This window comes from Anopheles merus, chromosome 2L, assembly GCF_017562075.2.
Source record: "Anopheles merus strain MAF chromosome 2L, AmerM5.1, whole genome shotgun sequence".
Classification (NCBI taxonomy): Eukaryota; Metazoa; Arthropoda; class Insecta; order Diptera; family Culicidae; genus Anopheles; species Anopheles merus.
Window position 1 is genome coordinate 9,755,861 of NC_054083.1, and position 72,089 is coordinate 9,827,949.

The 72,089-nt window shown below is 43.2% G+C and overlaps 1 pseudogene; it reads right to left on the reverse strand.

The window, feature by feature from the left end:
- Window positions 1-7,071: 7,071 nt before the first annotated feature.
- Window positions 7,072-27,305, reverse strand: LOC121592222 (annotated as a pseudogene).
- Between the last annotated feature and the right edge of the window lie 44,784 nt (window positions 27,306-72,089).

The window sequence follows — 72,089 nt, forward strand, 5'->3', positions numbered from 1 at the left end:
ATTGGTGGCTCTGGAGGGCTGGCCTCCTCCTCCTCGACCTCCCCTGTGGGTTCTGCTGCATCGTTGGCCTCTACGCGTGCCAACACGGCTGGTAGCAACTCGACCTCATCGAGCCGTTTCTGCCAACGCTGCTGCCGCATTCGCCGGGCGCTGCGGTTGCGCACCTCTCGTCGCCTCAACAGTCTCCGCTCTGCCTCTACCTTGTCCTCGGGCGGGCTGGATGCAGGGTCTGGCTGAGCAGCTTCAGCGGTTGCCAAAGCTTGCTGCTCCTTTCGCCAGTCCTCCTGCAAAACGGATAGGATCCGCCGAGCCGCTTGTTGGATGCGGTCCCACCACTCCGCATTCTCCAGCAGACGGCTACCGAGGTTGCCCTCATCGACGCCTTGGAGATATTCCGCCCAAACCTCCGCGAAGCGGGGACTCTCGAAGAGTACGTGGGCCACCGACTCGACCGACCCTGCGCACCTGGGACAGTCCGAGGACGGAGCGAACCCGAACACGTGCAGGAATTCGTGGACGAAGGCGTGTCCACTGAGTACCTGCGAGAGGTAGAAATCTACCTCTCCGTGCTTCCGTCCCGTCCACAGGCGCACGTCTGGCACTTGTCGGTGGGCCCAACGTAAGTAGCGGCTGGTGTTATTCGCCGCCTCGTCGTCCCATTGTTGCTGCCACAGCTGCAGCGATGACTCCTTTTCCTCCTGGCGAATCGCCTCTCAACTGCTGTCCGGGCTTAACTGCAGTCGGTTGTAGCAGCGGGCGTCTTCCTTCACCAGGAGGTGGTAGGGCAGTTCTCCGGCTAAAACCACCGCTACCTCGCAGCTCGTGGAGTGGAAGGCGCTCGTAATGCCCTGGGCCAGGGGGCGCTGGACGGGATCCAATATTCGTCTGCATCACTGTAGGTCCGTGGCTTCCACCCAGACGGGTGCGTCGTAGCGGATAATGGACGCGGCCACTGCGGCGAGCAGCTTCCGCTTGCTCACTTGGGGGCCACTGTGGTTGCGCATGACGCCACGCAATGCTCGCACCACACGAAGGGCCTTGTCCGCGACCATCTCGACGTGTGGGCGCCACGACAGGTGGTCGTGAAGCATGACCCCCAAGTAGCGGATCGACCGCTTCGAGCGCACTTCCACTCCACAGATGTTCACCGGGATGTTTCTATATCCGCTACGCTAGCTCGACACCATCAGCAGCTCCGTCTTCTCCGGTGCCAGGGAGAGATGGTGCCGCACCATCCAGCTGTTGACTGCTGCCACTGCTTCCTCCGCAATCGCTGCTGCGTGCTCCGGTGTTGTCCCCGCTGCCAGGATCGCAAGATCATCGGCGAATCCCACGATGGAAGCGCCCTCAGGGAGCTCTACGGCTAGCACGCCGTCGTACATAATGTTCCACAATGTGGGGCCCAATATGGACCCCTGTGGAACACCTGCCGATAGTCGGCGGGTAACCGGCCCGTTCGCCGACAGGGAGCTCACGTACGACACGGCGAAGTAGTCCTGCAGTATGCGGCACAACTGCACGGGGACTCCCTTCGCCTGGAGCGCCTCGGCGATGCTCTGCCAGCTAGCCGTGTTGAACGCGTTACGGATGTCCAGGGCCACAACCATGAGGCAGCGCCGGTCACGGTTGTTCGTCCTGCCAAAGGACTTCGCCCTTCGTCCCGCGTCCACGACTTGCTGTATGGCCTGCAGAGTCGATCGCCCTCGCCGGAATCCGAACTGCTGCTCAGGCAGTTGCGGACTCTCTGGATCCTCGATAAATTCGTTGAGCCGGTTCAACAGCAGCCGCTCCAAAGCCTTGCCCGTATTATCGAGCAGGCAAATCGGGCGGAAGGACGTCGGCTCGCCCGGTGATTTGCCTGGCTTTGGCAAGAGCACCAGTCGCTGCTTCTTCCACGGCTGTGGAAAGCAGGACGTGTCCAGGCACTCCTGAAACACCCGGCGGAAGGGCTCCGGTTGCTGCCTGAGAGCTACCGTGAGGGCGGCGTTTGGCACTCCATCAAGCCCAGGAGCCTTCCGCGGGTGCATGCTGGCCGCTATCTGTTCCAGCTCGGTCAGGCCGATCGATCGGAGCGGCGCCATGTTGCTAACTTGGAGATCAGGCCACTCTACCGGCGGATGAACCGGGAACAAGGCGTCGACAATTCGCCGCAGTTCTGCTGGATCGCGTTCCGGGGCTGAGCGGGCCGCCTGGAACCAGTGGAAGACTTTCTGGAAAAAGTTTCCGGTTTCGTCCTCCCTGATCGACAGCAAGAACCGGTCGAACGCCTCGTTCTTACTCAAACGAATAGCCTTCCGAAGGCTCTCTCTGGCAGCTAAGAGTTCCGTTTGGAGCTGCTCTTCCGGCGGGATTGTCCTCATCGCCATCTGCTCCTTTCTGGAGAGGTTGTCTATCATTGCCTGGATCGCCGGAGTCCACCAGTAAGCTGGCCGACCTGTGTGGTCCTGCGCTGGGAAGACCCGCGACATCGTCTCGTCGCAGACGCTGGTCAGCGACTCGACCAAGCTTTCGACGCTGTTAGCTTGACGGGCGAACCCAGTCATGGCCAGCGCTTTCCCGAAAAGCTGGGAGTCAAACTGACTGGTCTTCCAGCGCGTACCGGCGTTGCTTACACGGGCCGGGCGCTGTCCACGCCGTGCTGCCCGATCCCTCGTTGTTGGTGGACTCACGCCAACCTCGTACCGGACGTATCGGTGATCACTCAGCGTTGCCACGTCAGGCACGCGCCAGCCTCGGGCGCTGTCATCGCGCGGGTCGAGGCGACTGATCACACTGCTGGCGAATGTTACGTCCGGTCGGCTGGGCGGGAACCGAGTTGAGTCCGCTCGGTTCCCCTTGAACGTAGGTAGACAGTCCGCCTTGTTCAGAAGCACCAGCCCGAAGTTGTCCGCCAACTGGTGAAGCTCCAAGCCCTTCGGGCAAGTCCTGCTGCTTCCCCAGTCGAGGTGCATGGCGTTGAAATCGCCAGCCAGGAGAACCCGGCTGCACCCGCGGATGATCAAGTCAATCTTCTCCATAATGCTCCGGAACTCCGGGACTCCTGTCTGCGGCGACACGTAGCTGCTCACTATTGTTGTTCCTCCCACGTCGGCAGCTACCACACCGAGGGTCTGACGGTGCCTGATGCGCTGTATCGGCAGCCGGTTGCCGTTGACGACGATGGCAACCGTCTTGTTCTCGTCCGTCACCCAATTGCCGTTGTTGCGCGGTACGCAATAGGGCTCGGACAAGAGCAGAACGTCTAGACCCTCGGTGGTCATCACGTGTAACGCCAAGTCCTGGGCGTTCTCACAGTGATTTGCGTTGAACTGGATGATGTTCAACATTGTGAAGGCGGTCCTTGGCACATGGGGGCGGCGATGCGATGTGGGCCGCCGGAGATAATACACTTCGGGTCCGAAGTGCATGACGTCGCGCGATGATCCGCGGCTCCGCAGCTCAGGCATAAGCTGGATCGATCCTCGCCAGCGCAGTCTGCTGTGGTGTGGCCTCGTTCGAGGCAGCGGAAACAGCGAACCGCGCTTCGCTGCTGTTTCGGGGCGCTGCGCACCAGGCACGCCGAATATCCAACCAAAATGCGTTTTTCGGTTAAGAAGTCCGCATCTCGCCGCGGTAGCCGCACTCGGGCTCGCTGCGTACCATCACGACGTTCCCATATTGATATGGTTGCCGCCACCGCTGAACATTCTAACGCACGCACCAGACCACGCTCCACATCTTCCTTCTTAGCCAGCATGTCTATACCCGTGATCAATACTTCGGCCATCTCTGTTACGATTCGGCCGGTGGTCAAGTCACCAACTTCCTCTTGGATGCGCTGCAGCAACGCAGCGGCGTCTGCATCCTTCTTCAGCTCAAGACGGAGGAAATCACGGGTCGTACGGTAGCCCTGGTGGACTCCCTTGTTTTCCTTCTGTAGGCGCGGGTTCAGGCGTATCTTCTCGAAAATCGCCTTGTAGGTTATTCCCTCGGCTGGCTCGAAGATGATTTGGTCCTGCCGAATGCGCGCTGGACGTCGTTGTTCGTGCCGCAGCTGTTCTCGGCGTTGTGCCTGTGTAGCATTTGACCGCTGCTGGTGTTGTTGCTGCTGGTGCTGTTGTTGCTGCCGACGCTGTTGCTGCTGCTGCGTGCCAGCGACCGCCTGTCGCTGCTGCTGCTGTTGTTGTTGCTGCGAGCCTGCGACCGAATGTCGCTGCTGCTGCTGCTGCTGCTGCTGCTGCTGCTGCTGCTGCTGCTGATGTTGTTGCTGCTGCTGCTGCTGCTGCTGGGGGGGCTGCCGGGGCTTCCCCTTGGCCATACCGCGGTATTTGCGGCGAATAACATCGGCGAAGCTAGGCTGCTCCAACTGCCGGTTGTTTTCCCCCGTCGACTCCTGGGGGGCCCGCAACGATACCGCCTCCATCATAGATGAGCCACGTTGCGATTGCTGCTGTTGCTGTTGACCGCGTTGCCAGGAGAGCTCCCGGCGCAGTTGCTGCCCCATGTCCCGGATCTCGGCCAGCATGGCATCTCGTTCCTTTTTGGCTTCCGCTTCAGCGGATAACCTGGCCTGCTGTGCCTCCGCCAACTGCTTTTGCAGGCCCTCTTCTGTGGCCTGGAGACTTGGCACCGTCTTTAGCAGTTCGGCCTTTTCGGCCTTCTCCGCCTGCAACATCAGGTGCAGACGAATCTCGCTTTCCTCGTTTGTCCGTGTAGCCAGAGACGTACGCCCAGTGTCGATCTTGGACGACGTTGCAGTCTTTTTCGGGACTGCCCCCAAGCTACAGTCCACAGACATCAGCCGTGGTCTTAAATTGCGATCCATGCTTCTTAATGTTTCGCAACCATTAATTTCGCTGAGCGAGCTTTTATTTTAAGGCCGGTCGCCCTGGCTTGGGCTTCCAGCTTGCATTATCCAATTGCAGATGGCAGCGATTTCTTCTTCTCCTAGCCGAAGATAGATGGCACCAAGCAACCCCGTCGATGGTTTTTGTCTTGGCTGATCTTATTGCCAACAGATCGCGTGACCCGTTATCTTTTTCGGCATAGGTGGCGACACGTTGGCTGGTTCGTGTCTTTGCTAAGCGAGTAACGAAACCTCTGTCCCACCGCTACAGCTTGAACGTGCCGCTGCAAAACTTCGCTGTTGTGTGCCGCTGTATTTCCTCTGATAACCGCCGTTTCAAATTTTTCTGAGCACGTGTGCCCGACACTTCAACACTTCAATAATACACCATAAACTAGCAGAAACGTGTGTCCATGCACTTTTGAATCCACACACTACATTCTAAATGGCCGTCTTCCGCTTCGCCGTGTAACTTTTCACTCACTTGGCCGTTAATTTTAAAACTGGCCCCGAAAAGTTCACCAACGTCCGGTTTTGAAATAAACGGTCGGAAATATTTCGAACACTTCACCACGATTTCACTCTCAACGCCTTTTTTGAAAAAATCTTGAAAACTTTCACGAAAATTTTCTTCTTCCACTGCACTTTCAACGGACCTTTTGAACTAGTTCTTGAAATGTTTCACAGTATCGAATGTTTCACAGTATCGATCGATCGACAGTATCGAAAATTCGGGAGGGTGCGTCTCACGCTTGGGGAATTATTCCGCACCAGTCCCGAATTTCCCCGGCGCGTTTATACGTCCAAACAGCTCGAACCCCGAATTCCACCCTTTTTGGACCTCTTTATGACTTGGCACTTCAAAATAATTTTTCACTGGGTGGGGGGGAGAGTGGGAGCGGGGAAAATAATTTTTCCGTGTTTGTTGTATCGCCCTCTACCACCCCACAGGTTCCGCGAATTTTTCGAGCAGATTCGAGCTCCCGCTGACGCTACACCACCTCCAGAATTTTACGTACACTTTTTAAAGATTCGAGCAGTTTTCGTGCAGAAACGGTCAATTCAAATTTTTGCTGCTTGGGAACTTCTCCCCGGACAAATTTGTCGCTTGGGTATCACTCAACTGTCACCAAGAAATGTCGAAAAAAAAACTCAAATCGGAGCGAAACTTACGAAGTTATTGACGATTTTCTATTTAATTCCGTTTTCCGAAGACACGTGCCCCTGCGGTAGCACCCCCGACACTTTTTATTTCCGCGTGTTTTCACCGATTTCGGGTCCGTTTTCTCGCACAACACTTAGAGCGTCACTACGCGCATCATTAAAAACACATCCGGACAAAATCCGTGCAGTTTTCACTAAGATATTCGCATTCAAAGTTCCCCATACAAAATGTATGGGGACAAAAACATACACTTTTTTGGCACTTTACACTGCTCAAATCGTCTCAAAAACACGTTTAATCGATTCAGCGCCCCCAATTTAACTATAATTGTGTGTTTCCGGCGCCGAATACGCAAATTTTTCCCCCAAATTTCCACACCCGGAATTCTAGCGCTACCGGGTGAGGGGGGGCGGGGGGCACGTACACACAACAACACGATGTTTCGAAAGCGCAAAAATCACCGAGTTTCGACTGGATAACACCATCTAAGGGTAAAACGGGTGCTCTGAATCCGTTTTTGACAGTTTCCGACCGATCCGAGGCCATGTTACACACTTTTTTTGCAAACTTTGTCGGAGCGTGTTTACATATGTCTTCACCCGACGACTACCCGGTGAACACTCCCGGGATAACTGGCTTTTTTTTATTAAAACTTTTGAAAATTCAAGAACCCTCCCTCACCCCTACAATCCTGCCCGCGAGGGCGTACCCTGAAGGGGGTTTCTAGGCTTCGTGCCTGGTCTTCTACCGTGCATAACGCACCTTCCATATTTTATTTGTTATTTGAATTCAAAGAAAAAATAATCCGCTTGTATCCCTCGAACAGGGCACTTTTTCACGCTTATAGCGTCGCTGTGTTGACGTGTGTGTGAAACGTCTAGCGGGAGGCAACTTCCGCCTCGACCGCTGCAGCTTCTTCCGCAGCATTCAGGCCGCCGTTCGTGACTGCGTCATCTCGATCATGTGCGCGGTTGCGCATACCAGACGGTCCGGCTGCGATATCCGCGCTTCCTCGGCCGTCTGAATCGCCGTCGCTTCTGCTCGATGACGATGATGCAGGACTGTGCTCCCCATACAGGCGTCACTCGTCCTGCAACGCTCGGCGCCTTCTCTCTCTGAACCGCGCCTGCCGCAGCCGAAGATCTGCACGGCGGGCCGCAGTGCTTGGCGATGGTGGTGGAGATGGGGGACGTCCTGCTCGCTGCACCTCCCGTTGTCGAGCTCTGGCTGCTCGGCGGCTTGCGTTTCGACGGTCGTTCCGTGCTCGACGGATTTCCGCACGCCTTGCCTCCAGATCGGCAACATCTTCCACATGCTGCTCGTTGCCCTGGGCTGCTAGGGCTGCTCGCTCGTCGTCCCAGGCTTGCTGAAGTTCAGCCGTAATCCGCTTAGCAGCTTCGCAGATCCGGCTCCAGCTCTCGGCATCGCGCAATAAGTGCTGCTGGAGGGTTTCCGGACGGACCGGGTCCATACTTCCCTTGCCGAGTAGCTGCTGACGGACTTCAGCAAACCTCGGACACTCGAACACCGCGTATTCTGCGGTCTCAGGAACGCCGCTACACCACTGACAGGCAGGGGACGATGTAAAACCATTGCGGCACAGGTAGTCCCGGAAAAAGCCATGTCCCGAGAGGACCTGGCACAAATGGAAAGACACATCTCCGTGCTTCCTTGACTACCAGTTGCTGATGTTGGTTAGCACACGGTGCGCCCAACGCGTGTGCCGGCTGGTGTCGGCTTCCGCATCCCACTGTTGCTGCATTTGCTCGATCGTGGCATGTCGCTCTTGCTTCCGGATGTTCGCCCTCGTGTCGGAGCGGTTTACGGCACTTAGTCGCTGGTAGACCGGGATAACAGGCTTGAGGCCGCCAAGCGTTCATAGCGACGTGGCTTTTTGATCCTTCGATGTCGGCTCTTCCTATCATTGTCAAGCAAAATTCACAAAGCGTAGGATTGTTCACCCTTTCAAGGGAACGTTAGCTGGACGTAGACCGTCGTGAGACAGGTTAGTTTTATCCTTTTGGTGTGTGCTTATAGTCGCTATCTTAACGGAATTCCTGGGCAGTACGAGAGGAACCACAGGTAGGAACCATTGGCTCAATACTAGTCCTACCGGACTTTGGTATGACGCTACGTCCGCTGGATTATGCCTGAACGCCTCTAACGTCGAAGCCAATCCGAGCTGATAGCGCTTCTGAAACTCATTCGGTGTTCGGAAGCTAGCGGGCTTAACCACCCTCTGAGATCCATTGGAGTCTGCCTTTGCAACCCGGCGTCTCATCCCGCTATACCTAGGCCGCAATGAGTGGAGTTCGCTGCACGTGTTAGTACCATACAACTGGAAACGCCGTTGGGCTTGGGATACTTGAGTTCTGCCCAACGTGGACACCTAGGACTTAGCACCTAGTTTCGACACCTATCAACCGCCCGCAAACGACGGGACTTCAGGCTGGGTTGCAAGTTGTAGTGTATCGATCCTCTCAGGCGACCCATGCTTGGTGCTACACCGTTTGAGCTCGTACTCTCTCATGTACGAGATCAATGTCTTCTTATTTGTTCCCTTGCTCCTCAAAAATGGCTTAGTTTTACCCCATAAATTTTTTATTGTCTGCGTGTGAATTTCCCTATTTTCTGGATTTACGAAGCTAACTGAGTGGTAAACCTTTTTATGCACGTAACCATAATCCTCGAAAGTGTCGTATGATCTCCAACAATCGGCCATTATTGTGGTGCCCCAATCAACACTCTCGAGGATTAGGTCGTGCAAATTTTCCCTAGTTCTCCTACCGACTATCTCTAAGAAAATTTCCTTATTTTCCCTACAAATACCCCCTACCAACTCTAACTCCCCAGTTCTTGGCAATCGGCCTCGGTTGTACTTACATTTTACGATGAGGGACTCGTCAATTTCCACCGTTAGTCCTGGGCCTCCTATCAGCCGCCTATTCTTCTCAACATACGCACTAAATTTTTACCTTAGCCGCAAAACGGTTAACGAATGGTTTAAGCTTCTAACACCTGACTCGGCCCTAGTACGCTTCACGTGCGAGTTTTGCGACCACTCGAAGGTAATGCGGAGAAGTTGTGCAAGCGACAATCTTGAGTTTTGGAACACACTACCCTTCCGGATAGAGCATTCCGAACCTTCACAATTGTCGTTTGAACAAATCCATTTGTACGAATTTCTTCTTTGCGTACCTCGCAAAACCATCGAGTGGTGGCACTTCTCACATTCCTGCTCTGTCATTAATAATCCTGCATCCTTCATCAGTCGCATTACCTGTTGCCTATCCTGCGTTAAAACCGCTAAATGCCCTATCGACTTAACTTGGATAAGCTCAATTATTTTCTTATCTAATTTTATTTCCTGTGCTCTACACTTTGATACATCAAATTTTCGATGATTGATAGCGGTGATTTTATAATTTGCTAAAAACGAAAAATATTTAAATATTATAATTTCTCTCGATGCTTTGGCAGAGATTTATTGCTAAAGCACAACCAATTGTTTACATTGTGGTTTAACTTTTAACTGTCAAAACATGCAAGTGACCCAATTGCCCCAACTTAAACCCTCGAGTAATTAACTGATAAAGCAATTACCACCCAGTCGAACAAATTATTTCATATTTGCGTTAAGTTAAATTTGAAGTTTCACGTTTAAAGAATAAAATGCATTGGAAAAAGAGTGTTTTATTTAAATTATCGTATAAAATAAAATAACGATCGATATGCTGCATAACTATTTAGTTAACTGCCCAGCTAGCGCTACATGTGCTACATGTACTATAGCAACGCAACACGAATGTGTAGCGCACTCGGCAACAGTAACCAGGGTGTGGCCACTCGTATCCGGTAGCCAGCTAGCTAGCCAGATAGGTAGTCAGTCAATCAGTCAGCCAGCCAACGAGTTAACCGGCGACTAGCATAGCTGCGAGCCAACAGTAAACATGAACAGGGAGTGTTTATATATTGGCTGCGCAACTGTGGCTAGTGCAACGATCGATTTACCCATTCTCGTGTGAGCATCATGTTCGACCAGACAACGGCAGCCAACAGACATCGTGTGAAACAGCCAACCCAGTCAGCCCTTTGATTTCGTACGGTCAGATATATGCAACAACAATGTAATTGGTTTTAGAATATGTACGAGAAGGAGCAAGATTAATGTCACGTGGTGATGCAGTGCAGCAGACCGATTGTGCGTGGCTGCAGTGACAGCAACATTGGCGGTTCGATGGTGTATCGACTAGTGAACCGTTCAATAGTTTCGCTTTGCGAACTACTTCGATCAGCTAACCGTTAATACGTATATTTCCGTATATAAATATATATTTTCGTATATAAATCTCCCAAATACATGCCGAACAATCAAACCGAATGCATGTGCAGAATATAATCAGCCACTTTTCCTAAGTGATAATTATCTGCACATGGACGAATCAACTAGATACGTGTGGATGCAATACCGTATAATCAGAAAGAATATAAGAAGTAGGGACATATAATTTAGTTCAGCTCAGCTTCAGGCTTCCATGTGATTGTTCTGAAATTAGTAATCAGAAAGAAAAGAAAGGACGCTGAGCCACGTAATCACCAAGGGCAACCAATACATCAGAAAACCGTTGTCATATTCTACGCCCTGTTTACGAACGGAGTAGATGCGAGTTGATAAAACGTTTTCGAATAATGTGTTACATGAAATGATTTAGAGGAAACAAAAGTGTAATTAAATAGAAGAAAGTAATAGCAGCATAGATGCGAATTATTTCTGCATATAGTTATCCTCGATGGAAAGAAGCGACGCATGTCTTTAGCGCTAACAAATCTAAGATGGTACTAAAGAACATACGTACGTGTAACTAACATCTTTTCGAACACATAATGGACCACTTTCTAACCCCATTTTGAAAACAGCATCAAGCAGTCCTCTGGGTTCCCCTCCCTGCACAAGGAAGGATTACGTTATGTGGAGAAAAGCATTCGTTTTAATTAGGTCTAACGCCGGTCAACGCTCGGTGATGTGATCTAAGTGATATAATTTGGATAACATATCAGTTGGGATGATGAGTCTTTTTCTTCTTCATTTTGGGACAATAACCGCTACCGGTCAAGGCCTGCTTGTACCCACTAGTGAAGTGAGCTTGGCTTTCATTGACTTATTGTTACCATAGCAGGATAGTCAGTCCTTCGTATGGGAGCACGGTCTATTCGGGGATTGAACCCATAACGGGCATGTTGTTAAGCCGTACGAGTTGGCGACGCCCACCACCAGACCATTTGACTAGATCGTGAAAAATCTTAAAGTCCAGGATTCACCAGCTGACCATCACCAGGCCATTTGACTAGATCTTGTAAAATCTTAAAGTCCAGGATTCTCAACTCGATTTTAAACAGTTTAAAAAATGGCAAAGTTTTAACGGGATATCGCTAAAATACAGTTTATCCTACTTGGCTTGATAAGCACGCATATAGTTACTTCTTCTTCTTCTATTTGGCTTAACGTTCTACTCGGACATGCCGGCCTATACAGGCTTTCGAGACTTAATTCATCACCACGTAGCCGGATAGTCGATCCTTGCTACGGGGGGACGGTCCATTCTGGGCTTGAACCCATGACGGGCATGTTATTGAGTCGTTCCCAAAGCATGGCAAATGACTCGAAACAGTGCTGTTTCTACGCACCTGCAACCGACAAACGATGTATAATAAATTGCAAAGGGGTAATAATTTGCACAGCATGGCAATACGCCTGTTGCAGATATTCCATGTACCTACCATGTTTGCACTGAGTTTCCTAGGGTAAGGTACGTTTTCTCTCGAATTAAGATTTTCGGACTTAGCCTATTTTTCAAGTTATCAACCGATTCAAACCATTGAAAGATTACATCCTTGGACATTTACTATGTCCCATATAAGTTTACGTGGGAAGTATTCGGGTTCAGAATTCTTGGACTTGGCGTATTTTAAGAATTTATCATCAAATTGAAACTATTAAAGGGTAACACACTAAGAGTAGCTTGGCAGCTTATGGCCTGATACGTGATAAGTATTTGGGTTCAGAATCCCGGACTTAGCGCTTTTTCCATCATGAAGGATCGAATCAAACATACCAACTAGGAAACGTGCACTACTTTCCTAGGACTTGTGTGAAATATGGTGATTAAGTGCCTGTGAGGATTGACGGTTGCTTAACGGTACTTAACACAGGGGAAGCCCTTAAGAGAGAAGTAGCTAGTGTCGATGGAACAAAGCGTATGTAATACAATCCGAACAAGTACAATAAAGAACTCTTCTTACTAGTATTTCTGTCCTAGAATGGTGTCCTTGACTGTCGGGAAAGCAGGTTGCTTATCGGGGTAAACAAATGAAATGGATCCCTTTTTTATTGTCGATGGGGAAATCTTACACAAGTGTTACGTCCGGGTTGGGGGTGATATACGACGGAGGCCGATTGAAACTCCGGACGCAATGATTGAACTTTTAACAAACATGTATTACAAAGATTACTTAAAGCTAACACACTAAAATATTGTCCGCGGCACTTCTATGCTTTCTCGCTGCTGAACCCCGAAGAAGGCACGATCGGATTTTCCCGCACGATCGCAGCTTCCCGATCGCTGACACCGAAACGTCTGACAGTTGTCGCACGGTCGCGACAACCTAGAGTACAAATGTCGTGCGGCGTCGTACAATTTCACTTCGTTCTCCTCGGTCGATGACATACCTTCGATGTTGCTGTCGAATCATTATCCTCCGAACTGCCTGCAGTATCATACTCAAATTAAATCTGTTAACAGACATAACTTCTATGATATTCACGGGGGTTCACTCTTCGTCAACTTGGTGTTGTAGTCTGATGAGTACTTCTTGATGACGATCACAATGCAAGATCGTATGCTCGGCGGTTTCTGGTTCTTCGCATGCATCGCATAGCGGTGATCCTGTAAGCTGCATCCGGTGTAGTTGGTGGGCGTAGAATCCATGGCTAGAAAGAAATTGAGAATGATAAAAGTCTACATATCCAAACCTTCTACTTATCCATCTTTTGACGTCGGATATGAGGCGGTATGTCTATCGACCGTGTACCCTCTCATTCGATTCTCGTTACCATCGTTCCATATTTGTGACACGTTCCATGTTACGTGCAACCGTTCCTGCGATGTTCTCTGCTCGTCTCCGATGAAAGGTCCTGGAGTCCTCGTCCAGAAGGAGATGAAGCGGGATCATTCCCGCAATCACGTTAAACTACTGATCGGTAAAACCTACGAAGCCACTGTCGGCGATTAGCAAATCGTAAAGTATGTGACCAAATAGGCGAGGCATACCGGACCTTCGCCGCTACTGTAAGAGCAATTGCTCACCGTACACTACTACCTGGACCTGCCTTATTCGGCATCATCCTTACCAAGGTGGTCCATGGTTTCGTCGCTCTCTCCCCCGCTTATCGAATGTGTGAAATGTAATTGAGGCGCTCATCTAAGACCAGCCCCAAATACTTCAAACTTTACACCGGTTCCCGTGGTGGTTGGTGGGCTTTGGTACTAACACCAACCTCTGCCTTTTTCTCGTCGGGAAACTTTCAATCCTCCAGACATTGCTGGCCCACGGTACGAAATGCATCGGTTGCTGTTTTCATACCCACTTTCAGCGCCTCGTTCGGGATCTCATCTGGACCCGGCGCTTTCTTGTAGGGTAGTCTTGTTGCAACCGCAATAACTTTATGATTGATAATATCCCTCAACTCTCGTGGTAGATCAGTTCGGTAATCAGGCCACACCGTGTTTGGGTGTGTAGAAAAAAGCTTGCTCACCACTTCTCGAAATTCATCCAACGTCATAGTTCGTGGTCCAATACTACACTCGGCCACTTTCTTTAAAGTATGATAAACAAGCGTGGTAGGTCCAAATTGAGGTGGCAAGATGGCTTGGAGGCGTCCGCCATTCAGGCCGGGATAACGGACTGGCAGACGAAGGCGCGAGACGGTGAGCGGTTTCGGACACTCCTGAGGCAGGCCAAGACCGCAAAACGGTTGTAGCGCCGGATAACACAACATGATAAACAATACCGAATGTAGCGTTGTTCGCTGAGACCTAGGAACTCGTCACACTGCCTGTTTCGGGTGTGCTTCATCACTCTTTTTAGTGCGTTCCTCGCCACCCTGAACTAGTCCCTAAAAATAGGAATACAAGTTAGTGTTATACGCCCTCTGGGCTAATGAATCGCACTCTTTGCGTAGTGCCTCGATTTCCAACGTCCACCAAAAAGCACTTTAGTTGGAAGTGTACTCCCTATGCTTCAACGTCGCATTGCACGCCGTGACAAGGATACTCATTAATTGCTCGCTTGTTTTGATCTCTGTCTCGTAAGCGGCTTACATCATCGCTTCAAATGTATCTGTTAAAGTACTTAGTACTCCATCTCTTGATTGGACGTGATAAATTCCGCACGCTTTGTGTCTCGAGATCTATTCGTATCGCACGATGATCCGAGTTCATATAACTATTATCTATTATTATCTCCCACTTGTAGGATCTTGCAACTGTTTTGCTTGCAAAAGTAAGATCCACTACAGATGAACATCCTGGTCCAACCTAAGTTGGTTCGTTACAATCGTTCAATATAATTGCGTCAATCTGCGCAAAGGTAGATAGCATCATATCTCCTCGTTGTTCTTGGACATCACCCCTGTTGACAAGCTGGTTGTTCCAACTTATTGACCATGTATTAAAGTCCCCACCTATTATAAACTTGTGGATACCGGTTACAGCTAAGACCGTGTTATCCAACATGTTCTGGAACTCTTCCAGACTGAATCTTGGTGCTGCGTAAACGCTGACCACACGCATATCACCTATGGCAACAACCATAAATCCCTTCAGAGCCTTATTGACTACCCTTACTGGTAAGTCCCCGTTCACTACTACTGCTGCCGTATTGTCGTCATTGCGCTATACATTGACATTGGTTGTCGCTAGATAAGGATCTGATATCAACACCACATCAGCAGAATCCTCCCGTATCGTTTGCTGTTGCCCTCGTTCCGCAATCCAAACACTTAACAGCGTTAGTACAGGCGCCTTTCTTGTGTCCACTCAAATCGCGTTTCAAACCGCATAAGGAAAGTACTCTACGTTCTAGGATTTCTGTTCAAGAATATTGTCCGCGACGGTCGGGGAAGAAGGTTGCAAAACAAAAGAAATAGACCTCTTCAGAGAACGCCAAAAATCCTGTCCCTGCCGATTTTTCACTGTAATCTACAGCATAGACATTATTAGACGCCTTAGTATTAACCGCCGGCAAAAGGCTTCCCGGCAGGCAATTGACGATTAATAATATGGCTTGGGGTGTTTAAACGCATGGAAGAGCAGGAAGAAACACGGACGAGCGCTGATGAACTGCAACTGTGTTCGTGTAACAGCACCAAACGGTATGTGACGACGTACAGTGTGTAGATGTGTGTGTGTAATTTTAGGCAGCGAAGATGGATCGAGGTTATGTTTACTAAGTGAAAGAGTTTCATGCAGAAGCGTCTTTGTAATAAACATGTATTTAAGTTGCATATTTTCAGTGTTAAAGTTTGTAAAGTGAACTTAGAAGTAATAACCAATGGTGCTATTCACTTGTGTGCTGTTGGCGAATATTGAAGCGTTGAAATATTAAAGCTTCCTATGTTAGTTTGTTGTGCTTAGTGTGAAGCAAAAATGTGTGCTAAAGTGTTATAAATTAGAAATATTTATACATATACGTCTAATGTTCGGTTGTACCCATCTTATTTTCCATATTTTTGGGTGTGCTTATCGTTTACCAGGAGAAAAAGATTGTACGTTATATACGTGCAGCTATTTCGCCTCCGCAGGAAGGTATGTTAATAAAAGTGATTGTATTTGTAATTTTTCATTACGCTGAAATTAAATAACTAATCGAATAAAATTTGCCGTCAAACATTATGAATAATCGATGTTATCAGTGTTCTTCAGGAGTGTTCCAAGCTTTCCGAAGACACACAAATCCGATTCACCTCGTATGCACCCAGCGGATTTCATGCGAAGAATATTGGAAAGCCATCAAAGAAGTGGGCATGATGGTAATGATACTTTGATTCTTTTTACTTTTAGATTTCTTATCCTTATTTTTGTTTACAACAACCTTGCATCGTTGGCGCAGGCCTTATGGGAACTGCGCGGTCAGAGCAACAACCGGATAAGCATTTCGTTCCAAGTGGAAATTATATCAAGTTTGGGAATTGAAGAGAGTTACGGCACACTGTGAACATGGTTGTAAACAATCGATGGTAACATTTATATATAACATTTATATATCGACGTATGTTGTTTGATGTTTTTTTAGGTAAATTGGTCCAACGGAACAGCTTATCCCGGCCTTTCTCGGGTTTAGTTGCTGTTGCTTGACCGCGACGATTGACACCAGAGTTTGCTATGGTCGTATTGTCGTCGTGTAATCGTGTTATTGCTGTTAACGCCCTTTGTTTATAGCTATTAAGATGCAACAGCATTATTTATTTTCCGGAATATCGTTAGCGTTGTTCGTCCTTGGTCAAACGGTTGACAGTGGGCAATTAAGTACAATAAATGATAGGAGCAAAAACGCGAGTGCTGTTAGTGATTTGCAAAATGAAACCAACAGCCATTTTACATTTTTTATCTTAAACAAGCATTGCCCCTGAAAGCTACCAAAGCAAATGTGTATTACGTACCACTAGCTGTGTGATAGGTACAATAAAAGGTATAATTTTTCATTTAATTTGTAAAATTAGAAAAGAATAGATAAAAGGTGATTGATAAATATAGTATCAATAGGACATTACGATTAATAAAAATGGAAAAGCAATGTGTTTATCAATAAATAATATGTAATATATGAACAGCAACTATTAATAGGTAGAGCAATTCAACAAAATAAATAAATGTTAATTTCTTTCTTCTATGGCAGCTTTTTTTAACATTTCCCTACATGTTTACTCTTGCTGGTGCATGTGTCAGTTTTCTTTTTAAATATTCTTTATCAAATTCTATATCTACGTCCATTCTAACGTGGTTTGTGTTGATATACTTAAATAAGCACTGTATTTATGTAGTTACTAAAAGCTATTTTTTTCCTGACGATCCTTCCCAGCTACACCGTGCAAGAAAAGTCCTATCAAACATCACGTCTAAAGCCTCATGCATCCTGTTGTTGACATCCTGGCTGCTGATATCTGCATCTATTATTTAAGTATAACAGCAAAATGCAAAATCATCTCCAGCTATTTTTGCTTCAAAAGCATCAAACTGTTGTTCATTTCCGATTTTTTCCATGGCTAAACTCTGCGCATTTCTTCTTATACCCTTCATAGGATTCAGTATTGTGGACTGCTCATTTAAAATCACCAATATCTGAGCGCTGCGTGCATCTATTTTCGTGCATCCGACAACGAAGGCAGCAGCTTCCAGAATGCTCTGTAGAAGTAATTGAAAGGACTGCTTGATTTGCTCCTGCTGCTGCCTGGTGTTCATCGTCGGTGATCATCATTATTGGCGACGAAGGCAGCACAGATTCGTACACCGGAAACGTGGCAGATCTCGTTGACGGTTTCTGATCACTTTTCCTGGTTATATTTTTAGGCAAATTTATCACAACACTACCAGTTGCTCGTTCAGTCGTTATGTACGATGTACCGGCGCTTGATGATGGCGCAGCAGTACTAGTTGACGGTTGCTGTCCATGTTGCTGGCCTAACGGACGGAATGGTGCAGGAACACCAGGTAATGTTGACCGATGATGATTACCATCACCGGCATTCGAGACCAGCACTGGCACTGCATCCGTTACCTTCAGCTGTTCAACAACACGGACTGGCATTCTTTGTTGACTGCGCTGACCGGCCACTGAAACCACCGATTGCGCTGCACTTGTTGTCGGAAGTTGTCCAACAACACGGACTGGTACATCTGACTGACGAAACGATTGCACACCCGCAATGGCCGAAGGCATTACTTGTAAAGGAAATGGCACGTGAGACTCTTCCACAACTTCCTTTTATACTGCATTTCGAGCTGCTTGTGCGCAGACTTATGAATGAATGGGAGAAGTCTAAGGACTTGTGAAGAAGGAATATGATATGGTGTGATGTCGAATATTGTGCCTGTTGCTTGTGCTACCGAATGTCGCCAAGCTACTCATCACATACCCGCGTTTTATGTCCCCATTCTTGGTATTTCCGGGTTATTCGCCATCGCGTTGTAGTCGAATCATACTCCATCTGTCTTGCTTCGATTATTGCCTCCGCAAAGACAAAATTAGAGCACGCGTTCCTATTCATCATCCTCCGGCACCGTCCGGAGAATGTGGGAGTCACTGCTCTATAAAAACCACCAAACTACCACAAACTGGAAACCGCGGAAAACCCCGTGGGTCACCGGCCACCAACATGCATATCGGCTGAAACTTGGACCCATGCTAAATTTAAGCAAAGTTGAAGTAAGTCTGACAGTATCTAAAGTAATAGAAAGACAGTTTGATAAACTGGTTAACAATGTTTATTATTTCATTTAAGCTCATGTGCCGTGCGAAAAAGCAAAATAAATATTTCATCTTGTTGGCAACCACCCTGTGCCTGTACCGCTGTACCAAGACAGCTCGCAATGACAGATGTACTGTGCTTGTAGAGGTGTGTGTGCGGTGCAGGACACGATCACGATGCAGGACAGATCGTTCTACGAAGAGAGATCGTTGTGTTTGTCTTAATTTGTATTTTAATGTGTTAATAAATAAGCAATAGTACTAAAGAACACAAAACATTTAATGTTTATTAAGCTAAACCGACATTATATTTTTATCTAAAACGGTTTTGATGTGTTTATTTCTCATCGCGTTTAGGCGTCGTGTATCAGATCGCAACTGCTAATAATTTCGTCGTGTGAGGCGGACTGTTATGGATGTACCAAATCTTCAGTGATGATGCATGCGTTCATGCATCTACGAGCCGCTAATTGGCGGTATCCAGATCATCGTCGTACTTTAGCTTACATCAGCTACCGAAACCAGCGACAGTGTAAATTGTAAGAGAAAGACAAATTAACGATTGAAGTAATATAATTAAAATTATTGGTTTACATGGATTGCGCTCCACTAACAATATTTTTGTCTTATATTAGTGCCGATTATGTGACTCAACTGCTTGAGAAAAAGTATCAAAAATGGTCATTTTCTATTATGATCCGTGTTAAAGAACTCGACTTGTCTCTGGTTTGATATATCGAACTGAACGAAGGTCATTTGCATTACCTGACTCAAACGGAGACCGTTTTTTGTCCAACAGCTTTCCGTTAGGTTAAAGCTACGGAAAGCGTTTTGTTATAGAATTTAAATACTAGGGTAAATGTAGCCGGTCTCGTAGTACAGTCGTCATCTCGTACGACTTAATAACATGCCCGTCATGGGTTCAAGCCCTAAATGGACCGTGCCGCCATACGTAGGACTGACTATCCTGCTATGGTAACAATAAGTCACTGAAAGCCAAGCTCACCTCAATAGTGGGTACAGGGTAGGCCTTGACCGATAACGGTTGTTGTGCTAATGAAGAAGAAGTTTTAATTTAATTACAGGTGAATGCTGCAAATCTCCGTTATAAACGTTTTCGTGCGCTGAATAAGGTTTGTATGAAAAATAGTGTATTTCTAGAATATTTAATTTTCAATAAAGTAACGGTCAATTTAAAAATAAGCTGTGTTGACATACAACCCGAATGAAAGAAATATACGGATAAGCGAATGTAAACAATACACAAAAGAACGGGAGGTCCGTTTCATCCGTACCCCCCCACGCCCAATCATATCCACCGTTGGGCGCCTGAGCCATGCACGGTTGGGCGGCCGTTTCTCCTCCTACGGCGCCATCAGTTTAGCTGGCAATTGCCTGCCGGGTTATGAAATATAAAACAAAATGAGAAGGAAAAATCAGAACTTTGTAGAATATACGACGAACACAAGAAAAAATTAATTAGAGAAAGCAAGGAGAAAGTAATATAAAACAAATGATAAAATTAGTAGTTTTGTGGTTTGATTTGGTTTGTGATTAAGATTGAAATTAATTTTAGTAACTTATTGGCTTTTCAAGGTCTTCCAACATGCAAAAAACAATATAAATTCATGTCGATTCAAAGCGAATCACTCGTATTGCACACTCAACAAGATATTCAGGGCATCAAATACATAAGTTTCAGACTATGATACACCTTATCAGTTGTTGCAAAAAGAAGAGCTAAATGTACGCATCTTGCAGGCAAATACCATGGGCATTGCTTACATTGACCCTGATCGCGAACGAAAGTCGACAAAATTTATCCGATCGGATAACATGCTTGATTCCATCGGTGGGATTTGTTTTCCACCGGTGGATAACTCTTACCGGTTCAAGTAGCCATTGGGTTTGCCTATCTGTCAAATATAATTTTGTTTACATTTACATTTTACAAACTCATTAGACAGTTAAACCCCGAAGGATAAAGTTTTGTTTGATTCAAGTGACGTTTTGGTGAAAAGGAAACTACAAGCAGATACCAAGTGCAAGAAAGTGGATAAAGAGTGAAAAAAAGGAAAAAAAGAATTTGTGACTGACGAAAAAAAAACAAAGGCGGAGGAAAGTTAGGAGGGATGGAGGTCCAGTACCCTGGAGGAGGAATTCCCCTCAATAACTACTTTGGCTTACTAGAAGACCAAAGCGAACCGAGAAGAAAAATAGGAAAAAATCCTAGAAGACTAGCGCTTAGTAATGACATAGAAGACGTAGAGGTCCTTATGTTAATGAAGACAACCATAAAAAACCAAGACATAAGTCGGATAAACCTGTTTATTGCGGCAAACGTGATTTACAATGCAATCGGTGCAAAAGCACTGTCCGTCAATAAACTAAAAGACGGCAATCTACTAATCAAAGTAGCTAACCAAAAACAAGCCAACAAATTGGCAACAATAAAGAAAATTTCAGATGGAAGAGGCGAAAGAAAGGAAGTATGGTAAAAATCTACGAACTCCCGATCCTGAACACAAGTAAGGGAGTGATCCGATGCCCAGACATCGAATACCTCACAGAAGAAGAATTGTTAGAGGGACTAAAAGAACTAAAAGTGCTAGATGTCGTCATAATAAAAAGGAAAATAGAACAAACACTCAGGAACACCCGAACGGTAATTATAACTTTCAAAACGGGAAAGATACCACGTGTAGTGGATTTCGGACTATACCCAGTAAAGGTAGAACTCAACGTCCCCAGGCCCATGCGGTGCATAACATGAATGAAACTGGGACACACAAAAAAATGGTGCCAGAAAGATAAAATCTGCGCAAACTGCAGCGAAATCGAACAAAAAGATCCGTGCAAAAAAAAAAAAAAAAAAAAAAAAACAAAATGTTTGTCATGCGGAGAAGCCCACCACACACTAAACAAAAATTGCCCTGTATTCGTTGACGAAATGGAAATCAGCAGAATCAGAACAGAAACCCAGGTAATGTATGGCGAAGCAAAACATATTCGGAGTAGTGATGGGTAAATACAATTTTTTCCGGAGTCGGATCGATCTAACTCCGGTACCCATCGTAGTCGAGCTCGGAGTTACTGTGGACTGTTTTAGCAGAGGGGAAGGGGAGTGCATGAGAAAGCTCGGGACTCATCGATCAGATCAGTCCGTGGTCTAGTCCGTGTGAGTAGTTTAGGTTGGCGGTGCTGAAACAGTAAGGATATTTTAATATTAAACTAACAACAAAATTGCTACATTGTAATATACGATGCCTTACTTGAAAGTAAACGAACTCATCAAAAAATGTCTGAACGATAATTAACAGTCATTTTGGGAATTATCAATTGCAGCGTCAACCTAAACTACTCGCCTACACTTGTAATGTGATCGAACGTACGCGGGGCCGTCGTGCACCGTTTTTGCGAGGAGTCAGTCTTTACTGACATGAGCTGAGGTGGAACGAACTATTCGAAGCGGACTGATTTGATCGTCCAGGCGATCATGGAAACCCGGAAGGAGTTTCCCTTACTGGAAACGTTGGAGTTTAGAAGCCTTACCTTGGGTAGGGGGACATAACTAAACTCTTGAAATAAGTTGGAAGGCGAAGCATTAGGAAGCGTAACGTCCTATCTTGGCAGTCCGAACGAATCTGACTTGCCACGGTCGGAATTGGTTTTATTTATACTCAATAAGTTTCGTACGTTTGGTTTTGGAATGTGTTTTTGTCCTAATTAAAGGTTATCGATATGAGGTGCAATTTATACATTATATTGGAGTGAGGTGTCTATGTTTTTACGAAGGTTCTGGAAAGTATAAACTGTTCTAGCTAAATAACGGGTGCGTTCGTCGATCTTTGCCTACACTGCGCTTTTAGCAATAAGTTGCTATGCGTTCTCTGATTGTCCACTTTACCGCAGTAACGCTTGAATTGCTTATGTTGCCCGTTTCGGTTGTTTTTGATAAGTGTGTCACGTCTGTTATTTGTTTGAATGGACGGCCTGAACTCTTCCGGTTGCGGTGCTATGGTATGATCTGATTTGCTGAATGTGTTAAAATGAATGTGTTACAATGGTGTGGTTTGGCTTTCTAAAATGTGTTACAATGTGTCTATAGCTGATAGTGTGTATTATAATAAGTTCTGTATAGCAGATATGCTACACACTCATCCGGGCTGATCTGGACTAATTCGGACTGATCTGGACTGATTCGGACTGATCCAGAGTCGGATTCGGTTATGATCCGGAGTCGGATTCATGCTTTACGCGCCTGCGTCGGAGTTGATCCATGACTGCGCTCCACATTACCCATCACTAATTCGGAGACGCCAATGTCCCGTTATCCCAAGAGTTTATATAACTGAAACAACACATGCACAAAAAACAAAATCCCCATCGAGAGAAACACAAATTACACACAAATCCAGGCAACTCACACTACAGAAAACACCACACCAAAAGAAAATCAAAACCCCAACAAAGAAATACAAAATACCAACTCATCTTACGAACAAACATACACTGTAACCGAAATAAACAGACCAACGAAATCTACAGAAGATTCTTAACAATTCATCGATATAGAAGGAACAAATGTAACACCAACAACCTCCACAATGATTGTGGAAGAATACAATATAACTAACGTACAACCAGAGATAAAAAACTACCAAATCATCCCAACAGACAACTAACGCATCCAACACTCCTTACTTACCCGATTAACATTCACACTGCTTCAAGCGAATGTACAAGGAATAAGAAAAAAAACAAGGAAGAAATCAGAGAAATTCTGATTGAAACAATATAGATGTAGTCTGTCTCCATGAGACATGGTTGGATAATAACTCATGCGGCACACTAAAAATACATCACTACCAAGTAATCTCCTATAACAGATAGGATGGCTACAGAGGCGTGGTTATACTAATTTGTAACGGTCTCAACACAAAAAATCCCACTAATACCAACTAACCCCTATGTACAACCAACAGCTGTCCACGCTGTACAAACGGGACTGGTAATCGCATCTGTGTATATCAAACCTACAACACCAAGTATAATCATAAGTATTACAAATATTCTAAAGCAATAACGGGAGATTTTAACGCACATCATGGGGAGTGGGGCAATCACTTCAATGATGGGAAAGGTAACAATCAACTAAAAATGATAAACGATACTAATTTCACTGTGATACATAACAAAGAGCATACATTTATAAACCCTGACCCGGAAAAAACACGGCCATTGATCTGACGATCGCAACAATAACAGTTGCGCACAATATAAAAAGAACAGTATCGAACATACATATTGGCAACAGTGGACACAGAGTAATATATACACAGATTAATACAATTAAATCTCCTCCATACCAAAGATACATATACAATAGGAAACATATAGATAAGGAAATCACACTACTATCGGGCAATGAAAACACGGACATAAACAGTATTACCAAAACTATTAATTACATAATCTTAAGAAATAGAAGTAAAATAACCTTAGAACCAAAATCATGGTGGTCAAGTGAAACCCAGAAAATAAAAAAATGTAGAAAAAGACAAAAAAATGGCAAACGAGTTTTTAAACATACACTTTGGACCAACGAAACAAAAAAAATCAATACAAACCCCACGCTTCATCAGCGACAAAGTCCTACTGGATATAAATAAATGGGACAACATAATCAAATCCAAAAGAAATTCATCCCCAGGTATAGACAAAATATCGTATAACACTTTAAAAATCCTTAACAACAATAGCTCATCTGCAATCATTAACTACATCAACAGAATGTACCAAATAGGAAAAATAGAAAGAAAACTAAAAAATAAAGAAATTGCCATTGGTAAACCAGGAAAAGACCAGCTGAAAATCACAAACCCATAGCCTTACTCCCAACCATAACCAAAGTGGCAAACACAGCCATACTCAGTGCTGCCAATGTCATCAGTATCACTAGATTTTCACCAACGAAAATAATGAACATATCCGTGGTAGCTTGATGCTCATTGCTGATAGTCAATAAAAATGTGTCATGACATGCTGAACACGACATGTGAATTCTTGAGTCCAACGCGATACTCTGACTGACAAGCTTAGCTTAATGCCGGCGCAAGCATAATCATGATTCTTTCTGGCTGTGAACAGTGCTGTCAAATGCCACTGTTTCAGTCACCAACACTGATGACTGAAACGACGCTCAAATCAGATCACGTACACAACTGAGATGATCAGTGACTATACTCAAACAGTTGAAGAATCAATCACATGCTTGGTGACATTTAGTTTAGCACCCAACTTTTGGTCACTCACTTGGTCACGACATTGTTGTCGGCGATAATCGCGACATTCTTCGAATATACTTGGCACGTGGGCTCTAGCAACAAAATGAGCATGCTTTCTCCCTCTATCTGTTTTGATAATCTGTCGGGTCAAACAGAGCGAGAAAACATGCTCATTTTGTTTCTTGGAACCACTCGCACGCTATGCATATCTCCCGTGACCATCGCGATGATCACCGACTGAAAATGTCGCGACCAAGTGACTGACCAAGAGTTGGTTGCACACAATGTCACCAAGCATGTGATTGTCGCACCAACTGTTTGAGGCTCGCCTCTGATCTTCGCAGTAGAGGTCGTGACGCAGAGATGATTTAGTTTCAGCCAGAATTTGTCATGACTATGTCAGTGACATTTTGCAAAATTGATCACAGCAAAAAACAAGTCGTGATATTGTGACTGACCAAGCGATGGTCGCAAACATGTCATGAGCATGTATTAGTCACACCAATCGTTCTGAGTATCACCTCTGATTATCACAATTGAGTACGTGATGCTGATATAGATTTTGTTTCAGTCAGATTTTTGTATGACTTTGACGGTGACATTTTGCAGCACTGGCCATACTACACAACCTAAGTTTCGATTTCGAAAAATATAACCTCCCAGCTAAAAAAATAGAAATGCTTTCTCATTCTATCGAATAGATCAGTAAACCTGAGAGAGCGAGAAAGCATGTCGATTTTATCGTTTGGGCTATTGCCCAACATAACATTTGGTTTTAGGAAAAATCGTGCCACAACTTTCTCTGTTGATTGGATTGTCAACACAGTCAAGAAAGACTTAAGAAAAAAGCACACTGGAGTGATTTTTATTGACGTCAAAAACGCCTACAACTGTGTGAAAGTCGACATCCTATAAAAGATCCTCACCAGAAATATGGTATCCACAGAAGATATTAGATGGATTGTAGGATTCCTAAATAACAGATTGGTCGAGATAACAGCCCAAGGTAAAAAGATCAGTAGGAGAATATCTATGGGACTCCCGCAAGGTGACGTCCTTTCACCTATACTATTCAACATATATACAAGCGACTGTCATAGCTTGAATCACTACAAAACGAAATTAATAGAATATGCAGACGATTGCAGACGATGAGCAGAGGCACGAGAGGCTGGCGCAAGTGGCAGAACTAGGCAACCACCACAGCACCAGCACAGCAGTAACAACAGCGACAGCATCGGTGCAGACGACGAGGTGCCCCCGCCATCTCTGGATGAGATTGCCAGCGCCATCAAGCAGCTTAAGAGCAATAAGTCTGCCGGAAACGATAGACTGGCGGCTGAGCTCTTTAAGATGGGGCCGGAGAGGCTTACCGTCGAAATGCATCAGCTGATCGTGAAAGTGTGGGAACAGGAGGAACTACCGGAGGAGTGGAAGCTGGGTGTTATTCACCCAGTCTACAAAAAGGGCGGCAGGCTAGATTGTTCGAATTTCCGAGCCATCACAGTCCTGAATGCCGCCTACAAGATCCTGTCCCAGATCCTGTTCTGCCGACTTGCGCCCCTTGCTACAAATTTTGTCGGCAGCTACCAAGCTGGGTTTGTTGGAGGCAAATCCACCACCGACCAAATTTTCACTCTACGGCAAATCCTCCAGAAGTGCCGAGTGCGCCAGATACCAACGCAACACCTGTTCAAGGCTGGCTACGACACCATAGACCGGAAGGAGCTATGGAGCATCATGCAGCGGTACCACTTCCCTGGAAAGTATATCCGGCTGTTAGAGGTCACTATGAGCGGGGTGCAGTGCAAGGTGAGAGTATCGAACTTGGCGTCGGAATCGTTCGAATCTCACATGGATCTGAGGCAAGGTGACGGACTCTCCTCTCTGATCTTCAAAAACGCCCTGGAAGGTGTCATTCGAGGCGCGAAGCTGGCCAACGACATCCGTGGCACGATCCTCTACCGGTCTCTCCAATTTATTGGCTTTTCAAGGATGACATCGACATAATCGGCAGGACAACATTGAATGTGTGTGAGGCGTACACCCGACTCAAGCGCGAAGCAGCAAGAATTGGATTGAGCATTTGGGAAGCAGTGTAAAAGTTTACGGCGACAGTCTCGAGGTGGTAAAGGAGTTTCGCTATCTCGGGACGGTCGTTACTTTGGACAACGACATCAGCAGTGAAATCCGGAGACGCATTGTGCAGGGGAATCGTGCATATCACGGGCTTCACCGACTGCTGAGATTGAGAAGACTTCGAGCCCGCACGAAATGTAAGATATATCGCACATTGATTCGCCCGGTGGTCCTCTACGGACACGATCCTGGACCATCTTTGCTGAGCTGTACGACGAACCGAGCATCCTGACGGTGGTGAAGGCTGGCACCCAATCGCTTTACGTCCTGGAGGCAAATCTACTATCGTCCATGTGTCATTAGCTTCGATTGACTCGAGCTCTTCAGCCATAGCTTGCTTCCACTGATCCGCATCCCAGGAAGCCATTGCCTCTGCATAATTCTTCGGTTCCTCACTGCACAACTCTTGTTGAAAAGCAGCAATAGCAAAAGCTTGCATAATCATCACTGCTTTCGTCAGACGACACTGATCCAGGTGCGCTTGTATTGCCAACCACGAAATCGTTGAACCTTTCTGGAACCTTATGCTGACGTTTACTGCGTCTCAACACCTGAGGCTCTACTTCACTTATGCTGGTAGATGGAGTATTAGTGTTGATATGTTATGGTATATCTCCCGCCGTGCTGTCGCTTATATGCTCCAAATCATTTTCATCATTGTGGCTGCTCTCCTGTACTTCACTTAAATCAAGCAACACTGTGCTATCTAGCTCGGGAATCTGCGCATTTGTATCACCACCTTGATTGATAAAAATGACATTGCGACTTTTCAACATGCACCTTGCAGCAGTATCGTACAACCAATACCCCTTGGTATCCTCTTCAAATCCAACGAGCACACACTCTTATGATTTAGGATCCCATTTCTGTCGCTTCACCATGTGAATCTGTACCATCGTTTTCGTACCAAACACCCGGACATGTGCAAATTCCGGTTTATTGCCGCCCCACACTTCTTTGGTGACAAATCATGCCTATTGGACAGCGATCTATTCATCAAATATACAGCTGTCTGCACAGCTTCTACCCAGAATGTTTTCGGCAGCTTTGCTTCGTACAGCATACAACGCGCCTTTTCCACAATTGTTCCGTTAGCATGTTATGCCATTCCATTCTGTTCCAGCGTGTACTCAAATGTTGTCTGATGCCGTATACCATGCTTCTGTAAATATTTTAGAAATATATTATTAATGTATTCTTTGCCATTGTCGGTTCGAAGCACATTCATTTTTCTCTCACTCTGCCGTTCTGTCTTCACATGGAAGTCTTAGAAGCATTCTAGCATTTCATCAGCAGACTTGCTTTTCAAAAAGTACACCCACACTCGTCGCGACATATCATCAATAAAAGTTATATAATAACGATTACCTCCCAAAGATGACACTTCCATGGGACCAGAAATATCCGAGAGAATTTTTCCCAGCAATCCATCAGCTCTCGTTCCACTCTTACTGAAAGGCAACCGCGTCTGTCGGATTTGTTCGATGGGAAAGCAATCACCAATCGAATCTTTTTCCTTCATTCGCATACCATTCACGACACCATTGGCCATCTTTCTCATGTTGCTTGTATTCATATGGCCTAACCGCTTTTGCCATATTTCCATAGAATGATCTGAGCATGCCAGTACCTTATTTTGTTCACACGATTTCCGTTCGATTATCTTGAACAAATCGTTATCCATCACACCAGTCGCAATAACAATACTATCACTATTCATTATTCGGCATCCTTCGTTATCAAAAACTACTGTATTCCCCTTTTGCACTATTCGTGACACAACTATAGTACCAATCTTTCGATGAATATGCAGTGACACCGACTGCATATTCATCGAAAGATTGGGAATATAGTGAACATCGTGAACTGGTAGAGTACCCCTTTGTCTACTCTTAGCCGGATAAAGTTTTACAGTGCAACATGCTTTGACCTGCATGGTCCTATTGTTCGCAGCCAGGACCGTTTTGATTCTATCCTTCACGGCTTCCAAGAGTTTGAGGTTACGTGTCATATGCATCGTGGCACCAGAATTTACATACCAATCGCTTTCTGCACCTTCACCAACACTTAACGCATTCGATCTTACATTAGATTGATCATCGCATTGTCTAGCGATGTGGCCAAATTTATGACATTTCCAACATTTAGGGCCTTTGTGATCAAATCTTCTAGGCTGGTTCTTTCCGCGTACCTTGGGTGTATCACGTTTCACGACACATATTTTTTTATGCCTCGAATCTTCTTCCTCTTGCAACAGAATCAATTTCACCAGATCGCCCGTTATCGCTGTGCCTGAATTCTTCATTGAATGCCATCACCATCGGCTGGTAACGTTCAGGTAACCCAGGAGAAGCGCACCGACAAATCGTTCTGGAATCGTGAAATCGATCGCGTTTAATTTACGGCCTGTAGAAATAATTTTGTTCGCATACTGTTTCATGGATCCACAGCTCTCCAAGTCGGTTCTAATTAGCTTGTAAAGCAGACCAACTTCTCGTGCTAAGCCCGTTTCTTCAAACGCGTCCCACAGCTTCTTCCACGCTTGAGCGCTCGCGCTTTCTTATCCTTTATGTAATTCGCGGCCTCTACTGTTCCGTCGGCTTTCACAATAGGCTCGACGGCGTCCCACAGGTCTTCGACTTCTAAAAACGTCTGCACAGCGAATTTCCATGTCGACCAACTCTCGTTCTACCAGTCGTTCGATTCCGATATTTTTCACGATTTCGGACATTTTTGTGGATCTGGGCCCATAACCTGTTAAAATATTTGTCGATTCAAAGAGGATTCTTACGCACGTGTTGTCTGGTTGAAGGTTTTAGCAAAAGAGAACGAGGTTTATTCAACAATTGACGTTCTTGCTTATTCGACGTTACGCTTAGCCTTTGTCGTCGTTTACATATGAGCGGATCGACTTCTTGCGCGTCGCACTTATTCAACAGATTTTGATAAGATAAGAGAATTCCCATATTATAACCAGTTTTCGAATTCTAACAAACAACTTGCATGGAACTATTGGGAGCAAATACAACATTTTGTCCAAGCTTCACAATTTTTTGACGTGATAAATACATCGCCGCACTTATAGCAAAGGACATTTTGTATCAAAGTGTGACTCTTTTGCTGAGTTTTAGATTGGTTTAAAATATTTGATACATCTTTTAATGCCACTTTTTGTAAAAGATTCGTCCTGTATTTATCTGAAGTTAGCTCTGCAGATTTTTCTTGTCGATTTCGGTGTGGTTTCAATTGTTTTTTGCTAGTGTGCAGACAGGTTGAGAAATGCTAATATTTTCGGAGTCTGCTGTGTCTAAATAAACAAATAGTAACATGATGTTGATTATCTTACAAAGTTAATTCAAACGAAATCAATTTGGCTATTGTTTAGTGTAGCTAGCTCTAAAGGTTGTACAGTTTCTGATATACTTTGCTGTGATATGAAATTGTTGACAACAAAATCATCTTCTTTAAAAACCGATGGGTTGAATGGATGTATTCCTGTAGCAGAAAATCCATTTCTTGCAGTTGATCTGGTTGCAGCTTTTTCAAACGCTTCTTTTACTAGCGACGGAATGTTTTAGAGTGAAACTGATTTTGCTACGAAACATTAGAAGAAGACATATAGTTAGGAAAAAAACTGATAATTGGTGTTGTTTGTCAACAGCGTCTCTAATTTGACAGATGCGTTGCGGAGATGTGAGAGAGAAGGACATATAGCGCCGGCCAAGTAGCGATAGTCGAAAAGGTTCATCCCGAAGGAGTTGCGAACAACGGATGAACTTGCACAAGCTAAGTAGAATGACCGTTATTTAGTTTGCGTGTGGTTTTAAAACAGGCACAGTGATGATAAACGACCTCTTTCTACCATTGTGCCAAGAAGATGTAAGTCAGTGTATTTTTAATTTTGATTTTAATTTAATTTTGAATTGAAAAAAAAAATGAAGTTTTCGTTTTTCCACTGCGCAAAAGAAAGAGCTTTGTTGCTGGACACAATAATAGGTAACAATGCATAATAATTACCTGGGTTATTTTTCATAAAAGTTTTTTTGTGGCTTGAATGTCCGTCCATAACTAGCAGTATCGGAGAATCTACAGTTGGTCTTGTAAATGCTAAAAAATGGTCGAACCATTGCATGCACGTTTCCATAGTGCTCCAGCCATTCTTACTGCAACCGAACTTTGATCCTTCTGGAGCACCAGTTTTTAGACCTTCGTTAAGTCTTTGTCTGGCATAGATAAACATCGGAGGTGAATAGTCTCCCCATGCAGACATGGCCATAATTTCAGCAGTATTAGTGCCCCTTTCACTGCTAGATATCACTCCAACTTGATGTTCTCCCCTCTTGGCAAGAACTTTGTTCGGTTTTGTATGTACAGGCGACCCCCGAGTTACGACTGTATTTGGGACCGAAAAAAGAGCTCAAAGCAAGGCGTAAGTCGAAATCGTCGTAAGTCGAGAACAAATCGTTTATAACCACAGGTTGTGAGTCGAAAGCTTAATTCAAATATTCCGTTAAGTTTTATGAATTTCCCATACAGTTACACGATTATACTACTATATTTAAGACAACAAAAAGTTATATTTTGTAGCAAATTTTATAGTTCAATGTATATTATATTTCGTTCAATATCATTAGTGTAAATAGAGAAAATATAAATGTAAAGAGCACTATTATTCATCATCTGCTTTATTTTTTGACGATGAAATTTTCTATAGACAACTGCTTTAATGCATTTTTCTTTTCGTTGTAAATTGCCTTATAATACGCAAACTCATCATTTACACGGCTTTTGAATGCTGCGAAATGCTGTTCATCGCTTTCCTGTGCTTCGATTTCAGATAAAGCAATGCTCAGATGCTCAAATGCTTTAGCTAATTTGGCTGCTGAAAAATCTCTCTTATGCACGCTAGGCACCTCACAACTTACAGTAGCAGCCTCATCATCAGAACTGTTGTTTTGTTCCTCAATAGATTGCATTTCCAACAACTCGTTATTTGATAACGGCTCATTTTGATAAATAATAAGCTCATTGATGTCATCAATGTTTGCCTCAATGTGTAAATGCAACAGTAGGGATGCACATTGTTGTCTTATTTGTAGCACGTCATCTGCACTATTTTCTTCTAGAAAATCGTAATTTTCCTCATGAAATACATTTTTCCAACATCTATTCAATGTTACTTGCGTTACCTCATTCCAAGCCGCTGAAATGTTGTTGATAGCGTCATAAACATTGTATTTTTTCCAGAACTCGATCAATGTCTCATGATTTGTTTCTATGCTCTCAATAGCCTTTGAAAATGTTCGACGTAGGTAGTACGATTTGAAAGTGGCAATCACACCCTGGTCCATGGGCTGCAACAGTGCAGTCGTCCTGGGAGGGAAAAACACCACCTCTACATTAGGATGAATTTCATTTAAATCGACAGGATGTCCTGGGGCATTATCCAACAAAAGCAGAACTTTGAAAGGAATTTTGAGTTTTTCGAAATATGCTTTTACTTCTGGAATAAAATTTTCTTTAAACCATTCCAAGAAAATTACTCTAGTCACCCATGCTTTCTTGTTTGCTTTCCATATCACTGGAAGCGTCTGCGTGTCAATATTCTTAAATGCTCTTGGCTTCAGTGAGTGATACACTGCAAGTGGTTTAAGCTTGCAGTTTCCAGATAAATTACCTCCTAACATTATGGTAATCCGTTCCTTAGCTATTTTGAAGCCTGGCATTGATTCAACTTCCTTGGAAATGAAGCTACGTGATGGCATTTTTTCCAATACAACGCCGTCTCATCGACGTTAAATATCTGCTCAGCAAGATACCCTTTTGTGTTTACAATATCGGCCAACTGCTTTGGAAATGATATCGCTGCAATTTCATCTGCACTGGATGCTTCACCGGTGATCTTAATATTATGCAGATTTGAACGTTTTTTGAACCGATTAAACCAACCAGCGCTAGCTTTAAAATCTTCTAGATCCTCTCTTTCTGACTTAGATCGTAAATCCTCGTACAATGATTTGGCTTTCTCTTGGATGTTTCTAGTGCTTAATGGAATTCTTTTATCCGTGATATCGTCTATCCAAATGATAAGTAGTCTTTCCATTTCGGTTAATGTACCTAGCCTTTTTTGGGTTACAATCGTTCCTTGTAACGATATATTACCTTTAGTACAATCTTTGATACGATCTTTGTTTTTTATGATTGTTTTAATCGTCGATACCGGCCGTTTCTTTTGTCTGGCAATTGAAGCAAAATCTTTCCCACTTTCATACATACGTATTATCTCCAGCTTGTCCACAAAACTGATGGTACTTCTTTGCTTTGTTTTGTTCTCTGCTATTATCTTTTTTAAACCTTTCTCCATTTTTGACTCTATTTAATGATCTATAAATAATATTAACACAATGCAAAATACGGTAGTGTAAGTACGTTTGAAGAAAAAGTCTCCAGCGAAGAAAAATACTCACTGCTTGAGTTTAAGTTCACTCTTCAATACCAAACATATGTGAATAACAACTGCAAGCCACGAGAGTTGAAGCGCACTAATTCAAATGTTTCTAGGCCAGTGCGCATTCATACAAGAAAATGTAGAAGCATTCACACCAATGCACGGGAACATGTGTTGGAGTTGCAAAAACCATCGATCTCCAACACAGGCTAAATTGCATTGTCCGCGCCCCACCGCAGATCGTATTGTCTACACGCCAGCGCCGACAGTATTGTTCGCACGCCAGCACAGACAATAGTGATGGGTAAACTCGACAAATCGCAACATCGAAGTGGCTCCGGAAGGTATGTGAAAGGAGTGTGGTATGTTGTATGGTATGTGAATACTCAGTGCTCCAAACCGTGTGCTAAACCATTTGGAGCCGCCGGGATCATTTGGCTCCGGGTGGAATCGTGGAGGAATTACTGATAATCAGAAACCTTTCGGCGCTGTGGGTACGAAATCGAGAGCCCATCACTAGTAGCCAGGATTGTTTTATACGTGATTCAACACATACATACATGTTGTATCACACACGGTTTTCGCGCAAAACGTCGATGATGAACACGAGACACACGAAACCGACAACCAAGAGAACATTCCCAACAAAAAAGAATAGAGGGACAAATAATATAAAAGAAAGCATGTGAAATGTGTTTATACTTTTTTCTAAAAAAGAAATCTAAAAAAAATCGTTACGGATAATATGATCTAGAAATCGTTTTCAATTGTATATTATTTAATCTTCTCGACATCATTTCGATATTCCCTTAAAGTAATTATCGAGAATGTATTAGTTTATTCCAAACATTTAATTTTTTTATTCAGTGAAGGCCATTAATTTTTAACGGTTGCCGGTGAAAATTAAAAAATAACTGTCAATTTGAACAAAATAACAACTGTCAACTGTCAACATCAAAATCGTCGTATCTGCGAATCGTCGTATCTCGAGGGGGTCGTAACTCGGGGGACGCCTGTACCTGAAATGATTGAAAGAGATGCAATAAATATGCTTTTTATACAAAACATTACATATACATTCTGTGGAGAATCCGGTTTCATCCATGCTCCATATTTTGTGCGGAGGAAAATCTTGTTCGCTAAATACCGCGTCCAACACATCAAAAAATTGCCTTACGCTTTCTTTGTTAAAGCCTGTAGCCTTAGCAAAAGATATATGTTTTGGTGTTCTCACTGTAATGTTTGGATGTGGATCCATGAATCCTTTCAACCAATTCACTCCTGCGAGCCTAAGAGTTTTATTAAATGGGAGTGCTATATTGTTCGATTCGGCTACCTCGAAAGCAACTCTTCTCATTTCTCTTGGCGTCAGCCCATAGCATTGTTTCGCCATGGTTATGATGTGTTTTTGGGTAAAAGTAACAAGTTTTGTTACTTTTACCAAAAAAAAACTGACCGTTACCACGCGACCGACCAAAGTCTATCTTTCAAATAAAAAATATTTAAAACTGCGATGAAAATAAAAGTTTTATGTTTTAAGATTAAACAATATCAAGGAAATTTAATTCTGAAACACAAGTAATATACAAAGTTTATGAAAAATAGTCAATAAAAGTTCTAATAAACTCTTGAAGCTTTAAATTGGAGTAACATTTCCAAAATTAGAAAATAAAACAATATGTAAAATGCACCTGTTCTTACTTTCCTCTGAATCGTTATCCGGTTGCTATGGATCGCAATCCATGAGAATGGATCGCAATCAACTTAGTCTGAATCGTTGTCAGCTACATTTGGATCGTTTTCAGCTACGTTTGGATCGCTCTCAGATCCCTTTGGATTTTGAAGTAGCTCGCGCAAATTTCACTGCAGCGCAACCGTTTATTCAGTGACCGCGGGACACATTTGCATCCCAAGGAAAAAAATAAATATTTAATGCATTCAATTGTAAAATCTAATCGTATTTTTTTATTTGAAGCTTACATCACTATTCCACCTACACCTGTTCTCACTTTCCTCTGAATCTTTATCCGGTTGCTATGGATCGCAATCAACTACGTCTGAATCGTTTTCAGCTACGTTTGGATCGTTTTTAGCAACTTTTGAATCGCTCTCAGCTACCTTTGGATTTTGCGGTTGTTCGCGCAAATTTTATTGCAGCGCAACTGCTGATTCAGTGACCGCGGGACACATTTGCATCCCAAGGAAAGCATTAAATATCTATTTAATGCATTCAATTATGAAATCTAATAATATGTTTTATGTGAAGTTTACATCGCCATTCGTACTTTATTGATTATTTGGCCAAGTTTTCCAAACAAACCTGCACAATCTACTTCTTTTTGACGTAACGACCTGTGTGGTCATTCGGTCCTGTTTAGGCTTTCGAGATTTCGTGGTCAGTTCATTCATTCATTCATTCAGTTCTGTTTAGGCTTTCGAGATATTCCTTCTTTGCTGTCTGGTTGGGAATCTATTCTGACGCGTAGAAGCCGACAAATCTGTCGAATGTTATTCATTGCTTAAAAATGGGGTTTCAGCACAAGTTCTCAATTGGGTTCAAACATAGATTAATATGAAATTGTTACTTTTCATATCGTCTTTTATGATGTGAATCGTAAGGTACGCCAAGCGGTCACTAAATAAAATTTGCGACGCAACGAAATTTGCGCGAGGTACCGCAAAATCCAAAGATAACTGAGAGCGATCCAAACATTGCTGAAAACGATTCAGACGTAGTTGAAAATGATTCAGAGGTAGTTGAAAACGATTCAGACGTAGTTGAAAACGATCCATTCTCATGGATTGCGATCCATAGCAACCGGATAAAGATTCAGAGGAAAGTGAGAACAGTTGTAACAAGTTAAAAATACGTAGACAACGGTTTTAATCCTAGGGATCTTACCTAAATGACGAATTGTCAAAATGCTCTAGATTTTTACGTAGAATAAAGAGAAGATGTCTGAGCTAATATAATAAAATAAGAATAAAGAGAAGAAGAGAGCTGCCAATTCTGTTATAAAATCTGACAGATAGGCGAGATAATCGCGGTTTGTGTATGGAACCATCCTTGGTCTGGTGACGATTGAATGTGCCAAGAAGAAATATTTTTTTATCGATTTGCGAATCAAATTATTTATTTGACATAGTTGATGCAAAATAGAATCCACAACCCGTTTCTTTACTCGTTTTTTTTTTTCAAACAAATTTACCAGGAAAAGTAAAAAGAATCGGGGTTTGCGTTACCGCGAAAATCTCAGGAATACCGAAGTTGGAAGGAATCTCTGCGAAACAGCTATCGCGATCGGAGGCGCGGAAGATTTGACAGCCCAACTGTTCTACAACTGTTATAAACAAGGTGCGAATTTCACGGTACCGCGACGATCTCGGTTGGTCTGTATAACGTATGAAATGTCGATTTCTGATGTTCGGATGAAAAAAAAATTAGTGTTAAACAATTTTTTATCAAACGAAAACAATTCATTTATCAAACCCATATATCTGCAACAATCGTCGCATTTTACAATTGCCGACGATTCTGATTTTGCGCTTTTTTGCTAAAGTCTGGATGGCCAAATGCTCTACATGACGACACCTCCTTTTTACCCATTTTACTCTGCCTGATTTACTTAATCCACCTCGGTCCCAATATGGAGTTTGCCTGTTCGTTTCACCTACCCGGTTTTGGCAGGAAGCTGGGTTCTGGTGGAATATGGCTGCAACAACATCTTCGAATAAACGCAGGAAAAATGTTGAATGAAATCATGTTTGACAGAAGAGTGAATCAAGTCGATATATTAAAAAATGTAGCTTTCTAACATTTATTATTTTATTTATTGATTTTCTTAAGCCCAAAAACCCAGAACCTTACAGAATAATTGCAACCATATGTAAACACAAAAACTGATCTTCGGCATAACTCACAGAAAATAGAAAGCGAAAGTAAAACACAAAATATAACAGGAGAGAAATGCACCATATAAATAAAGATACAAGATATGACCGAGCACGCACGCAGACAGAAACACAGTTACGCACAGTACGTGCAGTTGAGCAGTTCTGTTAAGTCGTTTCGGTCAAATCTTAACTCTTACAAACAAGTCAAATGTGTAGTTAATTTAATTGTGTCCATTCTTCTCTTGGAGCCCCGATGGCTTCCAGCGGTCATCCGAAAACTCCGCTCTGTTCCAATGAAATGTACCTTGTGAGTGATGTCTAAAAATACAACCCCATTGATCTACCCCGTCGCGTACGAACCGAATGTTACATGTTGTATAATAATAACAATTTCTTACTTCTAATAAAAACTTCTTGACAACTACGCATTTGACTTTGCTAAAAAATCCACTCGAGATGAAATAAAAGAAGACCAGGTTGAATTTCAATTTTCAGTTTGACAATTGGCTTAGCTCTGAAGAATAAATTCCATAATTTGAATGACTGTATTGCTCTTTTTTAAGAAGCCTTAATAACAGAGATTTACAAGTCAATTTTATTTAAACCGTTGTCTATTTAATAAATTTGGCCTGCGCGTCCACAACTTGAAACCAAAATCATTATCACTCCTTTATTAGGTAGTGGAATATTCATGGTAAAAATATCGTTTTTTATTTATGTCATCTTTGTAATTATCGCATTTTTTTTCTTTATGTGTGTTGTGACCCGACCTGCCGAACTTGCAATCGCCGTTACTGCAGTCACTCACCACTGACAGTCCTGCCAGCGTGTCGATGTGTTACTGTGAGCGGTTCGGCAGGACAGGGCAATGATCGCATGCCAGGCCAACGAAGGGGAGCGATGGTGCCGAACACGTTGGATGTAACGCGCACTTACAAGAATGTCCTCGGTGTAAGCCGTCGCAAGTTTTTAATAAATCATTTATATTAATTGATAAAGTTTAATAACGTGTGCAGTATATGTAGCTAGTAATACCCAACATTAAATATCACAAAAACCTCGTTACAACACAAAAATGTGTTATACAAATTAATCGCAATAACTTCAATCGTACGCTGTTTATATAATTTGAAACAACCAGGCACCGTAGCCTCATCTAGAGTCATCTGTCAAATCATCTGCCCATTTTGCCCCATGTGCGACTGCCCATTTTGCCCCCATCGCATTATTTGATTGTTTTTGCTTATATTTATTTATTTATTTATTTATTTATTTATTTATTTCATATATATAAACCGACGGACCATCATGTCTAATCGGCAACCTTATAATTAAATTAAGGAGCATATAAATAAACATCTAGTTATAAGCAAACATTACATGTGACGTAGACGCAATTTCTCCTTGAACGTGGAAGTAGACATACTAAAATCGAACAAATCTAACACTTCATTGAACTCGAGGGACATACGTATAATAGGGTGTCCCTGGCTATGGTTGTTGCGGGTACGCGGAACACGGAGATGGAAATTGGATCTAAGAATCCGACAGGGAGCGAACAAATTGATGCTGGCTAGTAATGCCGGGGAATCGATCTCTCCGTTAAGGAGCCGAAATATGAAAAGGCATTGGGCGTTTTTACGTCGAGAGCAGAGTGGTTCAAGTCCGAGAAGCAGACACCGCTGATGGTAGGTGGGCCGAGCGTGGTGGGATTGCCATGGAAGGAGTCGAACCGCGTACCTGGTGAGTCTCCGTTGAATGGCTTCGAGGCGATTGATGTCACCAACGCCAAGCGGGCACCAGATCGGACAGCAGTACTCCAGGCACGACCTTACGATGGCACAGAAGATCGACTTGACGCACATGGGATCGGTAAACTCGCTACAGGTCCGCGTAATTAAACCAAGTAGCTGATTTCCCTTCGCAACAACGCTATCGATGTGAGGGCGAAATGACATCTTCTGATCGAGTAGCACCCCCAGATCACGGATACATGTCGTGCGAGCCAAAGCCGTGTTGAGCATAGTGTATGTAAACGTGATGGGGTGACGGGCTCTGCTGAATGATATACACTGGCATTTATCAGCACACACTTGGAGAGCGTTTCTGCTGCACCAGCTATCCAGATTCTCAAGGATCGTTTGAAGGCGTACACAGTCACTGTCGTTTCTAACTGGAGCGAATATTTTTACATCGTCGGCGTACATTAGGTGTTGGCCTGGCGGTAAAACGAAAGATAGATCATTAATATAGATGAGGAAGAGTAGCGGTCCCAAATTACTCCCTTGAGGCACACCGGAGGAGCTGGTGAAAGAGTGAGAACGATGAGATCCTATACTTATGTAGTACGAACGACCAGTTAAATATGAACGCAGCCAGGTGATGTGCCAGTCGAGGAAACCGAGTTTTTTTAGCTTCGAAAGTAGAATATCATGAGAAATACTATCGAACGCAGCCCTGAAGTCGATATATACTGCATCAACTTGAGTACCACGATCCATGTTGTCGAAGCAGTAGCCAACAAATTCAGCAAGATTTGTGGTGGAAGATCTCCTTGGGAGAAATCCATGCTGACTAGGGCTCATATAGTTTTGAACTGCTGTGAGTAGCGGATTGTATAGAATGAGCTCAAACACCTTTGCACAAGCGCATAGGGATACAATGCCACGATAATTACTAGCATGAAGTCGACTGCCTTTTTTATGGATAGGAATCATTCGCGCGTGTTTCCAGGACTCAGGATACGTGCCACGCATAAGGGAATCATTAAATATTTTGGCAAGAATGGGTGCGAGTGATTGACGGCAGTGCTTCAATATGTATGCGGGAATATTGTCAGGTCCAGATGATGTAGATGGTTTTATATCGTTGAGTGTGCACGCAATTAATGCTTCGTCAATTGTGGGTATAATAAAATCGATAGCATCCGATGGAGTATTGCGGGTGGCCTCTGCTAGTGTGTTAGGATTGTGAACAGGAAGGGTGAATGCATCAGCGAAACGATTGGCGAGAGTGTTGCAAATATCGGATGTATCGATACTAGTTTGGCCATTGTAGCTCATTGACGGAGGGATACTTCTTATATTGCGCCGTTTGTTCCAGAAGCTCCAGAACCGTGTCGGCTTAGAAAATAGCTGCCTTTCAGTACGGCGAATGAAGGAGCGGTAGAGCACACGATTATGTCGACGATAATTGTTCAGTGCATCGAAAAAAATTCTCCTATGCAGCGATGATCTCGTTCTACTGTAATCCGCGTAGGCTTTTGATTTTATTTTTTTCAACCGTCTTAAAGATGCATTAGACCAATCGGGGCCAGGCTTTCGTTGAGCAACAGGAACGCAGGAATTAATCGCTGAGCGCATAAAAACGCTAAAGCAATCGGTGGCTTCGTCGATAGTGGAAAAGTTGGAGCAGTCAAAATTACGGTCAAACGACACAATAAGGGCATTCATACGTTCCACATTCGTTTTGAAGAAAATTCTATTGACTGTACTGCGAGTGTGACTGTTGGTGGTGTGGGATAGTTGTACGGGATAATAAATCATCATATCCAATGAAGGATGATGAAAGTCCTCACTTAGAAGTGGAATACTACAGTGTGTTACGTATGGAGGAAGTTCTCTAGAGCCGAAGTACCATTCACAGAGTGCAGAGGTGTGATTGAGTCGCACAAAATATTGGTTGCGGCAAGGTTTGCGAAGACCAGATCCAATTGACGCCCAGATTGATTTGCAATACCACTCAACTGAAATAATCCGGTACTATGCAACCCATCAACGAAATCGGTATTAGCCACGGAATTGCATAAAGGTGCATAATGCATGACAGAATAACATGGAGAGCAATCGGTGGCTTCTGATGTATTAGTCAGCTCCCATCTGATATCAGGTTTATTGAAATCTCCGAAGACGTATAATAAATCGCTCTCTTTAATGCGGCTTGAAATTTCACGTACACTATCATGTAAAGCGTTCATCACTGCGGGGTCATTCGCATGACTAGGCGGAATGTAAACAACGCCGATGTAAACAGAGACACCTGGCAGCAATGTTTTGATCCAAAGTTGTTCCAGTATGGTATTAGGCGATGCGATTTCACATGTCGGTATTGAAGAGGAACTTGCAATTAAAACACCCCCACCGCGTGAGAGGGCACTGTTGGAAAGATTCCTATCGCACCTGTAGATATGATAATGATCGTCAGTGAGGAGCGAAGAAGGTATGGACTGAGTAAGCCAAGTCTCGGTAAGAATGATAAAATCATATTCTGATTCTGATAGCGCCAGGCGAAGATTTGTAGTTTTCGTTCGTAGACCACGTACATTTTGGTAGTAGATAGAGAGACTGGGATGAGCTGAACGAGGTGCATCGCCGGATGCTGTGCAAGATTGCTATTCATCCGACGGGCCAGCGTCAGCAGATTCATCAGTCCGTTTAGCGTTTCGCTTCGGTCGTTTTTTAGGAGCGGCTAAGCATTCGGGAGGTGACCTAGTAGGTGTGGTGGTAACAAGCATTCGCTCATTAAGGTCAAGATGTGGTTCGTTTGTAAACAAAGCTGCGTCTGTAGTGGTCATGGCAGGTGAGGAAATCGTAACGGGCTGTGCGAGCGTATCTGTTGTAGTAGTTGGCATCGCGGCACTCCCTCCAGAATGTGAGAGAGGATTATGATAAGTGTCGGTAGCGGGAGTAACGTTTTGATCGAGCATCGAATTTGTTTCAGTTGTTGCACAGGTATTAGTGTTATAATTATTGGTCCGATAGTCACGGAACTCTCGGTAGGTAAGAGCAGAGGGCCATGTGTTAGGTGAGAGAGCCTTGTTGCGTAGAGTGGCTGGTATGCCCACCTTAAATGAGATAAATGAGAGTGTACTAGTGTCGGCACCAAGCTTCGTCAAACGGTGTACAGACACATCCCGCTTATCGAGTGCTAGCCGTACTTGTACCATGAGAGAAATCTGCTCAGTGGTAACCGATGGGGAGAAACGCGTAAAGAATAGCCACATTCGCGTATCGGTGTGTGGGATGGTGTCTAGTGTGTCAGAATCGAGCGGCGATCCCGATCCTCTGAGTAGTGGTGTTTGCGGGTTGTAAACTGGTGGCATATTGGTGAAGGATGACGGTTCGTTCGCACTCACACTAAGAGAAGCGGCTAATGATGGATACTGTTGTAGTGTGGGTGTAATAGTACCGGGGATATTTTTGACCACTGAATTAAACAATTTAGGCGCTGAATTGTGATGAATGGGCCGTTGAGACGGTAAATCGGTGGCGGCATGCGTCGATCGCAAGCAGGAACGGATCTCCGCCTTTAAAACTTCCAGAAGCTCTAACTTAATAGCTGTGGTATGCTGTGACAGCTCGCTACGGAGGCCCGCTTTAAGGTCGGCTATGCTGGACAGTAGGTCGACAGAAGTGTGAGTGTACGGGGTGGATGACCTCAACACGGCCGTACGCGGATCCTTGTGAAACTTTACACAGGCTTTACAGGCCCAAAAAAGTTGTGCACAGGACTCTATAGTAGCGGAAAGTTCCTCAGAAAGTCCGCTGCATGAGAAGTGAAACTCAGAGTTGCACCAACCCTGGCATTTCACAATGCGATCAGCAGCTACGATGTCGTTAGCGCAGGCGGAACAAATACCAGCCATTGCTTTGTGGATGAGCGATTGATTGTGATGTTGAAGCGACGTAATGATTGTGGGCCGGAAAACGTTTCCAGGTGATTGACGGTGAATAATCCAGTTGTTAAACAAAACCAGGCAATGAAGTCACCTACACCAGCAACAAGTTCAGCAAAGATACAGGCTTTCTCGGAATAATATTGAAAATAGTCGGAGCGCAGATATTATTTTGAAAACTGCATCAATTCGCATACTTTCTTCGAACAAATTGTACAAAGGAACGACAGAAACGCATTTATGAATCAATCGTTAAACCTTATTTTCGAGGAGGTAAATATTACATCAATATGCTACTCAACCTTATTTTGCATTTTTCATGATTATTTGTTATGTGAGGGTTATGAAACTTACATAGTGTTCATAGAACACTCTAATGAATACATTTTGAGCATTGGAAAGTATCTTTATAGTCAAATAATGCTTAAATAGAGGGTGCCCATTTTGCCCCGCTTTCTCCTACTGCATGGAAACCGTCCCAAAATCGAACATACCGTCATTATCTCAAAACATACCGCATTGGTATTTTGTTTCATAAGTTTCTATTGGTCTATTCACTGAATGGTGCTACTGTGGTGCAGCGATGGCGCCTTTTCACGGAAAGAAAACCGGCAATGGACGGGATACGAACCAGCAACGATCAACACCGAGACGATGCACTTACTTTGCGTGGTTCGTCGGTTGGACAGTGAGTGTCGCGTCTTGAGGCACCGTTATTGCCGGTGATCAGAAGCAGCACACTCGTGGCAGATGTGAATGATGTCTTCAACGGGATACACACTTGCCCGATGAAATGCTAGACGCGCTTCACTAATGTTCATCTCGTTGCACAGGTATTTTAGGTAAAACGCTGTGCGATGCTGTGATGCTGCGTCGTCTATAGATAGTGATTTCGGCAGATAATGTTTTCTTGCGCTGTGTTCAACGGACTGTTGTTTTTTTGTTGCATCGTTAGATCATTGTCGTTCGTTATGTTCCCGTAATGTTATCGATCGTAGCAGGGCCGTCGAGGACCATTTTTCGGGAGGTCAGTTTTGGGGGTACATTTCCAAGCTTATGAAATGAAAGTCGTAGAGGAGTTTTACAGCAAGCGTAACATCCTATCCTAACAGTCCGAACGAATCTGGTCTGCCTTGATCGGATATGGTTTTATTTATACTCAAAAAAAAGTTATGGATGCCGTACATTTGGTTGTGGTTTGTGTTTTTTGTTTTTGTGTTGTTTTTGCTTAAAGCCAACTGTTTAGCTTCTGCTTGGTGTTGGAAAAAACTTGGGATTTGATACTGTAGGCCGTTCTATTTTCCGCGGTATTTTTCTATGTGTTATGGTTTACAATGTGTACGGTATAGTGTGAGGTGTTTTTGTGTGGAGTGTCACAAAACTGTCTCTTTTTGGTGTTGTGGGTTCTAACGCATATGGTGTTACTGCCTTTGGCTCCCGGTGTGGCTATCTTTGCTTACGCTGGCTATTGATGGTAAGTTGCTATGCGTTGTGAGTTCACCTACTTTTCCATAAGTGTGTCTCAATCGTCTCTTCTGCGAAATGTACAAAAGATGCTAGGGATAAAGGGATAAGGGGATGGTACATGCAACGAACGGCATAATTGCATGCAACCCAACCGTCTAAAGAGAAAGGCACAGACATTTCTTCGCGTGAAAGTACGGCTCCGTTCACTCTCGAGAGTCGCCCCCAAATTGGTCGCATGCAAGAATGCCCTTAAGGATCACCGATACTTAACAGTCATCATCACACAACTTACCTGGAGCACCATCGTCTTATTTACACGGCAGCCTCCTTGCGGGCGATTCCCATTAGACATTTGCTTGGCTGGAAGAATAGTAAAGAACTTTGCATTGAAATTAGTAAGTTTATTGTTTTTTTTTTTTGTTCTTCAGGGAGGAAACCATGCGTCGGGTCCCTTGGACGGCTGCATAGCAGGGACCACCCCCCGGGTACTGCCGGATGCCTTCCGACTAAAACCTCCCCGAGCCTTCAGCATTTTGGTGTGCAGAAAACTGGTATAGACGAATCAGCAGATATCGTCTTGGCGCCGCCCTGTGACGTTGGGGTTAGATACTTCTGGCGTATGAGTCTTACTACTTTGCACTAAATAGCGTAAAGGCTAATGACACTACCGAGCACAAGTCCGCTTCTCCTGCCTCTGTATTTATTGACGGATGCACCCTACTAGATCCACCAAACCGTTGAAAAGTTACATGAAAATCAGTGACTACTCCCGTTGCCGTCAGCGCATTAAGGCTTTTGGCCTGCTGCAGATGGTATGTGCGGGTCTGCTCACGGTAGCAGAAAGGAAATCAAAGAAAGCTTCAAGCAAAAGTAAGTGCTGCACAAAGTGCAGCAAATACGTTTTCCTTATGTTTCCGGCGAAAAGCATACTCCGTCTACCCTTTTTCTTAAGGAAGTGCTTAAGCCATCTCCATAAATTTTCCACCGTTTGCGTGTGGACAGTGTCATCATCTGGATTTATGAAATGCGTAGTGTGGTTTTCGGTGGCATGCGAATATCCCACTTGGTCCAGTTGATTGTAACCGCGCCAACAGTCCATTAAAATCCTGGTCCCCGCAGTAACGTTGGTCTGTATAATGTAGCTCAATATTGGTGCGGTTCTCTTGGCTAGAGAGGAATATTTCTTTCATCTCGTGGCAAATACCACCAACCAACTAGTGTTGGGAGATTCAGGATTCGGTAGATTCGAAGATTCAATCACAAGAAAGATTCTATCGGATTGGATTCCATTTGTAGAATTTGAATCCCCAAAAGATTCCTTTGCGATTGGGATCTGATTGCAATTTGATTGGGATTGGTTTCGTTTGCAATTCGATTGGGATTCGTTTGGGATTCGATATGGATTCTGATTGGGATTGGGTTTGCGATTCGATTGGGATTGGGATTCGCTTTCGATTCGGTTGGGATTGGGATTCTAATTGGGATTTGATTGGGATTGGGATTCAGATTGAGATTCGAATTGCGCTTCGATTTGGGATTGGGATTCTTATAGGGATTGCAATACGATTGGTATTGGGATTCTGATTGCGATTGGAATTGCGAATGAAATTAGGGGCTGTTCTCAAGATACGCTATTGATGGGGTGCGAGAGAAACTACGAATCTCTAATTTCGGAAGACGAATCACGTAATTTTAAGTCAAAATATAGCAACTGTTCGTGTAATGTAGCATTTAAGTTATAGTTACAAAATAAATTATTTGATTTGATATTGAATAAAGGTCCGTGTGTCTCAGGGACCTGTACTGATTATGATGTAAGTACAGCAAAGTTAAATAATTCCAGCTTTAAATACACCCCCCCCCCCCCCCCCTCTCGCTGCAAACTAGAGTTCAACGCTATAACACATTGGGATTGGGATCGGTATTCAAAGATTCGAATGCCATCCAGGATTGGGATTCGAAGATTTGAATCCCTTCTGAGGTTCGTTTTTCCCAGCACTACAACCAACCATTGGAGGGATTATATTGGAGGGATTATTTCTGCCGCGATTATATTTCTTCTTGACCAGCTTTGTTTCGTCTATCTCGACAGTTTTACCGGGACCACCAATCATCGATCCAGTGTATTGATCGACATACATTAACTTGGCGCAGATTTTACGGTAAAACGACATCACGGTTTTACGGTTTACATCCGCTACGATTGCGGCACTTTCGACGCCTATCTCCATGCTCGAAAAATACATGACGAGCATTATTGTTTGGAGTGAAAGTTTTGACCCAGGGAAAAATGAGCCATTTCGCACACTTAAGAAGGCGTTTGTGCCGCTTCCCACATACCCTTACATAACCCGAAGATTCGTCCGGAGATTCATTGGGTTACCGCATCACCGACATTCCTGGCTTGGTTTCAGTTGCTTCCACCGCATTAGCCACTCCACATCATCCTGCGGATCCTCTAGATCCTGCATGATATTCATCAGGCGAATATGCTCCCTGCAAATATATTAGTTAAATGTGTGTGTAAACAATAGCTTATGCGTCATGAAATTGTTGTTATTATTGGTTAAGTCAGCTAAGTCAGTTTATGTGTTAAACATTATGGTTGCATGTCCTTCTTTTTTGTTATTTTATGTTAGTGTTTTGTTAGCAGAAAATAAAAATATGCCAGGCTCATACCCGAAGTGATTCCTTTTGCATAGCATGCCAGCATCTCTTCATATGGCCGTGTGGGAACGGCCTCTTCGTATGTTTTCTTTATTTATTTTATGGTTGAATAATTAATATTTTTCAGACGTAACGCCTTTGATACTTTGATAGCGTATGGTAGTGGGATTAGGAAAAATAAAACCAATGATGCTTACATGCTGTGTTTTGTCCCGTGATCGTTAGCATACTTGCCCTACGTTGTGATGTTATTTTTATTGATTAATTTGCCTTACACGGAGGAATTTATATTGAAAGTACAATTCACGTGTGTCTTTATTCAGTATCGATTCGCGACTGATATCTGAGCGCCGCGCACCCACCTTAAGCAGCGTATGCAAAAACACGGACACTCTTACGCCGAAAGTTCTCGTTACTCACTCTCCTCTCGACTTCTACCTTTCTCCCTCTTCCTCTATGCTTCTCCTCACCAGTAGATTCTACCGTATGCGGTACCAAACATGCTGTCTCGAAAAAATGCTGTTTAGTTAAAAATTTGCACAATTGACGCATAGATTGCTACAGAATTGGTTCAAATGCTTTTGTCGGTATATTTGTTATGATCGATTAGCTCTTGACATTCCCCACATGAGATTGGTACACATACGCACATAAGATCGGTGTGTTTTTGCCATTTTAGGTTGCTCGATTAGTACCAGTTTTGTTAGTAACCAGCCAGAGGTCTTCTCGCGGTGGGCTCAATACTTTGATGAATTACTCTACGACCAGGTTAATGAACAGCTAGAAGCGCCACTAGCAGATAGTATCATTGTTGTATAAATAATAAATTCCATGATGTCCACGTAGAACGTTAAACCAAATATGAGAAATAAATTATCATCTGGACGCATTTTCGCAATAAGTTGTTTTCAATTAATTAAATTGCTCTCCAGTTATATTTTATTTTTCACTATTTTTGTATTAGGAGCAATTTTTCCAATATTTAGAATAAACTCATATGAAATATCTTAATGCTTTGTTTTTTATTCAATAAATATTCTAATTCATGATTATTACTCCAAATCACAGTGCAGAGTGTACATTCTACGTGAATTAGACTGTTTATCAACTGCCTCGAAGCAGGTGATAATTATGTCGATCAATATACAATTTACCGACTTCTTTAACGACTGCTCGACTTTTAAACGACTATTGCTAACCCGCTGCGCAAATTCGAGCAGTTTCCAGCGCAGAAAATGTACCAAAATCTGCGCTGGCCAGCGCAGATTTTGGCTGGGCTCACGCGCTGGACTTCAGCGATTCCTGCGCTGGGTCGCGCAATTCGGGCAGTTCGGGCAGTCCGGGCAGTTCGGGCAGTTCGGGCTAGACGGAGCGAGAGAGCGAATGTGACAACGTGGTCCATCTCTTTCTAACAATTTAAATGGACCAAAATTCAAATGTGGTGGTGAAAAAAAAGGTCACAGCGGTTGGTATATATTTAAATGGAAAAAAAATTAACTGATCTGTTATTGGCGGATGATCTTCTGGTACTTGCGTATGCGCGCGTGTGTTACTTTTCCCCTTTGCCTGCCTGTGCGGGTGCGCGCGTGTGTTGCTTTTCCCCTTTGCCTGCCTGTGCGGGTATATTTTTTTACCTCCCCTCCTCGCTCCCGGATGTGTTCCCGTACCTCACCACCTCGCCCCAGGGTATTTATTGCGCGTACGTTGCGCTTCTCCGTATCATATCCATCTCAACTGTTGAACAAGTGTATACGTGCTAGCTAGCCTCCTCACACCAACGATCAGCTGTTCTGTTATTTGTGGTTGCGGATTAGTAACGGATATATTGGTGAGTTGTATATATATTATCTATTCCTGGTTTTACTTACCGTGTGTAGTTTCGATCGCTGGAGTGTTCTGCTCTCGGTGATCTTCCTTCATGCCGGTTCCGTGTAGACCATTTGACCGCGGTTATCATTAACGTGTACGATTCTAATTTAAATTTTTTATTTCTCCTAGCAAACAATGAGTTCTGATAAGATAATTATCATCTCTGATGCCGTGCTGACACCGGCCACAACCACCACCATCACCAGGACCACCGCCGCCTCTGTCTTTGCCAGCCACCTCCAGCCCAGGCACCTCCGCGGTCCCGAACCAGTCTGTCCGACCACCGACCAAGCGTCCGACGGTCCTGACAGCGGAGGACTTGAGGGAGTTTAAGCGGCGGAAAGAATTGGGGGAATCATTTGTGCCACCTCAAAGTAGCGGTTCCCATGCCGTCCCCATCCCCACCGTCTCCGGACAGGAATCCCAAAGCGCTGGTTCAAGTAAAGACAGTGCCGTGAAAATTATGGGTTTCCGATTTGTGACACCGCTCCCACCGCAACACGGACCACCGCTCCCACCGCAACACGGACCACCGCTCCCACCGCAACTCGGACCACCGCTCCCATCGCAACTCGGGCCACCGCTCCCACCGCAACTCGGGCCACTACCGCTTCAACCACCGCTCGGGCCACAACCGTTTCCACCGCAACTCGGACCGCTGCTCCCACCGCAACTCGAGCCACCTCCGCCTCAACCGCCGATCGGGCCACAACCGTTTCCACCGCAACTCCCACCGCCGATTTCACCGCTCCCATCGACGATTTCACCGCTCCCACCGCCGTTCCCACCGCCGCTTCCACCGCAACACGGACCGTCGCTCCATTAGTCCCTGTTGATTCAGTCACCGTCTCCGATTTGTACCGGTTGATAACCGAGAACGCCAACGACATAAATCGCCGCTTGGACGTTTTAACGGCGCAAAACGTATCCTTGCAGAAAGAGGTCGCTGTTGTCCGGAAAACCACGGCGGTTTTGGAGGCCGTGGTAAACCAAATGCAGCAAACTCTATGTAGCGATGAGGATGGAACTTCGCGTCCCGTCCCGGAGGACTTCACTATATGAGGAATTGCGTGAGTTGGCTGCACAGGAACCTCACGTCCAGACATATGGACAAGCGGCTGAAGCACGTGAAGGAGCTGGTACTGGATGCCACATTTGTGTTGAGTTGCCGTTGGTCTGCAAGGAACGATAAAATAGCGATGTCCCATTTCCCGAACGTATGGGAGCTGTTCCGGGGCGCGGCATCATGGGCGAATTCGTCCATAACAACAGCATACGTTAGCAACTTTTTCATACGCGTATTGCGATACGCAAAATAAGCCAGTTAGTTTAAGTAAGGTTAAGTTTAAGTTTAAGATAGTTTAGTGAAAACATTTCATTAGGTTAGTACATTAATTTCAAAGTTAAGTTAAGTTAGTTACAGTTAAAGACGTATACATTAAAGTTGTAGGAGCGATTGAAAGACGATGTAACCCGTTCTAAGAGTGAACTAAGACTAACTACATTTATTCGATATTCAGTGTAACCACGGTTGCTGTAACCAATGGCTACTTGATTACAACTCACACTTACTCAGTTACGCCAAGAACCGAACACGGTGACCGGATGGCGTAACTTTTGTTCTTTCGTTATCTTCATTCGAATCCTTTTCGCAAATATATGCTGGTTTAATACGATCAATCGAAATCCTTCGTTTCTCACCGTTCATATTTAAGTCCATATACTTTTCATGCCTTTCGATTATTTGAAAAGGTCCCTCGTATGGGTGTGTAAGAGGCCGCTTGACTGAATCGATTCGAACAAAAACGCTTTTGCAACTTTGCAAATCCTTCGGAACAAATAACGATCGTTTGTCATGATGCGAGTTTCTGATTGGTCCAATTTGTTGCATGGTCCGGCAAAGCAGTTTGGCAAACTCTGAGCGACATATTTCCGTCTTCGAGGGTTCCAAAAAATCGCCAGGAATTGGTAGTGGCTGTCCGTATGTCATCTCGGCAACAGAACAATCGATATCTTCCCTGATAACAGTTCGCAAACCGAGCAGGACCAACGGCAGCTTATCGCACCAACGTTTCGAATCGACACAAGTGAGCGAAGTTTTTAACGTTCGATGAAAACGCTCGATAAGACCGTTAGCTTCGGGATGATACGCTGTAGTACGAATACGGAGAGCCCCAAGAAGCCGCGTCAATTCCGTGAACAATTCGGATTCAAATTGTCGTCCTTGATCGGTCGTGATTGTTTCTGGAACACCAAACCGAGAAATCCAACATTCGCAAAATGCTTTAGCGACTGTTTCTGCTAGTATATCTGGCAAAGGAACTGCTTCCGGCCAACGACTAAACCGGTCGATCATCGTTAATAAATACCGCTTTCCGTTCGACGTCGGAAGTGGTCCAACCAAATCGATATGAACATGGCGGAAACGACTTTTTGGAAGCTCGAATTCGTTGAGCGCCGCAGATGTATGCCGATGGATTTTCGATCGTTGACAATCAATACAAGATCTGACGAAGCGGGCGACGTCTCGATTCATTGAGGGCCAAACAAACCTTCGCGCAACCATTTTTCTCGTTGCTCGAACACCGGGATGAGAAAGGCAATGGATGTTGCGAAGAACTTCTAACCGTAACTTCTCTGGTACATACGGTCTGACATGTACATTATCCGACACATCACAATACAGCAATTGATTAGTTGAAACAGATGATCTTAACTGCAAGTTCATTGATGTAGTTCGATCAGCAAGTAGCTTCCGTAGTTCTGGATCGTCATGCTGCGCTTTCGATAATAATTCAAAATCCACTGTTGAAGGAGCTGAGATGGTGTTGACTCTGGATAATGCGTCTGCAGCAGAATTGTCTTTGCCTCTAATGTGCCGAATATCTTTTGTGAAACTCGAAATGTACTGCAAATATCGTTCTTCATGAGGAAGATGATTTGAATTAGAATTCAGAGCATACGTGAGCGGACGATGATCAGTATAAATAGGGAATTCTCTCCCTTCCACTAGATGTCGAAAATACTGCACCGCTAATTTCATGGCTGTTAACTCGCGACCGAAGACAGAATACTTTTTCTGTGAAGGGGAAAATTTCTGCGAGAAGAACCCCAGCGGTTGCCATGCGCCAGCGACATTTTGTTGTAGAGTAGCTCCTGCCGCTGTATCCGAAGCATCAATCATCAGTCCCATTCGTTTTGACGAGTCAGGATAGGACAATAAAGCTGTGTTTGCTAAACTTCCCTTGCATTTCACGAAAGCTTCGTCTGCTTCGATCGTCCACTGAAGTTTTCTTGTATCGTTTTTTCGATTCCCAATAATGAGTGCTTGCAATGGTTGTTGCAATGAGACAGCAATCAACAACGGCTTGAACGCGATTAGCTTGAGGTTTGATACCAGATGCATTGATGTGATACCCCAAAAAGTTAACTTCTGTTTGGACAAACTTGCATTTGTCCAAGTTCAGTACCAAGCCGTTTGATTTGAGACGCTCAAAGACAGTTCGCACGTGCGATAGGTGTTCCTCCTCATTAGACGATGCAATGCATATATCATCGACAAACACCACCACAAAATCCAAATCACCGAAGACATGATGTATAAAGCGCTGAAATGTCTGGCTCGCGTTGCATAATCCAAATTGCATCTTGGTAAATTCAAAGAGCCCGAACGGAGTGATTACAGCAGTCTTTGGAACGTCGCTTTCCTCGACCGGAACAAAATGATATGCTCGTACCAAATCTAGAGTGGTAAAACAATTCTTACCTAAGAAATTGTTTAGCAAATCGTGAATATGTGGCACAGGATAACGATCTGGCACAGTCATCCGGTTTAAACTCCTGTAATCTCCGACAAAGCGCCATTGACCATTCTTTTTCGGTACGCAATGAAGTGGACTTGCCCAACTGCTTTTGGAAGGGCGACAAATCCCGAGCTCCATCATGGTCTCAAATTCTTTTTTAGCGGCTTGGAGTTTGTCTGGCGGCATTCTACGAGGTTTGGAAGCAACTGGAGGTCCAGTGGTTTGAATATGATGGGTTACATTATGTCTTACCTCAGTGCGCATTGTCGGCGGGGCGGTGATTTCTCGAAATTCGACCAGCAAGTCTCGAAAAGGATGATCTTTTGCTATAGTTGTTACACCGTAAACCGAAGATTTCGATAATCCACAAACAGTGTGTAATTTCGTACCACCATCAATAAGTCTTCTGTTTCCAAGATCTACAAGAAGACCAAAATGCGCGAGGAAATCGGCACCAATAATTGCAGAAGTAACGCCGGCTTGCAAAAAATTCCACGAAAACTTTCGGCGTAGTCCGAGATCCACTGAAACAAACTTGCTCCCATACGTTCGTATTTTCGTTCCGTTTGCTGCATGGAGTAAAAACGGCGATGGTTCTCGAGTCTTCTCTATCTTGGATGCAGGTATTATCGATACATCCGATCCCGTGTCGATTAAGAACCGAATACTAGAAGATTTGTCGAAGATTTGCAGACGGCGACTAATTCTTAATCCGCCCACCTCGCCGATTTCGGATGGGCGGAAATCTAGTTTTTTGACTGATGATACTGACAAGGGCTTCGACATCGCGTAGCTCGATTTCCATACTTCCGGTGATACCAACAGATGTTTTCATTGGTACGATTTTGAGAAGTGGAACGCAATCGACCGCGCTCAGGTTGCCGTGCTTTCATTTGGCGTAGCTCTACTTTCATGGCAGCAACTTCTTCTGCTAAATTTTTCGTCGTTTCTTTTTGCACAGAAGCATGGATAACTGATGTTTGAGGAGCCATTTCTATCATTTTATCTGCCATCTCCGCCAGCTTCGAAAGACTTCCATCGTGGATGCTAAGTATTGCACGTATATTAGCTGGAAGTTTTTGCAGAAATAGTCTTTTTAACAAGGAATCATTCACATTCAATCCGGCAGCAAGTTCCTGCATCTTCGTTAAAAGATGCGTAGGACGAAGGTCTCCAAAATCGTACGATCCAAGTAGCTGATCCATTTTGGCTTGTTCCGTGAGCTCGAATCGAGAGATGAGGCGCTGCTTAACGGCTTCATATTTTCCTGTCGCAGGAGGCTGTTTTACATAATCGGCGATATGACAAAGCACGGATTGTTCGAGTTTAGCGACAATATGATAAAATTTGTTTCATCCTTATGAACGCCGGCCAACAAAAACTGAATTTCAGCTTGCGAAAACCACAACGATGGATCGTTCTTCCAGAATTCCGGAAGTTTAACCGAAACGGCTGCAGTAGCAGGGGAAGTTTCTTCGTTAGTAACGTTTTCGGTAGACATGTTCGTTCACAAATTTTCAAATTAGGAGAACTAATAACAATCCGGAGATCACGTCGGGGTCACCAATGTAGGAGCGATTGAAAGACGATGTAAACCGTTCTAAGAGTGAACTAAGACTAACTACATTTATTCGATATTCAGTGTAACCACGGTTGCTGTAACCAATGGCTACTTGATTACAACTAAGACATTGCTATAAGCAATCCACCACAAAGTATTAAAAGAATGTAAATATATTATGACTATGACTACGAAAATAACATTTTGATTCTTTCACAAAACAACCAACCAAAACTTGCTCACTATTCGCCCGATTGATCTGAAACACAATACACAAAGTTGGGCTACGGGAGAGATACGGGAAGAGGCATATTTTTTACATTCACAATGAACACCTGTGTGACAAAACTATTTCTCATTATTTACCCTATTTATCTAAAGCACAAAACACAAAGTTGGGCTACGGGAGAAATATGGGAAGAGGTATATTTATTACAGTCACAATTCTCCTTTCACCTGTGTAACTAAACTATTTCTCATTATTTACCCTATCCTAAAGTACAAAACACAAAGCTGGGCATATTTTTTCTTTTAGGCTTCATTTACATAAGTATGTGTCAATGGTACAAATGTGTATACCCCGGCCCGCGCTGTCTGCACTGCAGCTAACTTGCACATCAAGGTACTGCTGGGGTAGTGTTTCAGGGTACCTGTGTTTAAGTCGTCCATGCTGGCAGAGTAAATATTCGCCTCCGTCGAGAGGCACGGTTCTGTAAATGCAGGCACCTAGCTCAAGAAACTATACCCCTGCACTGTGATTTCGTTGCCCGTTTTTGTGGCCGTTTCGTACCGGACCACCTCGCCCGAGTTGGCCATACACCACTGGTCGCGGAAATTTGGCCGCAGCGTGAAGCCCTCCCGTACGGTCGCTATGGTGTCGACACCAACCGTCCGCACCGATTGGTCGTCCACCTTTCGTTGGTTTTGCTGGCGCTTGGCAACATTAATATGTTGCAGTTCCAGCAAACGATGGACCGCTTGGACTAATGAAATTCAAAAATGAAGGCCGATATGGTTTTTAAACCCTCAAACCTGCGCACGTCCTCGTACACGTGCAGCAGGTTATGCACGTTGCTATTCATAAGCACTGGACTGTACAAATCTCCATAGGCTGCCACAAACCTTTGCCGAAATGAGTCGGCCAGTGCCCATTTTGCGCGGTGGTAGGTGGTGGTCATGAATGTTACAGCCATCGTCAACAACATGAAGTGTTGGTATGCTGCATCGTCAAGTCTACCCTCCAGAACCACGAAACCGGCAACCAGCAGAAACATCCTATACTCGGAAGCTTTCCAGAGTTGGACGTATCGCAGGTCGCGCAGCTTGCGTTGATAATCTGTAGGGAGCTTTAACAGGCGCAAGTGCTCCGACACTTGACGTTGTTGCCGGCGTGGCAAGTAACACGGCAGGCCAGAGAAGCCGTTTAACCACAAATCGATCAACTTGGCCTCCACGCCCTTGTACAGTAGGTGCATATCTTCGGCCGACACAAAATCGGCCACGATATCACAACCTAATAGTCTGGTAAGGGGGGTGCGTTTGTTGACGTGTGACGGAAATTTGTCATCGCAAAAGTCGCTGTGGTTTCGTGGCTGGCGTTCCGCATCATACGCAAAGTACATCCGGTGTCCGTCCAACAACCCTACGATCGTGCACTTCTGGCACCCGTTGTATGCATTATGGCCTTTAACACCTGCAAGAAAATGAAACGAAAAATAATTAGAAATAATGCATAGTACCGTATTTCACTGTGCGTGTAAAGCGGACACACATTCCACTGTATATGTAGAAGGCATTTTATCAACAACCTACCTTTTATGAATGCACGTGCTGGAGCATCTGCTATGATGGCACGCGGGGCTACCCAGTAAAAGCGGGTTCCAATAACCAGGCCGTTCATAAAAAGGTGGTTCATTTCGTCCACGAACTGATCCAAAAACTCCTCCAGGATTAACGGTTTCGATTCGCCACAAAAAATCGCAACCGTCATCACCGGAGTATTTGGCACGTTGCGAACCTGCATCAGGATGGGCCAGAATTGGGACCGACTGCTTTTGTACAGCGGCAGGCCGTCCACAAAAAAAATCAACTCAAACCCCTCCTGGGTTGGCTGAACATCACTGGAACGATAAAAAATTAAAAACAAAACAATGGGATTAGCACTGTACCAAATGCACGGTTAGTTTAATATTCTTACCGAAAGTACGAAAGAAGGCATTTCCCCACACCCTGGTACCACAGCGACCCCCCTGCGATAGGCGTAATGGCTGTCTCCGGTGCTCTGGACGCGGGCGTGTTCATTAACGTCCGAGCATCCTTCGGCAATCTGGCGTTGGGAAAATGCTGCCGCAAATGGCCCAGCAAAAGGCTCAAACTGCGATGAGTTTGCCCAGTTTGCAGGGCCCCCAGCCGCAAACCTTCCTCGCACGACAGGTCTTCGTACGGTTGGTCCGGCGTTTGCACCTCGACCTGGATGTCTCGACGTCGTCACTTTCTGCCCCGCTGCTTGCGTCGGCCATGCTGTCCTCCTCGCTGTCGCTAAGCGGAGCAGCATCGTCTGTTAAACAGCTCGGACCGGGCTCCATGTACGATGGCCCAGCATCATCGGCTTGGTGTTCTGTAATATAGACACGTAGCACATTTTACAACACTGCTCGTTACATTCACCTCACACACATAACCGTTCACCAAGTACTCACCCACAGTCGGCAGCTCCGGTTGCCGGGCACGACGGAATTCCCTCTCCACCTCCTCAAAACGCCGCTTACACGCCCGTTCAGCTGCATGATACACCAAGCCACTCTTTTGGTCTGGATTACGTTCCATTTTCACGCTTTTACTACAAACACTTTGCGAAGGATAGATGTGCACTGGTTAAAGGTCTGTTGACGTTTGTTTTCATTTCTCAACGGTTCCTTTCTCCACGCTTTGCATTGACAACACGCGAGAATGAGATAGCGCTAGGGAGGGAAAGAGCACGGACGATGGCTGACAGCGATTGGCCGTCTGACACACCAACACATCCAAACCTTCGGCAGCGCGCTCAGGCGAGGGGAATGAGGCGGAGCCAGGGACGGGCAGCTCGACAAATTTGCCGTTGGAGAGAAAAGGAAGGCATGATAAAATTCTCCGAACGCCATAATTTCTTCCGTCGCTTTGCGCAGCGGGAAGGCAGCCATGACAGTTGCTTCCACCGTTATCGATCGCCAAATTTGCCACTTCACAATACCAATCCGCCATGTTTGTTATTATATTGGTCGATATATTTATCGACTGGTGGTTTACGTCGTTGGCGATAGGTGTCAATATTTGAATTCAAACTACTCGGATAGAGCGATCCAGCTTGAAGTTAAATTATACACTTTATCATTTATGTGATATTGGGCCTCATCGCGAACAAAAGTCGATAAAATTCATCCGATCGGTTATTTTGCTCGAATCCACCGGTGGATAATATTCTCCACCGGTGGATAATTTCTCCACCGGTGGATAACTCTTTCCGATTCGAGTAGCCATTGGTTTTGCCCATCCGTCAAATTATCTGTTTCATTCTTTATTTGGATTAAAAGGTGTTGAATTGCAACAAGAGTTGTGTTATGTCTCGGTTAAATTCGTTGTTTTTACGGTCTCGGAAGCCAATGAGCCTGTTAATCTGGCTTCCTACCGTAGAAATCTACGGAACCAATTGGATCCGTTGCAGTTGTCCGATGCAGAGTAAGTAGAAATTTGATTCTTAAAGAGCTTACTTTCATTAAGCTTTCATTTCTTTTTCTTTTCAGGTTTAAAGCAAACTTTAGAGTGACAAAACATTTGTTCAATGAAATTCTTTCAAAAATTGAACATTGAATAGCTCCACGGCCGTGGTCTATTAGGTAGGGTGAAGCTAGCGTCAACGTTAAGGTTCCTAGCGCAAGGCTCCTATCAAAGAGGAGTGGGAAAGGAGTTTAATACAGCGATAGCACAATCAACGTTTTCAGAAACGTTAGAGCAAACGTTAACGGCAATGGAACGGGAACTGGCTTACACCATTAATGTTAATTTAACAAACCAAGAAAAAGTAGATGCTTATAGTTACTTTTACGAAAAACTACCGGTTAGAATGTTGTTATGTGTGTTGATGGAACACATATAAGGATAATTGCACCTCACGAAAACCCTACTGACTATTACAATCGTAAAGGATTTTATAGTCTAAATGCATTAATGGTAAGTATCACGTGTGGCATGATTTTGTTCTACAGTATTAATTAGTTATTTGTATGTTATTTTTCAGATATGTGACCACAGATCATTAATACGTTTTGTGGACGCAAGATGGTTCTGTGGTTCTGATCACGATTGTTATATAATCAACTCAAGTCCTATTTCTTCGTACTTAGACAATAAGTGGAACTCTGGAGAACGTATAAAGATCTTGGGTACGTTTATTTGAATAAAATATATTTACTGTTTATGAACAGCATAATTTTCTGTCTAACTGGTTTCGGGTGATTCAGCATACCCAGCAAAACCTTGGCTGATAAAACCAAATAGAAATCCTGCATCCGGAAGCTCAGAAGTGTTGTTTAACACACAGCACGCCAACGCACGGAGTATTATTGAAAGAACAATCAGAGCGCTAAAAAACAGATTTCGTTGCATTCATGCCGAACGACAGCTTCATTATACACCCAAAAAATGTGTTAAAAATGTCAAAGTTTGCTGTATGCTGCACAATCTCTTGACTAGTTTATTGTAAGGAGCATGGATGAAGGCGTGTTGTGAAGCTACATTATAGATTAATTTAAAGTTAATTTGTTTTTGTCGTTAATATTGTGCATATCTTTCTTGTTAATGTCGGCTCGTAATTTTTCGCGTTCGGAGGGACGATTTGATAAGCTATGTCGAACAGCCTCGAAGGATATACGCTTTTTAACGCCTTTCGCGTTTAATGATTTGTGTTTGGTTTAATTTTAATATATGTTTTGTGTGTTAAATTTTAATGCACTTCAGTGTGTGGATTATTCTTGATTTCAACGTGTTTTAAATTACCAGATCGGTTCAATTCCCATTCAGATGGTTTACCTATAAAAAGAATGACTGTATAGCTTATTTATGCTGTTAGGTCTATTGAGCCCATAGAGACCATTATAATCAAATATCTTATCTTATTTAAGGAAAACATGATTTTGAATACGGTTTAGTTTGGTTTATTTTTATTTAACTTCAATATTTCATTATAGTGGGCTAATGTTGCAGAAACAAATGTTTCAAAATTGTTTGAAATATTTGATAAAAGCCTGTTTGTCTCATCATTTTGTTTTAATATAAGTTTTTGAAATTCTTGTTGTGTCAGCTCTGCATTTCTTTTGGTTTTTTTTGCAGCTGGCTCCTGTGTGCCTTTGAAACTTTGATTTTCGATACTTTTATCAGAGCTGTACTTGCCCATTAGTTTGGTCGAGGTCATTCGTATCGGCAGATATTAGCTGGTCTTGAGGATTTTCGGGAAGTTCATTGATGATAGATTTTGACGGTTCCGTAACATCTACGTTTGTTTTGATGGATTCTGGAATGCCTATACAATTGCTCTCTTCGATTCTGGCAGCCCTTCCTCTCATGTTAGTTACTTGAACGATTCTTTCTTCCATATCTGTCAATTTCTATAATTTTGGTATTCCACCACCAGTTTTGTTCATTTCCCTATTATTTTGGGATAGTTTTTTCTTGGCAAACGACTTTTTTCAATCCAGGTCTATAAAAAATATGTGGATTAAATATACTAACTTTAAATAATAAATAGTTACTGCAATCAATAAAGCAAACCTACTCGTTTCCATGCTGTTCCTTCTTTTCTGGGAGGTCCCAGCGCATTCAGTTCAGCAGCAAAATCATTCCATGCAGAATCCTGGTTAGTGCCAAAGCTATTAGCTACGCCAGGATTTTTTTCCATTAATTCAACAAGCTTTTCAATCTGAATTTTTGAAGCTCGAGATTTTCTGTTACGTGAGCAAAAAAAAAAAAAAGAATAATGCGTTTAGCTATATATTCATTTAAATGATAATTAAAATTATATACTTACTCCTTGAACTCTGTAGGCCTTTCCATTTTGAAAAACAGCAATTTCTTTTTATTTCACTAGGACCAACCTATAAGCTCTACGTGTCTCAAATGAATGAGGAATGTACTTGAAGAAGCAGCAATGGGTTCTTGGATTATTTCCATTAATACCTATTCAGGACTAATTTGGAATCTGTCTTATCTGACACCAAACAAAATCAAACGATTGGCACTCTATGCAGGGGCTCTTGAACAACATGTCAAGCTTCATAGAGCACCTGTATACAGTGTTCCGCGTTTGATTTTATCGGTTGTCAGATACGACAGATTCTAGTACAATCCCTTTGTGTATCTGTGACAGATTCCCAGGTTGTTTAAATTGGCCCAAGGTCTTTCCTTAGATAAACATTTTAAAATTATTTTAAAAGTTTTTTAGCATAAAGAACAATTTTTCCACCCTTTTGGACGACTTAAAAGAACTTAACTGGAGGCTTCGTCCTGTTGCATGCGTATAAAATGGCCAGCCTAGCGGAGCCTAAAGAATTAAATACGCTGCTCGGCGGTGGGCCATATAGCTCGTACAACCATTTCATTATGGTGGCTGCTCCGTTGTTCTTCCTTCTATTTACTCATATTTTCGCCATTTAAGTGTACAATTCTATTTTAGCACCAGGGTGGTCCCGTGGTATAGATGTCAACATGTCCTGCGAGAATGGACCGTACCTCCGAAACAAGAATAAGCAGAGAAAAAGTACTGAAGGCCTGTATAGGCTAAATGTCCGTGTAGAACGTTTACGCCAAATAGAAGAAATTTCTCCACTAGGTCAGCGAATCGATGGCCAACCACCGGACCGGTGGTTTTATCATGTGTGTCGCTATGTTGTACGATACTATGCCAGCAAAGATCGGCAATGCACGAATTACGAGCCCAATAAGGCTCTTTCGCTTCGAGATAGCGGTTCATAACTGTTCATATTCTTTAAATAACTTGAATTTGGATCTTTCGGTAGCAAAGGTTGCCAACCGCTTTACTATACTATACTCTCTAAATATTTCTTCTTCTTTTTCTTCTTTTGGCACAAAACCCGCTGTCAGTGAAGCCCTATCTGTACCACTTATTTATTGCGCTTAGCAGGTTATTCAGTTCTACGTATGGATGCTAGGTCCATTTGGGGTTTGCAACCATGGCGGGAATGTTGTTAAGTCTCTAAATATTTATCAACTTCAAAAATAAAAATCTTTAAAAAGGCATTTATTATTTAATTATTCATCACACCATATTTAATCCAGAAAGTGAACACTACAATGGTACTAGTTCATATCATGCTTTCAACAAATATTCTTGTATTTATAGTTTATACATAATTAAATTATTTATTGAATAAATTAAACAATACCTATCAAACGCATTTTAAATAATTTAACCATATAGCATAATTCCGATACCATAATTCTCAGATTATCTACGAATTAAAAGAGGAATAAAAAAAATAATATAAATAATATATAAAAAAATATAAATATAAATAAATACATAAAATGTATTTATGAATGATGAATATTTTTTGAAGAATACTTATGTTTACAAAATCGCAGTTAAATTAATGATATTACATCTTAAATAACGCAAACAGCGATAAAACATCCTTTTTTGCGAGCTGTTAAACATGATTTTTAATATTATTTAGTTTTCCACTGTTATATCAACTGGGGTGGAGCAGTAGATATGGCTAACCGACTGAAATGGTTTTTTTTTTATATGAAGTTTTCAACTGCATTTCCCACTGCTCGACTTTTTAACCACGTTGCTATGGCGGCAAACACCATTCCACTCCACTGCCAAACCGATCGGTTAACGAAGATTCTGATTGAGAAAACGCAATTGGATAACATGGGAATTTTGCTAACAGATCGACTAAATTATCCACTCCGTTATCGACTTTCGTTCGCGATGAGGCCCATTATTCGTGAAAAAAAAATCGAATATTGGGGTCCTTTCCGTTTGAAGTTGGTAGGCTGAAATTTCAGCCTGTCAGCTGTTTGCATTGTATAGTAGTTTTCGAGCAGCTATCGAAGTGGGTATAATACACAGGTGGGCTTGTCCCTAAGTGTATGAATTTAGAAGGCTGATTTTTTTTCGCTTCTGCTTCTGAATGAAGATTTTAAGAGTGTTTTGTGTATTCGTCAAGCCTCCAAGAAAGCTTGCTTGAACAAAATTGTCACCTTGTGCAGGCAGTGGTTGAAAATTGCAGGCTCTGGTGTGTGGTTTTACATGAAGTGTTTACATGATTCCAACCTCCAAGTATCAAACTTCATTAAAAAAAGGCTAGAATCGTGAAGGGGCCCAAAATCATAGCTATACACACATCTTAGTTACCCGCCATGCAATTTACAACGATTTGAGAGGGCGCGCGATGGCTCGCACGCCATACAAGTTCACCGCCCCAGAGCCCTCGCATTAAAGAGCTTGCGAGCCTTGGTAGTTTTTTTACTCCTAGTTTTAGCAGTTATAATTATAGCACCCCGAGAGCAGGTATAACAGTTAAAATTGTAGCATACTAAACACCTGAATTTCGATCATTTATTTTGAAAAATCCACAAAAAATTAAATAGTGATCTTGTCAACAAGTACTACCGCAAAAAAAATCCATGAATAAAAATCAAAGATTATTGAAAATAACATAAGATTTCGAGCAGATGATACCATTCGAAACCCTCGCAATGTTTGACGGGTTGTTTACTTGAGTTTGTTTATAAATGAACACACTAGTTATCCCGCCATGCAATTGACAGCGATTTGCGAGGGCGCGCGAGGGCTCGCACGCCATATAAGTTCACAGCCCCACAGCCCTCGCATTAAAGAGCTTCCGAGCCTTGGTAGTTTTTTCACTCCTAGTTTTAGCAGTTATAATTATAGCAACACGAGATCAGGTATAACAGTGCAAATTGTAGCACACTAAATGACTAAATTCAGACATTTTACTTTGCAAAAATCCACAAAAATAGAAACAGTGATCTTTTAGACGAATAACACGGCAAAAAAAATTATTCATGAATAAAATATAAATAATATTTAAAATACCATAAGATTTGGAGCAGATGATATGACTCGCAACCCTCGCAATGTTTGACGGGTAGTATTAATTAGTCATACTAACTGGTATCAATTCGATTACTGCTAATGGTTTTTAGTTTTCGTGAAGTCCTTCCAATGATAAAGCGTTAGCATAATTTTATCGACGATGGGCTGGTTAAGTTTAACAAATCGTCCATCCAGTCGACACTTCCAACAAATCATCTGTCATACCAGTTCGATGGTTCGAAAGCACGAGAGCCAAAGCGCTAAAGGCTCTTTCGACCGAAGCTTGGTTCGAAGGCGCAGAAAGCACCACCATAGCCAAAGCAAAAAACTCCGAGTGCGATGCCTTTCTAGCCAACCAGTGGTTCCTTACAACACATGTGTGTGTTTGCCGAGGCTCGATTTCTAGCATTTTGATCTGTTGTTTTTGATGAATTTGTCAGCGTGCTCAGTGTGCCAACGTACATGTCGGTTAGGAAATCGTCCAAATCCTCTATTATGGATGTTGCAGATTCATTAAAGGAACTTTCGGGTGATGGTTCAAACGGTGCATTAGCAGAGCAAAGCGTTTTGACTCTCTCCCAAATTCGCATCAAATACACCTGCAGAAAAATGTAAATAAGAATATTTTGTTAATAATGTAGTATTTATCTGACTGGTGAAACACGGGCCGTTAAAATGTGCTGTCCTTAGGACATATTATTCCTTTGGACATATCAGAAGACGTTCTTAACGAAATAAATAGCGGTATGACGGTGTCCTTACATCCTTACCTGGGTTGTTTCCTTTTCCTCAAAAGTGAGTACTTTAGAATCAAAGAAATTGAATCTACGATTCAAATACTGTGCGGCTCGGAACAATTGGCTATATTTTAGCAGGTTCAACCGATTCATACCGTTTAATACTGGTGTCACAAACCGATTGTTCTTCTAAAGTTTTTTTTCATGAACACCATTTAGCCATTGGATGCAAAACTCTGAAAACCGCTGATGCAAGGTTTGCATCACCTTGGTTACCTTGCAGAAAGGTTTAAGGCCTCCTCGTATTCTTGTACATGTTCCATGACTCATCAACAATCACTGGGTAGGAATAAAGCGTAGAGTATGAATTTTCGCTACTTTACTCAATAAATTAATTTCAATTTATATTAATCAATATATATATATATAATATTTTAGATAGATATTGGTTTAAACCACGAGGAAAGAGGAAGATTCTGAAATCATCGATGGGATCGTTTAATATTGTTGTACAATCTGTAAGAGAGTGAACTACACTGCATGACGAAAACAAGAATGATTGTATCCGAAGTGGACCGATGTGCAGCTGATTGTATGTAGCGTGTGTTCAAGATCTAGATTTACTGTGCAATTTTTGGTTTTGGCAAAGAAGAATGTTTTCTATCCGAAGTGGACAGATGTGCTTAGTGTGATTTTGGTAAAGTTTTGATTTTGGGTAAGTACATTTAATAAAATTACCTAGTTCGGGCACTGCTCTCCAAGTGTCGTAAAAAACTGATCGCGTTTACCTATAAAACGCACCATTTTATATTTTCCACCCCAGCGCGTAGGCGACCACAGTGGAGGACGCTTTTCCTTGTGGCAGTCGAAAAAGGGATTATATTTAACTTTCTTCAATTGCTTCACAATGTTAGTGATTGTTCTAATGAAGTCACTTTCATTTCTCACAACATCATTCAAAGCTAACTGCAGTGTATGAATAGAACAACGTGCTATGGTAAATTCGTCGAGAAGCTCTCCCAATAAGGCTTCCATGAAGCTATCTTCAATTGTAGTGTCCTCATTGTCAATCATCCCATGAAATTGCGCCTGAACCGTAACAAACTGCTGTTGCAATTGTTTGGCAACTGCTAGCATATTTGCGCCATTGTCGGTTGTTGTGGAAAACATATTTTCCAACTTTAATTTGTAGCGTTTTCACACATCTAGGATTCTGTTTTTAATGAATTGGGCGGTCTGGCTTTCGTTGACTTCTAGCAACATGGGTAATATAACAAAATTAAAGTCCAAAAGTACATTGATACATATATATGTATGTGTGTATACATATTATATGTATTTTCATCGAAGTTTCAGGCATCTATTACATCGAAGTTTCAGGCAAAGTGTCCGCTTATTTCAAATAACACAAGATTCGAAGGCGATATGTGTACTCAAAGAAATTGAGAAAATCGGGCCAATTCGCTAAAATTCACCGAGCCAACCAAACTAATTTTGAACGTGAAATGCAGACATTGATGGATCCCTCACGTAGGTTTTTTGTTGTTGTACTAGAGTTAAGTGATTTTTTAACATTATGTACACATATTTTTTCAGCTGGCCCTTCAGTAGTTCCTATTCCGATTGTAGAAGACTTTGTCATGCCAGAAAGCATTGATAGTGATATTCAACTTTTGGAAGATGTTGAAGACGTGAAATCTATTCCGTCAACTAATACTGATGCGGAGAGTGATACCCAAGAAGAAAGCGAAAATGACTTCCAAAAACCATTTGAAACACTTCTTAGACTAGGGCCCTTTCATGAAAAGTTTCACTAACAACTTTAACCAAACTGCTAAAATGCTTTGTCATAAAACGGATTTCAACCTGCCTAAAGACGCCAGAACGATTTTAAAAACTCCTATTCTTATTGGCAATCAAATAGAAAATGTGGCTGGTGGGCAATTATGGTATCGTGGAGTCGAGAAACTCCTAAAAAAATATTTTTGGTGAGTGAATAAAACAATTACATGTTAAATGTCATACATGTATTAATGCAAAACAACGATTTCAGCCAAGTTACACCCGAAACGAGCCTAATCAATATCATTCTTTCCATGGATGGATTGCCGTTACATAACAGTGGGCCAACATAATTGTGGCCGATTTTAATGACGTTGCCGAATTTTGATCCAATGGCAATGTTGGTGGTAGCCATTTTTTGTGGAGCATCAAAGCCAGAAAATGCTGAGGGGTATCTTCGTCAATTGGTGGACGAACTAAATCAATTATCAGACCAAGGAACCATTATTAATGCGAAAATGATAGATATTCAGTTACGTGCAATAATTGCTGATACACCTGCGCGCTCGTTTTTAAAAGGTATAATTGTTTGATTGAAATTTTCTATGAAAATAAACTAATCCGTACCTTTTCCTTTAACTTTTACAGGAGTTGCGTATCATAATACAGTGCACGGATGCATAAAATGCAAGAGTGTAGGCACGTTTATAAAAAGCGCACGAAAGGTTGTTTATAAAAGTGTTCAAGCTGAACCTCGCACTGACAAAGAACTAAAAGGCGGTGTGTACAAAGAACACGTGAAACGCACATCTCCACTATTTTATTTGAATGATTTTGAAAATGGTCAGCAGCACAACAATAACATGCGCTGTTGCTAATTCTAAGACAAAGTCATAATAATTATTGGTTTTTTACAAAAAACTCAAAAATATTCAAATATGTAACAACATTAGAAACATGGGATTGCGTTACAATTCAGGCATATACATTTTCGGAACCAGTTCCGTCAAGTGTAATATATAACTTTAAAGCTAATGCTATAGATTTGTCATCGAATTTAAGCGATGTATGCATTGAAGATGTTATGTGCAAATTAGTGCTTATAGATTTAGGTAACGAATTTTATTTCACTCCTTTGCTACATACGCTTATGTGATAAATTTAGGAGGTTATTGCGTGAATCAAATAAATGTCTTATTTTTCACATGATCTAATTAGTTCAGAATTGAATGAGAAGTGTGCGTAAAAAAAAATGTCTTAATATTTAATTCAGTTTGGTCTTTTATTCTTACTTACTTACTTACTTACTTACTTACTTACTTACTTACTACTTAGCTCTGCAATGGGATGGGATCCGAAGCCCTCCGAGGGATAATATAGGCTCTCCCATCCAACTCCTATTCCGCCACGTCTTCGTCGTGCAGAGTGGTAACATGTGCCTCCATATATCCTAGCTTGGGTACACGGGCTAGATCCAACCCCTTGGGCAGATGGTGGCATTTGGCAAAACAGGAGGGGGGTGGGTATCCCGTGAAACCGGGTTGCCTGAACGTCGGGGGGCAACCCGACGTTAAATAAAACGGCCACGTGAGCGCAGGGCCAGTCACCCAGTCTCACGGAACAACCGACTACGGAAAGGAACAGAGAATTACGAAACGGACCTAACGATACCGACCCAACGCAATGCTCCCGGACAACGATTAAAATGGGCTCATGGAACGTACGCACTCTTAGCAAAGCCGGAGCCTTGAAACAACTTGATGACGCCCTTGCCACACTGAGCATGGACCTCGTAGCTCTACACGAGATTCGGTGGCTAGGGAACGGTGTACACAACAGGCGTGGTAAGCATTGCTACGACATTTACTACAGCTGCCACGACCGCCACCACGTGCTCGGAACGGGTTTCGCCGTAGGTCCTCGGCTGAAATCCGTAATCATAGATTTCAAGGCTATAAACGATAGGCTATGCACCCTGCGCATGCGAGGCAATTTTTTTTATATCAGCCTCATAAACGTTCACGCCCCTACCGAAGAGAAAGAGGAAGAGGAGAAGGACCTTATTTACGGCCGCCTCGCTAGAACTATAGATACATGCCCCAGGCATGACCTCATAATCATCCTGGGGGACTTCAACGCAAAAGTCGGTAGGGAGCCAATGTACCACCAATACACTGACTGTCACAGTCTGCATGAGCACAGTAACGATAATGGTAGTAGATTGGTCCAGTTCGCCGCAACGAACAATCTGGTCAAGGTCTTTTATTCTATGAACCTGTTAATAAACGCGCAATGCCATACAGTCGTCCCTTTCGCATAATTAAAAATACAACGTATTACTTGTATAAAAGCCAGGATTATATCAGTAATTTTCAATAAATTTGTCTTTTGTAGCATCTTTTTTTTTATACCTAGTGCTTTTGCTCCGTTCGGTACGAAAGTTTTTTTTTAGAATACATTTTTTGACACATTCTTCTATAGGAATTTTTAAATTATTACCAGCCAATAGTTGAAACATTTCTAAATTGTTGTGATGCATGTTTTTTTCTAATTTTCCTTTACCACTCCCGGTGCACTTGCTAAGAAAATCCCTGTCTATTAGAATATCTAATGCATCATGCATTCTGTGTTCTATGTCTTGTTCTGTAATGATGGTCTTCAGCCAATCTATTGTGCAATATAAATATGTCATATTCGCAAGTTTTTCGTCAAATTCCTTCAGCTTCTCCACTGAATTTATTTGTTGATATTCAAATATTACGCGCCGCTGGTTATTCCTATCGATGCATACGTTGTCTACAATACAAACCATTTTTACCTCCAAGTTTTATTATTTCCGTAAGATTTTTCATAACAAATTTTCCCACCTAGTTTTTTCACTGATGCTTAATAAATTTCAACTTCTTTTAGTTGATTGATTAGTTTCTAAAATTGGAATGTTCTGCTGTTCAGGTGTTCTTGGGGTAAAATATGTATGGTCAATATTATTTCTCTCTTTTCTTAAATTCGAAGTTGACGAACACGGCACTGGAGTTGCTGATCTGTTCTGTGATAAAATTATTCCTCGATTTGCAGAATAATGGCTTTGAGATTGAAGTTCCTGTATTTTTTTCTTTTGATAGCACCAAAACTTGTTTCTGCCACATTTTCACCAAGTAGCTCAGACGAAGAAAAGGAAAAAGTACTCAGTTCTAACCATTCTTTTTCTTCTTTGTTCGGCTGATGCATGATGCCTACGAGGAGTAAATCGAGTTTTATTTTTCAAATAACCTCATTGATCACAATCGTTACGATAGTCAAATACATACCGTGCTGTACAGGAATACTGACGGCTAAAGATCGATGATAAGTATAATATACTTTGTAGCTATGTGTTCTCCTCTCTTCTTTCAGATACAACACACTCCGGCTGCCAAATGAGTATAAATGACTCTCGCTAGGATCCGCGACTGACCACATCGAAACTTTGAACAATAAAAACAAATTCAAGGAATAACGATGCAATGGCAACACAAGTGGCACTTGTGAAAAAGAGGGAGAATGAAGTAGGTAGTCGGGAGGAACAACAAGAAAGATTCAATATGATTAACACAAGCCAAAATGCGGTGGAAGTTGGGGGGGGAATAGGTGAAGTGAGTTCGTTTTCTTCCTGTCGATGTGTTCGAACACACACTCTCCATCGTAGTCAAATAATAAACATGGCCATTTCAACAAATGTAAACAGGTTTGAACTCGAATAAGGGGCTAAAAGACTCTTTCAACATGTCAAACTCAATCTTATCCGGGTGAACACTAGGCTAATCCGGATTGCCTTATTGCCCTTGGTCTTAAGGAAATATTGTCAAGATTTATATGGGAAATTGTTGCGTGGGTTCTTATCCTTAACTTTTTGTTTGTTAACTTTTCACCAAACTTTAAAAACAGTCTTGAAGTAAACTATCTAATAGTACTTTCATGAAAGTTTGGTAAAGATTGATCCACTTTAAGTTATGAAATATGATAAGTGAATAATAAATTAATAAGTAGTCCTATTAATTTGTCCGACACTGTATGTGGGTGCCCAACAACGTTTAGCGGTAGGTACCAGATACGATTGGGATTTGCGGTAGCAAAAGTATCCCTTAACTCAGTCCTTCTGAAGGGTCCAGATTTGCTAGCTATGCTCCCCGTAGTGTTGTGTAATTTTAGACAGAGAAAGATTGCCTTCGGAGGAGACATAGCAAAAATGTTCCATCAACTACGAATCCGACCGGATGACACTCACAGCCAACGGTTCTTGTTTAGGTTTGATAAAAATAGGAATACGGATGTCTATTTTATGGATGTTGCGACATTTGGTGCCACGTGTTCCCCATGTTCCGCCAATATGTCATGCATCGCAATGCTGACGAACATGCCACAAACTACCCAAACGCTGCAAGTGCCATCAAACGGTCCACATACATGGACGACTATTTTGACAGCTGCGATACAAGGGAGGAAGCGATAGAACGCATAACGCAAGTCAGGTATATCCACTCTCAGGCAGGGTTTAACATGAGGAATTGGGTATGCAACGATCCTTCTGTGCTTAAGGCTTTAGAAGAAAACAATGTAAATGTAAACCCCGTCGTCATAACCTAAGCGGCACCTACAGTAACACCAGAGTGCTGGGAATGGTTTGGGACCCTATTGCCGACGTATTTTGATTCTCCGCTTCATGGCACAAATAATTAGTACCTTACTCAATAGCAGGAAAACGGTCAACAAAAAGAACTGCCATGAGATTCATTATGAGCCTTTTCGACCTTCTGAGACAGCTAGTCCCAATCCTTATTCACGGTCGCCTGATAATGCAAAATTTGTGGCGAGTCGGTATCGACTGGGATGCAGAAATGAGTGAGTCAGAGTTTCTCAAGTTGCAGAAATGGGTGGGTCTACTACCGGGAGTGGAACGACTGGAAGTACCCAGATGTTACCTTTGCGATATGTGTTCGAGGTCTAGTACACTACAGCTACACGTTTTCACAGACGCAAGTGAAATTGGGTATGGATGCGTCGCTGAAGAACAAGGCCACATACATTGTTCCCTAGTTCCCTAGTCTCCATTGTTCCCATTGTTCCTAATGGAACTACAAGCAGCACTTTTGGGAGTGAGGTTAATGCGAACTAGTGTGGACAGTCATACGCTTCCAATCAACGGGAAGTATATCCACACAGACTCGGTGGTAGTACTTGCATGGGTTAGATCTCCCTCTAGAAACAATATGTCACTTGTACGATCGGCGAGATTTTTTCGCTAACTGAACCGTCAATGTGGAGACATGTCCCAACGAATGAGCATCCGGTCGATTGTTTAACGAAATGAGAAAAAGAAACTCAGCTAGAGTCAAACAGCCGATGTTCAATGGACTGGCATTCCTCTACCTTCCACCATCTAAATGACTGATGCAACGATCAGTAGAACTGAAGAACTGTCAAAACAGTACAAGGTACTCTAGAAGAACGAAGAACTGACCACCTGTTAACGCATCATTAAATGGGAGAACAACCATTCATAAAGGTAGAACGGATTTCAAAGTGGAAAGTACTGCTATGAACTGTGGCAATGCTTTTTCGATTTGTAGCTAATTGTCGACGCAAGACAAACAATCTATCATTTGAGACCATACCAGCCACAAAAAGACAAACAGCATATAAAGTGAAATGTGATATCACACCTAGTCCCAGTTAAAGCTAAAGAATATGGTAAGGCAGAACAAGTGTTGTGGCGCATGGTCCAGCAAGAATGCTACCCAAATGAAGTGGACCTTCTGAATGGGGACAAAAAGAAGCAAACCTTACGAAAACTAAACTAAAAGCATCCTTCACTCATTATCACCCGTGGCATACGAATATGGCGTGATACGCGTCGATGGTCGTACAGCAAAAGCAGAAAATACTGCATTCGATACGCGTTTTCCTATCATTTTATCGAAGCAACATCGCATAACCTGCTTGTTCATAGAAGATTATCACCATAGACTGGGACATGGAAACTGAGAAACGGTTGTAAACGAGGTCCGTCAGCGTTTTCATATACCGAATCTGCGGGCATTAGTTGATAGAGTAGCAAAAGACTGCCAACGCTGCAAAATAGCAAAAAGTAAGTC